This window comes from Crinia signifera, chromosome 1 (assembly GCF_055691185.1).
Source record: "Crinia signifera chromosome 1, ASM5569118v1, whole genome shotgun sequence".
Taxonomy (NCBI): Eukaryota; Metazoa; Chordata; class Amphibia; order Anura; family Myobatrachidae; genus Crinia; species Crinia signifera.
The window spans coordinates 384,843,167-384,915,255 of record NC_139217.1 but is presented as its reverse complement, the minus strand read 5'-3'; the positions used below and the strand labels follow the sequence as shown (position 1 = coordinate 384,915,255).

General features: G+C 45.3%; 1 protein-coding gene and 1 long non-coding RNA gene across 2 annotated transcripts; one reads left to right on the top strand and one right to left on the bottom strand.

The window, feature by feature from the left end:
* Nucleotides 1–31,862: 31,862 nt before the first annotated feature.
* Nucleotides 31,863–33,559, bottom strand: LOC146031034 (uncharacterized). Its single transcript, XR_014456517.1, has 3 exons — nucleotides 33,477–33,559; nucleotides 32,142–32,312; nucleotides 31,863–32,061 (listed from the first exon to the last, which is right to left on the bottom strand). It is a non-coding gene; the product is annotated as an uncharacterized LOC146031034 (long non-coding RNA).
* A 13,350-nt stretch (nucleotides 33,560–46,909) lies between these two features.
* Nucleotides 46,910–48,171, top strand: LOC146009241 (uncharacterized). Its single transcript, XM_083149409.1, has 2 exons — nucleotides 46,910–47,495; nucleotides 47,581–48,171. The coding sequence occupies exons 1-2, from the start codon at nucleotides 47,091–47,093 to the stop codon at nucleotides 48,169–48,171; spliced, it is 996 nt and encodes a 331-aa protein (XP_083005535.1). The 5' UTR covers nucleotides 46,910–47,090.
* The last annotated feature ends 23,918 nt before the right edge of the window (nucleotides 48,172–72,089 follow it).

Below are 72,089 nucleotides of genomic sequence, written 5' to 3'. Positions count from 1 at the left end.
AGTGTTACATCAGTGAATTGTAGAATGCAAATTAGTTGTTGCTCTGAGAAAATTAGTTCAACAACTGTTTCATTTTTAGAAGACAACTGAAAATTTTAGGGACTAATAATGTCAGTGTTAGTGCAGGCAAGGTGTAGAAAATGTAAAAGGACAATTTCACTTGCCCTTATATAGTGCCACACATTCTGTTGCTCTTTACTATAGGAGACACTGATAAAACCAACTGGGTATTTACAGGCAGTCAAAAGGTATTCTTGCTAGCTTACAATCAATAGGGATATAGGCATTGATAGAAAAGGATATATATTCTTTATTGTATAAAGTCCACCAGAATGCAAAGGTTTGTGGTATGCTGTATGATGCGGTGATCCAGCAGTTTTGCCAGGAGGCAGGAGGATGGGAAATGTGAAAAAGAAAGAGAGAATATGTGTGTGGCCTGTACTGGGGATGTGATTGGATAGGAGCGGTAGTGGCGTACCTATTAAATATGCGCCCCCCTGCAGTGAAATTTGACGCCCCCCCCCCCCAGTCGGGTTAACAATCCCCCAACCCTCTTACCCCTCCGCATCATGCCAGTAGTACAATACCTGCCGCATCTGTGTGTGTTCCCGGGTCTCCTGGCTCCCTCCTGCTGCTTATGAAAAGTGACATTCAGAAAATGGCTGCCCCCATACAGGAGACCATTTCTAAGGATGCTAGAGGAGGTTGCCGCCTGCAGGATGGGGGCAGCCATATTGTGTGTGTCACATTTTTTATTAGCAGGAGGAGTCCGTGACCGCAGACAGATGCGCCGGCGGCAGGTTCCGGCAGATGGCAGTGGGTAACTATAGCTCCGCAGACCACCCCCGGCGCCCACACTTTCTCGGCACCTCCCTGCCACTGAGGGGGGTTGCGGGGCTATAGTTATGCCACTGGGTACATGGAGGTTAAGTGGCTGGTTTTGGAATTTGATAAGCTTGTTTGAAGAGGTGAGCTTTTAGGGAATGCTTGTAGGTTTGGAGACTGAAGTAGAGTCTTTTTCTGCGTAGAAGAGCATTTCACAGAGTGGTTGCAGCACCAAGAAAGTCCTGCTATCAGGAATGGGCGTGAGTAATGAGTGTGGATGAGAGATGAAGATCTTGTGAGGAGCGAAGAGGATGAGTTGGAAGATATTTTGAGATAAGAGAAGAGATGTAAGTTGGTGTAGTTTAGTTTATGGCCTTGTGTGTAAGTAAAAGTATTTTGTATTGAATACGGTATTCTACCGGTACCCAATGAAGTGAATGACAGAGTAGCTTTGCAGACGATGAACATCTGGCTATGAAGATTAGCCTTGCAGCTGCATTTATGATAGATTGTAGTGGTGGGAGTCTGTATTGGGCAGTGGCATCTCATACCTTATGATACGAGCCACGATACCGGGAACCCCCTGCCAATGCTCTTTCTGGTCCCAGCCGCAGCATTTCAGGCACCTGTACAATGATGTACAATCTCTGTACTTCCTATGCGGCCAGCTTCTATGGGCTGCTTAGGCAACAGCCCATAAAAGTGAAATCACGGTCCCTGCATCTGTAAAATACAGATGATAGGCATTGGGAACAGCGCATGAGCAGTACCAAAGCAGCAGCCCATAGAGAAGCATCCGAGAGGGAGGGAGCACCTGCCAATGGGACTGCCTTGGTGACAGGCAGGTCGGACTTCCTATAGCCCTGCGGCCCATAGGTGAAAACTGCCACTGGTATTGGGGAATGCCAATAAGGAGACTATTACAATGATCAATGCATGAGATTATGAGAGCATGGATTAGTTTTAGCAAAGTCTTGTGTAAGGTAAGGGTGAATTTTGAATATGTTTTTTTGTGTGCATGTGGAATGATATTGAGACAGATTGAATGTGGGGAACAAATGAAAGTTCAGCGTCAAAGATGACACCTACAGTAGACAATGAGCTTGAGTGGTAGGAGTGATTGTCATATTCTCAACAGCGATAGAGATTTCTGGTTGGTAACTACTGTTTATTGGTGGAAATTAATTCTGTTTTTTAAATATTCAGTTTGAGGTGGAGAGATGACATCCAAGATGAAACAGAGACGCGGCCTAATACAGGTGGATATAGGTCTGTGAAAGATAGGTAGAGTTGAGTATCATCCGCATACAGATGATGCTGAAATCCAGAAGAGCTGATTAGTTTGCCAAGAGAGGACCTAAGACTACACCCTGAGGTACTCCAATTAATAGAGGTAGCAAAGAGGAAGTGGAACCAGAGAAACAAACACTGAAGAAGCAGTTAAGTAGGATGAGAACCAAGAATGGGCTGTGTCTTTAAGAACTAGGGATTGTAGTGTTTGTATGCGAAGTGTATGGTCAACAGTGTCAAAAGCAGCAGATAGATCGAGGAGAATGAGTAGTGAGTAAAGGCATTTAGACTTACCAAATCATTCACAACTTTAGTGCAGTCTCTGTGGAGTGTTGTGAATGAAAGCTTGACTGAAGTTGTGCGAGTTAAGAAAGTGTGTCAGGCAAGTGTAGGCAAGTCTCTCAAGTAGTTTGGAGGTGCATGGAAGCTGAGAGATGGGACAGTAGTTTGAGAGAGAGCGTGGGTCAGAATTTTGTTTTTTTTAGAATTGGAGTAATAACTGCATGTTTGAACAATTTTGGTTAATGTTGGGATGAGCACAGCAGACAGAGATTTACTTATTTGCGAGGGTATAGGGTCAAGAGGAGAGGTAGTAGAGGGTGAGAAAGAGAAAAGTGCAGATACTTCATCTTCATTCATGGGGTCTAATGAAGTAAATGTGTTAGAGGGTTCAGGTAGGGATTTGAGCAGATCACTGAGTCGGATCTTGTCAATCTTGTCCACGAAGTAGAAAGCAAGATCTTGTGCATGGATAGTGGAAGGTGGCTTGAGTGAGGGAGGGTTAAGAAGATTTAAATGTATTAAAAAGATGTTTTGGGTTAGATACTTGAGCAGAAATGAGAGTTTGGAAATTGGTTTGTTTTGGTAGATAGTCTTATATGTGATGTAGTCCATTGGACTGTGAGATTTACGTAATTTATGTTCTCCTTTCCGTGAGCGATTTCATAGATGTCTTGTTAACTCAGAGTGTCACGGTTGGAATCTAGGCCTACATGTACTGTGGTGGGTAACTGGAGCCACTTCATCAAGGGCTGTTTTAAGAGTTAAGTTCAGGTGTGATACTGCCCTCTCCAGTGTATTTAATGTATAAATAGGTGCAAGCTGTTGTTACAGAGAAGAGAGTTCTTGGCATTAATATGTCTGTGGGTTTGAGGTGGATTGAGGGATTTCAGTGTCTTTGAGTTTGAAGTAATAGAAGAGAGCATGCAGGTGATAAGGTTGTGATCTGAGAGAGGGAAAAGAGTATTGGTGAATTCAGAGACTGAGCATAGTTTAGTGAATGCAAGATCAAGCCAGTGGTCCTCCCAATGAGTATAGGAGTCAGTCCATTGGGAGAGGCTGTGAGAGGAGGTTAGAGAGAGTTGTTTGGAGGCATGAGCAGCAGATTTTTGGCTATCAATAGCAATATTGAGGTCACCCATGATGATTGTTAAGATGTCAGTGGAAAGAAAGTGAGGCAGAAAAATCTTCCAAAAAGCAGGAAAGGAGTGTAAGTTCTGATAGACTGTACTTCAAATTATGTTAATGTGAGTGATGGAACCTGTGGAAGAACTGTGTATGTGAAAGATTGGAATAGTAATATTCCGCCCCCTTTACTGTTACCAGGCCTGGAGGTGTGTGTGAAGCAGGGCTGCAGGCGAAGCAGTGTATGATTGTGTGAACCATGTTTCTGGGTTCTGTTAGAGCCAGCAGGTTGAAGATGTTTAAAATGAAGAGGTCATGGATGGATGTGAATTTGTTTCCAACAGAGCGTGGTTTCCATAACGCATATTTTAGTGATTTGGGGGGTGAAGGGAGACATTTGATGTTTATGAGGTTAGCTGGGTTACTATGTTCCTGAGAGTTAGGTGATTGCGAACGGTGCAAATGCACAGTGGGGGAGGGGCAAAATATTGGACTTTCCACCAAGACGTTTCAGTGGCAAATAAATCCCATGTAAATCCCATGTCATGTTGCCCCTCCCCCCACTGTGTATTTTCCTAATTGCAGAACAGTGGTCATGATTGTGTTTATGCTACAGATGGGGCACTTCCCACCCTGGCTGGCGGATCGCCAGAACGTCCCTGCTGGTGACCCGCCAGCAGCCTCGCCAGCGAATATACTGAGATGCGCGTGCGTCTCACGCGCACGCGCGTCTCAGTCTCCGTCGCCAGTGCGACGGAAACCCTGTCCGTCTCCGCCTCAGGAAGACGGACAGGGTTAGGGGGGGTTAGGGGGGGTGCGGGCAGGTGGCGGGGACCCCGGGTTACCGCCGGCAAGCCGGCGTGGACCCGGGGGAATGGATGGAAGCGCCGTCGGAAGGGGACACGCGCGCCTCTCGTGCGCGCGCGTCCCCTTCTCGCCATCGCCATGGCGCTGGCGGGGGATGGCGGCTGGCGACGCCAGCGCCATCCCCTGCCAAGATGAGACCTGCTCCATCTGTATTTACTTCTTTGGGCAGCAAAACAGAGTCCACCACCCAGTGAAGAATGGCAGGACGTCGGGATGCACATACTGTAGGTGGGGCCCACCAATCGGAGACACCAAAGTGCTGAATAATGCCCAATGAAAGGAGCCGTGTCCTGCACATTAACATTAATTGCAGCACCCAGTTCCTGTCACAGTGTAGCAACTGGCACTACACCGACTGATCCCTGGGGCAGCCTGCATGTCCAGGACCCCAAAATGAAAACAGTGGTCCAAATCACCAGGCCATGCCCCCTACCTACAAGGCCATACAACTTTGTTGCCAGAGTGCACCAGGTATCACCTAAAGTAAAGATGCCACTAAGTACATCCTTACAGTTTGCTTATGGTGTTACTGATGTATTATATGTATTTATGTATACTGTTCAACAGTCACTGTACGGTACTGCTGACACCGTGCGGTGCCCTGTAAATAAAAGATAATACCATTTTCTTTAGTACATAAAAGTTTTACAGGAACAAAGCTAATTAAAGTGTAGTTTGCTTTCTTGCATTACCCAGTCATATCTATTATCTGACAACACCACCAAAATCAACTTTACCTTCTCTCTTTGACCACAGTAGTCAGGTTTTTTAGAAAGCAGATCATTTAAACTGTTCGTGTTTTCATGTTATTTTTACACTTAATTTGTCTGTGCAGCGAAAAAATGTGTTTGCAATTCCACATGCTAGCAACAGATTGAAGTTGTCAAGAAAAGTATAATATAACAGCTGAAATTACTACCATAACATATGCCAAATAATTATTTTTGGGACAATGTTTTTAATAATGCCCCTTTCAGACCGCACTTATTAACCGTTATATTGCCGTTTTTTTACCGTTTCAAAACGGTAATGTGTGCGGTCTGAAAGGTGCAGAGTTTTTTTACCGTTTCCCGGTTTTTGGAAACGGTAAATATGGAGGGTCCTACCCGTTTCAGACCCGTTTATTTGGTGTCTAGAACGGGTCTGAAACGGTATCCCCCCCAGCGCAGGGAAGGGAATGGTCCGGGGCAGTGATCTGCCCTGCCCGGGGTGAGAGTGGGGGCTGGTGCTACTGCTGGCGCCGAAGAGGTGAGCGGGGACGGGCGGCTGTCTGCCCTGACTCACCGTCAGCCTGTAGGTTCCGGAGCGGAGCAGCAGCAGAGTGCGGGCAGCGGGAGCCCGATGTGGATGTCCCGCTGCCTCCTCACCCTCTGGGAGGGGGGGGGTGGTGGTGTGGGTACCTCTTTTCACTATGATCGGAGAGACACAGGCAGCAGCGCAGGGTGTGCTGATGATGAGAGGGACGGAGAGCAGCCAGCGGTGCTGCTGATGGAGAGCGGGCAAGGGGGGGGGCATCACCTCACCATGCGCCCCCCTGCCCGGCCACTGTGCTGCCGGCCACTGCACAGCGGGTATGCCCAAATGGGAGCAGGGGAACAGAAGTGGGGGGGGGGTGGACGCTGCTGCCCGGGGGTTCTGGGCGGGACGGACGGACACCTGTATACTGGTCCCACCGCTGCCGGCCACTGCACAGCGGGTCTCCTCATATAGGAGCAGGGGAACAGAAGTGTGTGTGTGGGGGGGGGGGGGGGCTGCCTGCACTGGCTTTGATCCTGTATTTGAAAGCTTTTCCAAAAACGGGTCTGCCAGGTAAAAATAAAATGGCACTTAAACGGTAATATACCGTTTAAGATATGCGGTGTGAAACGGGTTAAACCTGGCAGACCCGTTTTTGGAAACGTTTTCAAATACAGGGTCAAAGCCAGTTATGCGGTCTGAAAGCAGCATTACTGTACTGTATGTTTGAAAATTAAATTCCGCAATTTTTGTTGCAAGTACAATGAAACTATGGTTATATGTAACATTTATTGCATATAAACTTACCATCGGAAATCTTTATGCCCCACACTTTAATAAACTTATCTAAAACCTTAAACTAACTTAACACTAAAATAACGAGACAGACACTGGCGTTTCAAATATATGATGTCAAATTTATTAATTGACAGGGTACTTGTTTCCTATCTGGGCACCCAGGTTTTCTACGTACGCCACCGTATTGAAATCGGATCGCATCGCATCGGATTCGGTACTCGATGATGTACGATGGCATACGATGCTATCCGATCCGATTTCATTTAAAATCGTATCGCATCGCATGCGGTGCACAATGCTGTACGATGGCGTACGATCCGATCCGACTACATTTTGTATCGGATCAGAGTGGATGGAAGGGTGGCACTTGGGAATCAAGGGAAGACACTTTGGTACCCATGGGAAAATTCACAATTTTATTAAATATTCAAATACAATTTTAAGAAAAAATTCAGTCGACACATTTATTTCATTCAAATATTTTATTTGAATTACATTTTTTTTATTTTTAAATAACCATTTCAGGCCCTGGTCTGGATTCCTTGCAAAATAAACAGAGAACAGCTGCCTTTGGGGAAGGGACTACTGTAACCACAGAACTTGGAATCGGGCATACAAACAGTGCCGCAAACTGCACATGGGTTCAGCATAAGCAACAAATATGAGAAACAGTGCTTCGTGAAGGACCACAAAAGGTATGGATTCACAACGTTCAGAACTTCGGGACTGTGTCCCTAATAAGCCGAAATTGTGGTACACCAGAGGAAATAAATAATGTCGTTGAAACAAACACAGGGAGAACAACAAAAGCATAGCTGTATGATTTTTTTCGGAAAAATATAAAAATGACAAATTGGGGAGAATTTAAGATAAAGGCGCATCATCTGAGGCAGGGGATTGTGTACTCAACAAAGATGTATACACAACCCCAGATAATGTCGAGGGGTCAGTGGCAGAGGTAGATGGTATATGGGGTCCCGGCGCATAAAAAGAAGGGCGAGGCGGAGGATTAACCGGCGCATAGTACATAGGATGTGGATGTGGGTATTGGGGTGGTGGGGGCAATTAACTGGGGGTAGTAGCATTTGGTACGATTTCACACGCATCAATCAAAGTCTTGTCTGATGCGCGGATCAGACCAACATGCACTAGACGCTTGAAGATGCGGAACTGGGATGGATCCATATTCCGCATCTCACCGATGATGTGATTTCCAAAATGTTGAAAATAATCTGGTGGATTTTTCCGTGCTTCCTCCGCATATATACAGCCACACTGTTGTCCACTAGAAAGAGAGCTGGTTGGCTGGGAGGTTTCTCTCCTCCTTCGCCTCCTTGAGGGAGCAGCAGTTGTTGTTGAAGCCTCCCGAGGAGGAGGAGGCGCTGCTTCCGCTTGCTCACCAGCTTCTTCTTGTGGCTCAGGGGAAAATTGCTAGTGGAAAAAAAAAAAAACATAATGAAATAAACATTCAAATTTACAGTTGGTCACATACAATAAATGTCATATGAAACACTTACTACGTCCGCACTCTCAGAATCACTGCAGCGAGAGGCATCCTCCGTACAACTTCCCTCTGGTGTTCTCCCTGGTGTCTGTTCCACGACAAACTTCATTTCCTCGTAGTACCACAGTTTAGGCTTGTAACGGGGAACAGTCTCGTCTTCTGAACGCTGTGAATCCAATACTTTTTTGTGCTCCTTCACTAGCACAGTCCTCATATTTGTCAGCTTACGCCGAACCCATTTACAGTCTGCAGCACTGTTTTTCCGTTTGCTGTAATCAACTAATTTGTTGTATGCCCGATTCCGCATTCCCTGGTTACGATAGTCCGGATTATCCATATTCCAAAGGCAGCTGTTCTCCTTGTAGATTGCAAGGAATCCAGACCAGAATTTATTACTGTAAGTGCGTGGCATGTCTAAAAAAATACAAAGAAATCAAAAACATTGCTTCATGCAATACGAGCACAGATACCAGTGAACCCTGCGAAGGGACGTGCTTACCTGTGAAGGTATCCGCGTCCCCTCGCGGGGCTCGCTGCGCTCGCCACGCTTCGGGCTCGGTGGCTCGCTGCGCTCGCCACACTATTCTATTCTCAACTCCACGCCGACGTGGATAGTGGGGGTATGAAAAGGTCGGAGGACGCGTACCGCCGCCGCTCGCCACGCTTCGGGTGCGCGTGGATAGTGGGGGTGGTACACTGGGAAAAAAAGGCATTTGGGGTACATTTTCAAATTAATTAGAAGAACAATTTAAGCACGACTTACCTTATTAGGGGGATAACCGCGTTGTTTTTTTTTTTCTTTAGTTTTTTTCAAAAAAATCCACCGATAACAGCAACTGCAATTCCCCAAAAAAAATAAAAAAAACATCATTAATCAAAATTCAATGACATAGAAATCCACCCCCACTATCCACGCGCACCCGAAGCGTGGCGAGCGCAGCGAGCCCCGCGAGGGGCGGCGGTACGCGTCCTCCGACCTTTTCATACCCCCACTATCCACGTCGGCGTGGAGTTGAGAATATAATAGTGTGGCGAGCGCAGCGAGCCACCGAGCCCGAAGCGTGGCGAGCGCAGCGAGCCCCGCGAGGGGACGCGGATACCTGTGAAGCCCGCGAGGGGACACGGATACCTGTGAAGCCCGCAAGGGGACACGGATACCTGTGAAGGTATCCGTGTCCCCTCGCGGGCTTCACAGGTATCCGCGTCCCCTCGCGGGGCTCGCTGCGCTCGCCACGCTTCGGGCTCGGTGGCTCGCTGCGCTCGTCACACTATTCTATTCTCAACTCCACGCCGACGTGGATAGTGGGGGTATGAAAAGGTCGGAGGACGCGTACCGCCGCCCCTCGCGGGGCTCGCTGCGCTCGCCACGCTTCGGGTGGGCGTGGATAGTGGGGGTGGTACACTGGGAAAAAAAGGCATTTGGGGTACATTTACAAATTAATTAGAAGAACAATTTAAGCACGACTTACCTTATTAGGGGGATAACCGCGTTGGTTTTTTTTTTCTTTAGTTTTTTTCAAAAAAATCCACCGATAACAGCAACTGCAATTCCCCCAAAAAAATAAAAAAAACATCATTAATCAAAATTCAATGACATAGAAATCCCCCCCCACTATCCACGCGCACCCGAAGCGTGGCGAGCGCAGCGGTACGCGTCCTCCGACCTTTTCATACCCCCACTATCCACGTCGGCGTGGAGTTGAGAATATAATAGTGTGGCGAGCGCAGCGAGCCACCGAGCCCGAAGCGTGGTGAGCGCAGCGAGCCCCGCGAGGGGACGCGGATACCTGTGAAGCCCGCGAGGGGACACGGATACCTGTGAAGCCCGCAAGGGGACACGGATACCTGTGAAGGTATCCGTGTCCCCTCGCGGGCTTCACAGGTATCCGCGTCCCCTCGCGGGGCTCGCTGCGCTCGCCACGCTTCGGGCTCGGTGGCTCGCTGCGCTCGTCACACTATTCTATTCTCAACTCCACGCCGACGTGGATAGTGGGGGTATGAAAAGGTCGGAGGACGCGTACCGCCGCCCCTCGCGGGGCTCGCTGCGCTCGCCACGCTTCGGGTGCGCGTGGATAGTGGGGGTGGTACACTGGGAAAAAAAGGCATTTGGGGTACATTTACAAATTAATTAGAAGAACAATTTAAGCACGACTTACCTTATTAGGGGGATAACCGCGTTGGTTTTTTTTTTCTTTAGTTTTTTTCAAAAAAATCCACCGATAACAGCAACTGCAATTCCCCAAAAAAAATAAAAAAAACATCATTAATCAAAATTCAATGACATAGAAATCCACCCCCACTATCCACGCGCACCCGAAGCGTGGCGAGCGCAGCGAGCCCCGCGAGGGGCAGCGGTACGCGTCCTCCGACCTTTTCATACCCCCACTATCCACGTCGGCGTGGAGTTGAGAATAGAATAGTGTGGCGAGCGAGGGGACGCGGATCCCTGTGAAGCCCGCGAGGGACGCGGATACCTGTGAAGCCCGCGAGGGACCAGACTTAGGTCTACATTTATTAAGTCGACACCGTAAGGTCGACAGGGTTGAAGGTCGACATGACTTAAGGCCAACATAGGCCAAGGTCGACATGGGTTTAGGTCAACAGGCATTAGGTCGACAGGAGTTTTTCACTGTTTTTTTGGGGCAAATGTTGACACAGTCAACATGGAGACAGTTGAAGTTGAACTGCACACACTATTTTCTTCTACAATAACGGCCTAGTGCATGGTAGGGCATGAAATACTGCCTGTTGGCACATGTCGGCTCAATATACAGTGAAAAACTCCTGTCAACCTAATGGCTGTTGACCTAAACCCATGTCGACCTTGGCCTATGTTGGCTTTAAGTCATGTCGACCTTTAACTCTGTATCCCCCACAGCCCCACCTCACCCCCCAACAAACCCACCCCCCCCCCTCCCCACAGCCACATAAACATGTCCCCCACCCTGTGCATGTCTCCCCCACCCCCATCCCCCCACCCTCATATCTCCCCCACGGCCAGCTATGTGCTGGATTACACATCTAAGTACTTACTTATTTGTGAAGTTAGGCAGGGAGCCAGCCACCGATTATGTCTGCGCAGTGTGTGTTGTTATTTCCTGGATTCATGTACGTTTTGGCGCCTGTACAATGTGATTGACAAGAGGGCGTGAAATCGCGCCGCGTCGCCTCTATACAGACGATACGATGCGACGCGACGCGATTTCATAGCTAAATGTATTGGCTGAGACGACTGACTTAACATATTAAACCTATGGGAAACGATAAGAAATCGTGTCTCATCGCATCTTATGCCATAAGATTTTGGCATAAGATGCGACCACACTCAATTTAATATTACACTATATATGTAATGTGCTCTATACCCCAGCACACCCCATACCCCAGCCCCCCACTGCTCACCCCAACCACAACCAAAAACCCCCATCCACAATCCTCCACCATACTCCACCCCCTCTTTAGCCCCCCCACTATATATGTTTGGCAGAAGGGGGGGGGGGTGGAAAGGGGTGGAAAGGGGTGGAGGGAAACATTGTTATCAAGCATATCATACCCTATCAATCATATCATACATCTAAGACAGTAAAGAGGACCTGCTTTAACAATGATTTTTTTATTATTATGTTATTAATATTGAACTTTAAAGGCAGACAGATCAATTAATGGATTATTCATCCTTAGGGAGGAGGGTTAATGCAAAAAGTGCCCTTTGAAAAATATTATCCCTGCCCAATGTCTGCCTCCACATGAACTCCTGTAGATATGATTTTAGCATGTGGCGTGCTGTTCCTCTGTGTCGTTTGTTGCGCCACTTGCACGCACCCCACATACGTTCGATGTTTTGCGTATGCACACCTGTATTTGGGTCCACAAAATTGAATCTATGGTTTACTTGTGCATGAAAATAACCTGCTTGCGTCAGTTCATGGGTCGTATAGCCCCTCCAGCAGTCGCTGTAGATTTCAGTCCCAGGCTCAATGTTTTCAATAATGGTGGCCACCAATGTGGCCGCATCCCTCCGATCCACCATACATAAGAAACACTGGCCTGTCTCACGGCAGATGCCCCCAAAAACCCACTGCTGTGGGAGCATCCGGCCAACATTGTATTTTCTCTTGACGAATAATGATTCATCTACTTCCACGATCCTTCCTGGAGCACCAATCCTGCGCTGTGGCTGCGACAGGAGGTCACAAGTGCAGGCCTCTCTCATAGTGCGGTTAAAGAGGACAGCAGTCTTCTTGGACATGGAAAGTTCTTCCTCACAATACTGGATAGAAGTGAGCTCCTTGGTTCAGGAATAAATAAATCTCGCCATGATGACAAGAGGCATGCGGCTTCCTGGGAAACACCAGGTGGCACGGACGCTCACTTTTTTGCGGCACACTTTAACGTGGCAGCGCCACTTCATCTCTCGGACAGACATCTTCATATTATGCCCGTTTTCACATTGCATTACGGAAGGGATCAGACTACAGCGTTGGAAAAAAGTAATCGCATCCTCCTCCGATTTAGGCAGTGTAAACAAATTAGTGACAGATGCCATCTCAGAAGCAAACGCTAATAAAATAAAATGATAAATCCAGCATCAGTACTTTATCTGTGCAATTCTATGACACTGTATACTCGATTACACTTATTAATAATTCAGTAACTCACCAATAGAATTCAGCTGGATACTGGAAGCAGTAAAGGAAGTCTGGAAATTCAAACTCAGTCCAAATTCCAATAAATAATAAGTAAATAATCAGCAGTAAATTAAAACTCCAGCAAAAATTCAAGAAATTATCTGTCAATAATCAGCAGCTCTCACAATATCAACCTCTGTTATCACCAACAAACCCACAAAGATTTCAATGTACAGATGTGACAGGGGGCCGGCTTGGGCCGGCTTACCAGTGTCAGGACACTGATAATGATGATGTAATGTGTAACTGTGCAGAAAGTGAAGGGGGCAGGATTAGCATGTACATATGAAAACACATTATTTTCTGTGTTTCTGTGCAGATGTGACAAGGGGAGGGCTTTGAAGGGTAAATAAATACAGCAGTGTTACAGATGGGCCATCCTATGGGCCAACCATAAAAGCGGGAACGAAATCTGATCGCATCGCATCGTTCAATATCGTGTATGTGCATTTGTGGTATCCGATGCGATGCGATCCGATTTTGATACGGAGAATAGCATGGTGCGCAATTAACGTAGCGGGCGCCCAGATAGGAAACAAGTACCATTGACAGCTATAATTATAGAAGGGGTGGCGGCCCTAAAGAACAGTCATAGAAAAGAGAGAGAGAGAGGGGTAAGGTCACAACACACCATTCATACATCGTTGGTGTCCAACTCTCCTCTCGTGACCCACCCGTGCGGATGGTGCAGCCCACCACCTGTTCAAGGGGCGTGGGCTAGCGACATATTGAGCAGAAGTAGGAGAGGGGAGTGCTGGCGCTCTGGGGTTTTAGTGGGATAGTTTGATGTATGGAAAGTAGGGAGCTGGGAGCAATAACTGTGGGCTGGGTGTTGTGATAAACAAAGCAGGGTGCAATAACTGTAGGCTGGGTGTTGGGATGATGTATAAACTGGGAGCAATATCTGTAGGCTGGATGTTGCTGATGGAAGTGGTGGGGCGGTCCCCGACTTCGGTTGATGTAATGTTAACCTGTCCCACGGTGAGGCAATGCCTGCTGTCTCACCGATAGGTGGTGGTGTCACGGTACCCAGATCCCTTCACGTCAAGTCCTGAAGTGGATGTGTTTACCTCCAAAGATAACGAAAGTGGTTCAGGGTATGCAGGTGGTATGTAGAAAAAGGTAGTAGTAGATTACCGTATAGTTCCGATGTATCAGCGGATGTCGATGGTGCGTGATTTCCCCGAGTCCTGACACGGTTCCAGACTCTAGTGTATCCGTGTGGTGGGTGGAAGAGGACTTGGGGGTGCACGTGTAATAAATGAGAAGTGGGCTGGTGTATTTAAAAGGTGCTATTTTATTGTGACCTTTTAACAGACAGTTAGTAACAATAAAGTATTACCAGTGAAGAGTTTTACCAGTAACAACTGGAGCAAATAAAGCATAAAGTGGGGTAGCAAATAGTTACCATGAGAAGTGTAGCCAAACGCGTTTCATCCTAGATTAGGACTTTTTCAATGGCAGAATTGCGGTGTTGTGTCCTGGGGTTTAAGTAGGTTGGATGTATGCGTTGCAGCTGAGGTGCCCGGCGTCCTTATCACTTCCGGGGGCGTGGGGCTGTGATGCGCATGTGCACAGTCCTGGGCGCTAGAGTGCAATAGAGTATAGTAAAGAATATAGTACAGAATGCGCATGTGTGAGCACCAGTCAAGGCGCCCGAGTGCTGGGATGATTGCGGAGGATGTGACCGGATGTGGTCAGACGTCTGTAAGGGGCGGGGGTTGCTGGGAATTGTAGTAGTACGGAGACTACACGTATCAGGGTGAAGAGGCTGGGCAGTACGCCTGCGTCGGGCGGTGGCTGCCGGGGATTGTAGTATTGAGGGTAAAACCGTACTGTAGATGAATAGAGTTGCCTAAGTGGCTGAGTCACATAAACTGGATGAGTGTGTGGGGCACAATGGACTGATGCGGGCCAGTATAATTTGTAAATAGAGTGTATGGATGGTATGGGGGATATGGATAAACAGAATGTGTGTATTAAAGGCTGCTAGACCTGACGTTGTGACATATTGATGTCGGGAGAGTGCACCCCACTATCTTAATACTATATTCATTTAAACAAGGACCGTTCTTTACCGCTGCCAAAGAGATAGAAAGTTAGGGAGGGAGGGATTGGAAAATCCAACCAGAGAGGCAGATCACCTGACTTCCTGCCTATTCCTAGCTCAAGGAACTCATCCCTTGATCCCTAATTGGCTATCCTGATCTTGTCATCACACCACCTAAAGTGCAGACAGCTCAGATTCCATCGGTAGTTTACGTCACCTTTTGCTTAATCAGCCCTCGGTTTTCTGAGTCATCATACACTATATATGTTGACTGTATGCAATATGATGTTGCCTTGTAAAATACACGTAGCCTTGCGATTCCACCAAACCCCACCCTGCAAATGTCCACCTGCTCCTCCTCGCAGCGCTGGTTCGCCCGCACAGGCTGGGAATGGATGTTTAGCATAAACATCCATTCGCATGCTGCGGATAACCTCCCACATCTTTTGATGGTTGCCGACAATCGAAAGATGTGGAAGGTACATGCATGCATGCATGCGTGTGTGCTGGGACGAATATGGGCAGGCGGTGATGTCAGTGGCCTGCCCCCCGCACTGCGTCACCGACTCATTACCATATGGTAATGAGGCATTTTGCGGCGCCTCCCGCTCGCCATGTAGGGTGCGTGCACCTGGCTAACGGAATATTTGCAGTGGGTTCATGCACCCTGCGTCTGCACATGCGCAGAAACATGCCTGCGCATGTACAACATTGGTCCTCTGTGCAAATGCACGGAGGACCAAATTAATATGAATAGCCCCCACAGTGTATCATAGTGACACACACAGATGGAGCACCTCTCAGCCAGTGCTGGGAATCGCCAGAGGATGTGCGAGCGTCTCACATGCCCGCCCGTCCCCATCAACACGGTGGTGGGAATCGCTTTCCCTGCCGGTCTCTGCTTCACGGAGACGAGCAGGGATTGGGGGAACTGGGGGCAGCGGGGAAGCTGCAGCGGGCGGCAGAGGGCAGCGGAGGACTTTGTCGGAATGGGGCATGCAAGCGTCTGGTGAGTGCGTGTGTGCCCCCTTCCAGCAGTTGGCGATTCTATCACCATCTGTAAATGTACTGTATCCTGACACACTTGCGCTGATGTACAGTTGGATGCAAACTTATTTTCTAGTACATACAAAACATATTTCTCCACTGCTCATGCAGACTCAAAAGTCTTATGTTTCCATTAAAGTGACCACATTTCTTTCTATCTTGTGCTTTGGGGTTTATTTTCTATTGTGGGAATTCTATTGAAGATGGGATGTTGCACATAGCAACCAATCAGAATCTACTTCAGGCGCAATTTCTGTATATTCTGTATGCACAATTTAAAATACAAACACTAGATCACCAATTAATTGGAGGTACAGCTCCCAGTAGAAACTTGGAATAATTACTTAATGAAGCTAGATAAATTTAAAAGGAGAGTGCAAATCCAATTGTGGTCAAACTATAACAATTTGTTAACGAGATATTATAATTAAATTCAAAATGCATATAAAAACATATACAATTCAATATGGGATATATTGCATCATAACCACAATCCACTTAATGAATTAAGGAATTATACTAGCCAACAGTGAAAATGCTTCTGAAACAAAAATAGTAATTTCTAGTTTATTCGAGCATGGGAAATACGAATATGGCATTTAAAATGCTGAGTTAGCTCTATGTTCTGAGATATAACCATATTTCGTTAAATACTAGAGAATTTGAGGGATTTTCGAAAAATACTAGGGATTTTTTTTTTATTTAAATAAATTGTAGGTTGCCAATCCTTAGTACAGGTATCCTGAGTTATTGTCAGCCATATTTTGTTACTTAATATATATGTTACTCATATATATGTTACTCATATCAAAATTTTCTCGATTCTTATCTGGACTTCTTTCCTCCGAATTGTGCTGCAGTAAGTGATGAGCATGGTGAGAGATTCCATCAAGATATTTCAACTATGGGACGAAGATATCAGGGTAAATGGGACGTTTCCATGCTTGTAGACTACTGTTGGACGGTGACAAGAGTTGCTCCAGGACAAGAGTACAAACGACAAGCAAAACGAAGGCGCACTCATAAATAGGTCGTCATACGAAATAGCAAGGCTTGATATCTTATTTTCTGCTAATTTACCTGTACATAGATTGAATTAAAACAATTGCTACTTCTGTTGTGTACAGATATCATATTAATATAATATTGGTTTTAACTACAGAAGTACATGTATCACAAGTAGTGTATCTAAAAAACTAAACCAAATTTAGTAAAAACTGACTATTTTTTTAAAAGAAGCTAATAAAAAGTATTTTTTTGTTGGCTAGTGTTATTAGCTATGACCCGCCATGCTCAACCTCCTATTAGGTGGAAATGTTCTGCTATTTATGCGAAGAAAATTTCCCTTTCCACCTAATAGAAGTTTGGGCATGATGCTCAATAACTAATAATTAATTAAGTGGATTGTGGTTATGATGCGATATATCACATACTGAATTGTATATGTTTTAATATGCATTTTCATACCTCTAACCCTGTGTTCTGTCAGGGATGCATCTTATTTTTTGATTATCCACCTTGTTTAGATCCATTGTTAAACAAATTCATCTCTCTATTTCCTTTAGCTACATCAGCATCTCAGCTCTCCTTAACATTACCTTCAGCCACATCCATGTGATTTCCTTTATTCTATTTTGCCTTCTCATTATTGTAATTAGAATGGAGAGACAAAGCAGATTAACCCAGTGGGAAATATTCTCTGATTGTAATCCAAAAACCAGACAAACAAACCAATTTTTCCTCTTTTTAAGGCATAAGGAAATGTCTTCTAATTTAAAATCCAAAAGAAAAACTGTCACACCATTGTCATATTAATGAATCTGGGTATTTAATGCATATTCTCTTAAATATAAAAGATAAATTATTATTATTGTTTATTTATATGGTGCCACAAAGGTTCCACAGCACCTAACAATACACAAATGAGCAAAAACAGATAAATTACAGTACAAGACAATTTAGGACAAGTACATGGTAAATATAAATAGTTGCATCAGGGGACAGGACACTGAAGCAATTATCAGGGTGGCAGATGTTTATATATTCTAAGAAAGGCACATAAGGAGAGAGGGCCCTGCTCGTGAGAGCTTACATTCTAAAGGGGAGGGTTAGACAAGGTTAGACAAACAGGGGTGAATAGTGCATCTTCTTAGTAAATTAGAATACAGGAACTTTCCAAGGGCAAATAGAAATGTATTTTTAATGAAAATTAAACAAACAAATAAACATAGCCTTATGCGGTTTGATTTGGTCTATTTTTCAGCCGCATTTGATGCCAATTCGATTCCAATGTACGGTCTTATGGCATTGAAATCAAATACAAAAATAAGCTATGCAGGCAGAACGATATAGTACAGATCTGTCTGCTTGCCCAATCAGTCCCAATCGCAAGCATAATTGCACTGTGTGAACACCCCATAAATACTATTATACATAGTTTTAGGAGTTAAGGTGCCCATACACGGTGCGACAGGGCAGTGCGATGAGATGCACGCTCCCGTGCACAGCTCATCGCACAGCACATAAAGTAGGTGCTGCCGGTGCTATTAAGCAGCCCATACACGCTGCGATGCGGGCTGTCCGATGAGTGCTTTGAGGTGCTCGCTTGTTTTCACCACATTGCATCGCATTGCATGCACAACGCATGCACAGGCAATGCAATGTGATGTGATGCATGCTAGTTAAGCACTGAACGCACGCCCGTATCGGGACGTGTATGGGCAGCTTTAGAACTAGATTGTATGCTTTTTGTACTAGATACTATGCAACCTAGTACTAAAAGCACAGAGTTCATCTCAGCATGTATGGACACCTGTATCCAGTCAGTTCTATTATACAATTTAGAACTTAGCAGACTGTTGCACACTATCTGTAGTTGTATAATGCCTTGCTATATTACACCCGGCACCCATGGGCGTATTGGGAACTTAAAGTGGCCCTAGAAATTTTTTACATAAAGTGGCCCCCTTACACACCCACATTGCCAGCCTGCCACCCTCTATCCTCTCCTGAATACAGGCAGCTCCATGGGTGCATTGGACCTCTGGGGATCCTACACAAGACTTCTATTGCCAAACCGCCATTGCCTACAACAAACCCAAATGTGAATTTGCTACTAATTAGTGCTGAGAAAATCATCCTCTGACATAGAAAAGTATTTAGATTTAATATGTTAAGTATATTAATAGGCTGGCTCACAACGTTATGGCTATGGTGAATAATATTATTTTTTTTAAAAAGCTATAAATTGACCAATACTTAAAATCAACAAAAGTATGGATATTTTGGTTGTTATGGGCAATATGAGACACTGCTTCATCTGTCAGTCTGCACTGGCTCTCTCCCCACTGTGAGCCAGCTCCCCCACTGCCTTATGGTCTGCGGTCAACTCTACCTGTCTGTGGTGTACAACACCCCAGAATTCTAGCCAAGACCGGCCATGGGCGCCACCATGACAGTCTCTGTCAGCTGACCATCCTGGATCCAATCGGCAGTGGGACTGCCGTCAGGTTTTTCCTTCAATCAGATTCTAGCCAGGGGTAAGCCAGTCTCCCAGCGCATTCTAATCGCTAGTGCTTTGTTGTCCATGAACCTACTGTGAGTTTCCTTCTCCACTGTTGGTTATCTGTGGCACTAGTGCATTTCCATCTACAGCACACCCTGTACACCCTGCATTCTCCCAGTAACTCTGTTTCATCTGTCCAAGTGCAAACCCCATGATTAGCTGGCCTGCACTCTCCCAGCAATTCGTGCTTCAATTCTGTACAAGTACAGACCCCAGTATTGCCGCATGTTAGGCTGCATCTCAATCACTGTCCCATCCATGAATGAGTAGAACTTACGGTACTCTTTACTTAGATGGGCGCCCGCGATTGAAATCGCGGGCGTCGGGGGTAAAAATCGCGGTCATCGCGGGCATCGCGGGTAAATCGCGGGTACATAAAAATCTGCTACCCGCGATGACCGCGATTTTCCCATAGGGAACAATGTTAAAAATGGTGATTGACCGCGATTTTAATGTTAAATGCCTCAATGCCCGCGATTTGGCCATAGGAATCAATGTTAAATGGGCCACAGAGCCCAAATAGGCACAATTAACCCTTAAAATGTCCCCCCAAATTTTTAACGCCACCCCACGATCCACGCCAACCCGAAGCGTGGCGAGCGCAGCGAGCCCGCGAGGGGCGGCGGTACGCGTCCTCCGACCTTTTCATGCCCTACTATCCACTAGGGCGTGGAGTGAGAATAGAATAGTGTGGCGAGCGCAGCGAGCCACCGAGCCCGAAGCGTGGCGAGCGCAGCGCGCCCCGCGAGGGGACGCGGATACCTTCACAGGCAGACGCGTCCCCTCGCGGGCTTCACAGGTGTCCGCGTCGCCACGGACACCTGTGAAGCCCGCGAGGGGACGCGTATAACTGTGAAGGTATCGGCGTCCGCTCGCCACGCTTCGGGCTCGGTGGCTCGCTGCGCTCGCCACACTATTCTATTCCCACTCCACGCCCTAGTGGATAGTAGGGCATGAAAAGGTCGGAGGACGCGTACCGCCGCCCCTCGCGGGCTCGCTGCGCTCGCCACGCTTCGGGTTCACGTTGATCGTGGGGTGGCGTTAAAAATTTGGGGGGACATTTAAGGGCTAATTGTGGTTATTTGGGCTCTGTGGCCCATTTAACATTGATTCCTATGGCCAAATCGGGTCCATTGAGGCATTTAACAGTAAAATCGTGTCCATCGGGCCTTTTAACATTGATTCCTATGGCAAATCGGGAGCATCGCGTCGCGGGCATCGCGGGTACATTTATGGCCGGCCGCAACGCGACCGACAAGATTTCCATGTTTAACAGGGGTTTCAATGGGAAATCGCGGGCATCGCGTCGGTCGCGTCGCGGCCACACATAAATGTACCCGCGATGCCCGCGACGGGCGCCGTTCTAGGTAAAGAGTACCGAACTTACATTCAGAGCCACATTCTGCTCCCGATCCTCAAGTCATAGCACCACAACTCATCCTAGTCTGGGTTCAGACACGAACACAATAGTGACATTGTATTGCAGTATATATATGGTTGCTATGGATTACTAAACAATTATGCTTATTTGTGCACATCAGTTCTTTCACTTACACAAGCACAATTTTATAATTTTGTACCTACTGTATTTTTCAACAAAATAATAGTTGAAGAAGTTTCTTTTTGAAAGAATACATTGTAGACTGGTCTTTTATTAATAAAATTGTTCTACACTAAGCTTAATACTACCTGGCAAATTGTGATTGCTGAACAGTCTTATAAGCCATAAAGCCAGTCTCGTGTAGACAAAAAATAAAATGCATTAACGGAGAGAAAATAAATGAAAATGATAGTTTCAGAAATAGTATCAATGATTCATCTGTGGTGAAATGCTATTAGCCTCACACTCAGGAAGCAGAAATCACTTGAAGGGGCTTTATATTTTAAGAACAGATATAATCATTAGTTGATTTAAATTCAAATTACCAACTATGATATATTTTGTGATGTGTAGGATATCTCTGAGGGAATATTTTCAGATGTTGCAATTGTAGAATTAAATATAACACATACATCTGACATCTTATTATAAGTTGCCCTGCAGTTTTAGTACAGTATATAAATTGGGCAATACATCTTAAAACACTTAAAAACTATATAATGCTGGTAAAATAATGATATAGGCCCTTATTCTGGTTGGTGCGGTAATATCCGCGTGCGTTCGTGCCTCCGATGTTTTGTGTCTGCGCATGTGCAAAAGGCGTCTCTGCACATGTGCGAGCGGGACGCACGGCCACATTCCGCATGAAATGTGTACACTACGAACAGGGGGTGGAGAGGGGTGTGAAGGGCTGTTTGGGCTCATTACCATATGTTTACACCCCGTGTTTCATGGGCGTTCCCATGCAAACGCTGGGCGTACGTATGGTAATGCGGCCGTGACGCACGTGTAGGGGGCGGACATATGACATTGCCGGATGTCAGCTGCCCGCCCAGATCCCTGCTTTTGCACGGAGAAATGCCCGTGTGGTCTGAGGTTGCGGGAGCTGCCTGGCCACTCGGTCTGCGACCATTGAATGATGGGGGAGGTTCCCTGAGATGGAGGAGGTGTATTCATGAGAAATACACGTGCGGTCCGTTCGGACAGCTTCTTACCGCGTACGGACGGAGATGGCGATCCATATGGAAGGCGGGGTTTAGGACGCACGGTGCTGGCCGCATATTCGGATCCGGCCGCACCGATCAGAATAAGGGCCATAGATATATATGAATAAGGCCGGATTACAAGTACAGTAGGCAGTGCAAAAACTCAGTAAAAGCCAAATAAACTCTATTAAATAAATGGAGGTGGCATGGCTCTCCCAAATCCAACCTAACCTAGATTTGGGAGAACAACGCCTAACTAGCATAGTATTGGTTCAGCTTAAAAATGATAACCATGTCCCCACTTAGTTTATTTATTTATTATTTAGTACCAGTTATTTATATAGCGCATACATATTCCGCATCGCATTACAGAGGATATTGAAACATTCACATCCGTCCCTGCCCCAGTGGAGCTTACAATCTATATTCCCTGCGATACATACAGTACATGCACACTCATTCATTCTGGGGTTAATTTTGTTAGGAGCCAATTAACCTACCAGTATATTTTTTGGTTGTGGGAGGAGACCGGAGTACCTGGAGGAAACCCACGCAAGCACGGGGAGAATATACAAACTCCGCACAGTTAGGGCCATGGTGGGAATCAAACCCACAACCTCAGTGCAGTGAGGCAGTAATTACATTGCCTGTGCTGCCCACTGACGACAGAGATTATCTCCCATGGGCCCTTATTCTGGTTGGTGCGGCCAGAGCCGCACACGGGGCTCCAGCCGCACAAACCAATCCCCGCCCACCCTACGGATCGCCACGGCCGTCCGTACACGGACGGCTGTCGATCCGCATAAAAATGGTGGAGGCGTACGCCTCCACCATGGTGGGAGCTGCCCCCTGCATTCGATGGTCGTCGACCATCGAAGGCAGGTCCGCATGCCGCGGCAGCTCCCGCAAGCTGAGACCACACGGACAATCGTCCGTGTGGTAGCTTGTATGAGGGCTGAAAGCTGACATCCGGCGACGTCAGCTTTCCGCCCCCATGAGTTGCGTCATGGCCTCATTACCATGCATACGCCCCGCGTTTGCATGGGAACGCCCATGAAACGCGGGGCGTACACATAGGGAAATGAGGGCATGATGCCTCTCACGCCCCTATACGCCCCCTTTGCGGCGGACGAAATACGTCTGCGGCGAAGGGGGCTGCACATGCGCAGATTGACCTCTGCGCATGTGCAGTGTAAAAACATCGGCGGTACGGCCGCACGCGGGCCGTACCGCACGAACAAGAATAAGGGCCATAGTGATGTTATCTCCAACATCTCTTACTGTATGCCCAAAGGGACTTCCAAAGACACTGTCTTCTTGCCACAGATAGGCAAAATTAAACCGGCCACAGCCCCATTCACATTATACTAGATCCTGTATAATGGTGTCGCAGAGCTCATGTTTTTATTTGCAAAAAATGAATTCACATGTCACCATGCTTTGATATGTTTCACATTCCCTGTCCAACTGCTTCTGCATATTAAACAAGACACTACTACTGTATATGGGAGCAGGTGTCAGGATTGGGCATCATCCTCACTGAGCACCTTAACGTGATCGCTTCACATCTTTCTACTCCTAGTAGCTCAGCTGTTCAGTGCTTTTTTTTTGAGTGTTTAGGGAGTGCTGGCACCAGCTGTCAACAAACAGTAGTGCATCCCTGGAACTGATTGAAGCAGATGTTTTCAGCAAATGTCAAGAGAGGTTTCAAAACATCTGTGTCACAATGGCTGGCTACACATTACTGCACAATAGATGGGGAAGAAATGGTGGATACAACATCCTTTTACATTATTTTAGGTAAAAATATGTATGATAAATACAGTATGGCTCTAAATGAGTTATTGGAGAGATTGTGCATTCTTGTGTGTGAGGAGATCTGCACTCTTCTGGCAAGTCAGAAGGAATCCTTTTATTCCTTGGATGCAGACTGTGCTGCAAAAATGGAAAAGCATGGTGGAACAGTGGCTAGCAGTATTATCTCACAGTGCTAGGGACATTAGTTTGAAATGCTCAAATTAATTTACCTGCTGTAGCCTCTACCAAATCACAAGACATTGGAGATAAGACTGTAGGCAGAGATGAATTGCATTGGAGGTGACAGAAGGAGATTCTAGGGTGCTAGTGGAGGTAATAGGGCCGCCAACAGGGGGGGTGCCCTGGGTACAGCTGTCCTGGGCCCCGGCCTCTGGAGGGGCCTGGGCAGCTGCCCACAGTGGTGCCACCCCCCCCGGCACCCCCCTCTCCCTCCCGGTGGCTCCCCTGCCAGGCACGCACAGTGCAGCCTGCAGAGCGCCGAGGCTAGGACATAGAGAGGCTCGGCGCTCTGCAGGCTTCAGTGTGCACTCTGGACCTGACGGTGGAGGCTGAAGGAGCCGGAGGGCGATTCTGTGTGATGGTAAGGAATGGTAATTGGGAGGCAGGGTGCTGGCAGGCACGGGCAGGAGGGGGCACGCGCGGGGGGGTGGACAAGGATGTAGCGCTGTGCTGCTGGGGGCTCGGACTGTAGGTCAGTCCTGGGCCCCAACAGTATTAGTGGTGACCCTGGTGGAGGTAATAGGGCAGTGAACAAATAATGGCCTTTGGACTGGCCCCAAGTGATTGACACAGCATTTTCAGTGTAATGAGGATTTTGCCAGGCTAGAAACATGTTGGTGTTTTGTTTGGTGTGTGGCCAAGGCGGTTTCTACCCTTGACAAAACATTATGCGGCATCCCTTATATAGTATCGACCCTTAAGATTGCCACACTATCTGTTTCTTGTCAGGGGTTGTCTCCTCATGCTACTGCTCCTACTGCTGCTGCCACCACCCCTACTGCTGCTTCCACCACCGCCGCCTCGGCCCCAGCAATACTGTTTACATCTGGCTTCTCCAACTTGCTCTGTCTGGTGAATGTCCCTCCCCAAATTTTGGGTGGGACATGCTCAACAGAACTCTAGGAGCCTGACCGCATGCAACACCATCTGAGGAAGAGACCGTGGCCATGGCCGCAGGTGCCATGTAAATTGCATGGCTCATCTGGCCCTAGAAACGACTGGGTGTGGCTTCTGCTGGATTGATATGATAACATTAAAATAACTCATGAAGGGCCAGATGTACTAAGCTTAAAAAGTCATAAAATGGATGTGATAACATTGAAATAAGTCATGAAGGGCCAGATGTACAAAGCTTAAAAAGTGATAAAATGGAGACTGAATGGAGAAGTCCTACCTGTTATACAGTAGGCTGTTCAAACCCAGCCTGTAACATGGCAGGTAGGACCTGATGGGTTAATGCTTTATCAATCTCCATTTTATCACTTTTATGCTTAGTACATCTCGTCCAAAATGAGAAATATTTTCTTAAAAAGATGAGAAATAAAAGCTATTAAAATTGCTATTAAAAATGTAGCAAAGAAGGTGGAAATCTATGCATATTGGATGTGTTAAATGACATTAAGGCTAGGCTGCATGCCATTAACAATTTTGTGGGGTAGATTTATTAAGCTCGGTGAAGTGATGAAGTGTCTGGTTTTTATCACCGGCCAGTCAGCTCCTACCTGTCATTTTTCAAAGCAAGCCTGTAACTTCACAGTTAGGAGCTGATTGGCGAGTGATAAAAACCAGACACTTTATCACATCACCGAACTAAAAATTCTTTACGGATAAGGGCATTCAGTATGTGTTACAGCCATAGCCTATTGGCAGAACCTGAGGTGTCAGCAGTGTGCGATAAAGGTCAGTCCACATGATGAAAAACTTAATCAGCCTGGTTGGTTTATTAACCAGCAGATATCAGGAAACTTTGTAACCAAGCATGTACAGTGGTATGAGACAGATTAAGCAAAGAGCTGCAGAGGTAATGCAGGTGGTATGCAGAGCAGGAGTAGCACATAGCTGGGTATGCTGAGAACAACAATCAGAGGTAGCACAGTATAGTTGTAATGCCTCCACAGTTTCTAGTTTAGACTCAGTCACTCAAGTGAAAGTCTTGTCACTATGGAGGGCATACAGAAAAGACTTGGGGAGATGACAAAATAGCACACTTGGGATCTGGTTCAGAGACGATGACGACAGTGACATAAATCCAGAAATTACTTGCATGTAGCAAAGGGAGACAGCGCAGAACACTCCCCTTCTAAGAAATTTTTATTTCAAAATTTTGAGTTTTAATTGAAAGTCCTTCTTACTCTACATGGCATTCTGAACACCTCTTCTTCTCTTTCACATCTAGTGCTCACCTCCATTCATTGGATGCAATGCTTTCCCTACACCAACTGTGCTGCCAATTTCCTACACAAACAGCAAGGGTTTCCTATCAGAGATTTGCCACTGGCATTTTATGATCACAAAAAAAGATGTTACTATTTGCCTTAGCTCTTCCTCCTCATTCAAATTCTATACCACTACAGCTGATCCATCTGGTCCGTTCCTGTTGAGTAATATTAATGGTTATCCAATCAACTTTACTAATCTATACATACTAAATGTGGTCCAGGGTACTTGGCTAAGTTCAGTGTCCACTGTCACCTCTGCTGTTTGTTCTTATTATGGAACTTCTTGCACCCATACATCTCCTTCATCCAAACATGTCAGGTATAGAGCCAAACTAAGGTGCAAAACAATGGGCCAAAACATGTTAACAGGTGATCTGTTGGGTCCCTAATACTAAGGTTTAAGTCCAAAGCACTGGACCCTGGAGACCTGCACAAGCCACCAGCTCCAGGGCATCACTATCATTTGGTTAAAGTGTTAAAGTGTTAAAAGCTGTTACATTAATAAGAGAATCATCAGCTATGTGTGGAGACTGATACAAAGGTGAGAGGTGATAATTATGATTTCAAAAAGTTATGGACCTACCAGATGAAGTAACCTGGTGGGTCCACAAGTCTAAGGATCAAGGGCCTTATTCTAGTTCACTCTTTCTGACAAAATCCTTCTTAGATGGACAAAACAATGGCCCTCATTCAGGTTCAGGCGCTCGCATGCACATTCGCAAGCACTCTTGCGGGAAAAACCACACGCACGCATCGGGCGAAGGCACGCCTACAGCGCTTGCGAAATCATTCGCACGCAACCATACAAGTAAGGGGGGTGGTCTTTCGCTGTGCGTACGTGTAACTGGTCGCACGCGCCCACACATTTGCGCACGCACACTCACCTCTAGCTGCTAACGAACATGCTCTACTCCCCAAATGTTAGCAAACCAAATACTAGTATGCACGCAGCAAACATCCACGCACACAATTAAATCACATCACCCTCCTCAATCATTTCCATGTGCTGGATACAATCATCAACTTTGCAAGCAAATTACATTGACACAATAGAGCTGAATCTAATCATGTTTCCTCATTATCTAAAGTGGCTTCCCTAATAAGTAGCAAAAGGAACATACTACTTATCCCTCAGTACATTTATATTTAATATGTTTACATGTGTAACTGTAATAAATGCCTATGACTACCCACAAATGTGTTGTTTATGTGTATGTGTTAAGTTATGGCCTTAATTATGGTGTTCCTATATTTTACTATGTCAACCTACCCAGATGTGATGTGTGAAGTGTTACTGTAAGTACTTCAATCATTCATGCATCTCGACTATGTGTTGATTCCACATACAGGCCACATTATTACGCAAGCAACATTGCTAACACTTTCCTTTTAATTTGCTATATAACTGACACTACACATCTGTATGTACCTGTTGTTAGTACCATTCTTACATATTGGTCCGAAATAAAACGCACACAAATTCCCAAACAAGTTAAACTGCCACTTTACTTGCCAAACTTTTTTGGGTATAATTAACATAACGTCAACATAAATAAAATAAACATTAAAATTAAATCAGCTCTTGCAGACGCTCCAAGAGAATGGCCAAATAAATTAAAGTGAGCTGTATTTCCAAAAATACTTCGCCCACGGGCTCCTGTTGCTGATCAGTGTCTGTGGGGAATGGAAACAGAACAGTATAAATATTATATCATATACATAAAGTATTTTGGTACTCTTTACCTAGAAGGGCGCCAGCGATTGAAATCGCGGGCGTCGGGGGTAAAAATCGCGGTGATCGCGGTCATCACGGGCATCGCGGGTAAATCGGGATGGCCGCGATGCCCGCGATGACCGCGATCACCGCGATTTTCCCATAGGGAACAATGTTAAAACGGCAGATTGACCGCGATTTTACTGTTAAATGCCTCAATGGACCCGATTTGGGGCCAAATAGGCCAAATTAACCCTTAAATGTCCCCCCAAATTTTTAACGCCACCCCACGATCCACGCCAACCCGAAGCGTGGCGAGCGCAGCGAGCCCGCGAGGGGCGTCGGTACGCGTCCTCCGACCTTTTCATGCCCTACTATCCACTAGGGCGTGGTGTGAGAATATAATAGTGTGGCGAGCGCAGCGAGCCACCGAGCCCGAAGCGTGGCGAGCGCAGCGAGCCCCGCGAGGGGACGCGGATACCTTCACAGGTAGACGCGTCCCCTCGCGGGCTTCACAGGTGTCCGCGTCGCCACGGACACCTGTGAAGCCCGCGAGGGGACGCGCATAACTGTGAAGGTATCCGCGTCCCCTCGCCACGCTTCGGGCTCGGTGGCTCGCTACGCTCGCCACACTATTATATTCTCACACCACGCCCTAGTGGATAGTAGGGCATGAAAAAGTCGGAGGACGCGTACCGCCGCCCCTCGCGGGCTCGCTGCGCTCGCCACGCTTCGGGTTGGCGTGGATCGTGGGGTGGCGTTAAAAATTTGGGGGGACATTTAAGGGTTAATGGGCTCTGTGGCCCATTTAACATTGATTCCTATGGCCAAATCGGGTGGATTGAGCCATTTAACAGTAAAATCGGGTCCATCGCGCCTTTTAACATTGATTCCTATGGGAAATCGGGAGCATCGCGTCGCGGGCATCGCGGGTACATTTATGGCCGGCCGCGACGCGACCGACACGATTTCCATGTTTAACATGGGTTTCAATGGGAAATCGCGGGCATCGCGTCGGTCGCGTCGCGGCCATACATAAATGTACCCGCGATGCACGCGACGGGCGCCCTTCTAGGTAAAGAGTACCAGTATTTTTGTATGTTAAGATATGATTAGTTTTCCAGTGAATGGTGAAGGCCACATACATTTACACCTACATTGAAGAAGGGGCTGCTGTGGACATGCTCCTAACTACTATGATGTGTCCACACACATACATTTTACATACCAGCAAACTTAGCATTAATGTAGGCTGCATCACAATTGGGTTCTTTTAGCTGGTGGAATTGCATCAAACCTCAGAAGGGACATGTGCTCCTGTTTTCGGCTGCTGTCATTTTGTAACATTTACCACACATTATTGTTCAAGTTGTTTGTCATTGCTGTACAATGTATGGCCCTTCTGCTTTTTTACTACTGCATGCCTCAGCATGGCCTGTCATCGAATTAAGTAGTCAATATGGAAATGTGTGTAGCACATCATGCTGGAAACTACACTTCTGAAGCAGCTTGGCCCACATAAATAGCACACCACTACTCAATATACAATATAGAATGAGTTGACGCTATAGATTTTAAGCTTTCAAGCAGGCCCCAGCAACCTTTTGTCTGTCTTGGATTTGGCTGTGTTTCCTATCAATGTTTAAATTGTGAAGCACACTGGATGGTGCTGCATTGCACATGAATCTTATTGTTTATCATTTTTTTGACATAGTCACTGTTATGTGTGGGCAATTACTGAAGGTGTGAGGCCTGTCTGCACACAATTTATGTTTCAAGGGGCACTTGGATTCTGGAGGTGAACACCCCACAGGTCAGGGTTGCACTGCAGTGATTGTGTTGACTGAAAAATGATTTTGCCTGCACATATGTGTGTGTTGTGATTGGTAATTAGTAGCTCTTTGTGTAAAGACATTAGGCACATATATTACTTACGGATGCCAGTCCCATCCTGCTCACTGTTGGATGGTGACATGATGGTGGAATATGGGCTTAAAAGGAGGGATGAGGCTGGAATGGGATTTGGGGTAATGGTGATGGGTTGTGTTGGTGATTGGTAGGGGTTGGGGGTGTGTGGTGGGGAGTAGTAGGGGGGAGCAAAAGGGGGTAGTGGTGGGTTGGTGGGGGATAGGGTGTTGGAGGGGGAATGGGAGGTGGAGGGGGGTGGGGAATGGGAGGGGGATGGGGTGTTGGAGGGGGAATGGGAGGTGGAGGGGGGTGGGGAATGGGAGGGGGATGGGGTGTTGGAGGGGGAATGGGAGGTGGAGGGGGGTGGGGAATGGGAGGGGGATGGGGTGTTGGAGGGGGGAATGGGAGGTGGAGGGGGGTGGGGAATGGGAGGGGGGTGGGGTGTTGGAGGGGGAATGGGAGGTGGAGGGGGGTAGGGAATGGGAGGGGGGTGGGGTGTTGGAGGGGGAATGGGAGGTGGAGGGGGGTAGGGAATGGGAGGGGGGTGGGGTGTTGGAGGGGGAATGGGAGGTGGAGGGGGGTGGGGAATGGGAGGGGGGTGGGGTGTTGGAGGGGGAATGGGAGGTGGAGGGGGGTGGGGAATGGGAGGGGGGTGGGGTGTTGGAGGGGGAATGGGAGGTGGAGGGGGGTGGGGAATGGGAGGGGGATGGGGTGTTGGAGGGGGAATGGGAGGTGGAGGGGGGTGGGGAATGGGAGGGGGATGGGGTGTTGGAGGGGGAATGGGAGGTGGAGGGGGGTGGGGAATGGGAGGGGGGTGGGTTAGATGAGTTGCTGTTGGATCTGGTCCTGCTGGTGGGCTCCTCTTCCTCCTGGGTTTGGGCCCGTGCCCTTTCCACCTCTGCCTGGTGTGCCCTGGCTCTTGCTGCAATGTCAGTGATGGGTCAGTGGTCATTCAAGGTGGATGAATAGGAAAGGGAAATGGAAACTACAATTAGTCATGTGATCTGCATACACACTTGAGGCTTCTTTCATTGTCTAACTTTCAAACACAATCCAATAAAGCGACACACCTCACCCATATACACTGTTCACCACACAAAAACACCCATCTATACCCATATACACCCATATTGGCCCATATACACACTCACCATATATACACACAGAACACAATTCACCAAATTGCAAAAGTAACATTAACTACAGATATATACTTCCAGATACCCACGCACAGAGAAACATTCTTTTATACTTTACAAACACATGCGTACATTTTGCCATAAATACATATACTTACATCGGCGGATGTACCCGCGGATACGTGATAGCAGCTCCGGCTGCCGGCGCCGCAAGTCCGACCACCGGCGTTCGAGTTGGCCGATATTACGGAGTACTCCCGTAGTCAAATATATTCTGCGGCGGGCAGCATTGTATGCCCGCCGCTTCTCCGCATTAGAGATATAAGGTGCCGTGGGCCCCAGCCGCTGATCCATTACCTGGACCAGGGCGAGGAGCTCGCGTTTGCGGAAGGGTGGTGCCCTGCTAGTTGCCATATTGGGTGTGGCGCAGTTATTAATTGCAGGTGCCTATATAAGTGTGGGTGATCAGTGATTGGTCAGAAATCTGTGTCTTTTGCTGATAACTTTATTAGGCCATTTCAAATTGACAGAATGTATGCGAATCACAATTTTCGCAATACCTTCGGATATGCCCAGGCGAACATACACTTATGCATTCAAATGACACGCCCTTTCTATATGGCATATGGCCAAATATGCAACCACTACTACAGTATGCGTTCATACACATAACCGCACACGAAATTCAGGTGTGTAATGTACACCTGTGATGACATTTGTAATTGCATGTTACACAAAGTTGTTATATTGAACCCCCATAATCTATTTGTGACACCTAGTACAGCTTTCAATTACTCATCATTTCACCTTGTACAACCATGCAAACATGTAACATGATCCATACTGTATATAAAGAATACTCGTCACAAATATCTCTCAACAAGTGTCATCTGAAAACATACATATCTGTTATCTCGGGTATTCTCACACCATCACTATCACTACTAGTATAGTCCTATCACTATCAGTACTATACTGACCCACACAGACACAAGTGAAAATTCAAAACTTTATTGTGCACAACCCTATTTGTCACATCTCCAAACTGTCACTAGTGCAAACATAGCAGCTACATTAGTTTTTAAGCAGGTTCAGCAATGGGAACACACAGCAAGCAGCATCCCTTAGGTGCACTGGAACATCCCGCAGCATTGCCACAAATGCGTGTCTTCTCTGTGTTGCACCTGGAAAGGATAGAAAGAATAGCCATTAGAGTGAGTTCTAAACGACATATACTTGTCTTTGATGACACACACATACACACCAACACATCTGCTGACACACACATCCTCCATTTTGTGCAATAATATTGACATTCCATCTGGCCAGCAGATCACAACCCTGCCTGCCCTTCAGTTTGTGTGCCAGCATCCTGGTTGTGGCTAGTGGTGGCCTCTGGGGATGGTGTGTTGGACAATCTGCTTGATGAGTTCAGCTACAAGGATAGGGAAATTTACCACATTATTTAATACACATTCCAATACATACATCGAAGATATTGTAACAGAACAACATCACATATATTTTGGTTCATGTAATCACACATCTGATCTGGAAATATGTTTTAACAAGAATTACATGGTTCATCCACATAAATGTTCTGCGGGAATGTGGGTAGTACTTGTAAATATGGTGTCAAACACTGTTATTCAACCTACCTGAAAAAACGTGACACCACAGAGTCACGCAGGGCGTACCCACGCACATTTTGTGGGTGTCTGTAGCGGCAGGGGGCACCGTCGTGTGGCTCAGGTGGATGGACTTCCTCCGCAGGGAAGGGGACCGATCTCGTTACAGCTATGTTGTGTAGAAAACAACACAACCCCACAATCTTTGCCACCATGGCTGGCGCATACTGGAGGTCACCACCAGTGCGATGGAGCACACGAAATCTGCCCTTCAGGAGGCCAATGGTGCGCTCCACCACTTGCCTGGTGGCGACATGGGCCGTATTGTATGACTCCTGTGGGCCTGGAGTGGGGGAGCTGTAAGGAGTTAGGAGCCAGGGCGTACAAGGGTAACCGGAGTCACCCAAAATCCACATGTCACGTCCTTCCAGCTCTTTTAATCTTTGCCAGATCCTGGTTTGACGGATGACATAGGAGTCATGGCCACTTCCCGGAAAGTTGGAGTTAAAGGCCAGGATCTCAAGGGATGGCCCACACACCACCATCACGTTCAGGGAATGGAACATCTTCCGATTACGGAAGATGTGCTCAGTACGTGATGGTGGTACAAAGGGTACATGTGTCCCATCCACAACACCTATCACATTAGGGAAACCTGCAAGGTGGTGAAATTGCAGTTTTACCCTATCCAGAGAGTCCTGGTCAAATGGCATGGCCATGAAGTGGCCCTTGCGTCGAAACATGGCCGACATTACACGCCTCAGGATCCTACTGAAAGTAGGTTGGGAAACTCCTGCAAGCACTGCCACCACTTGCTGGAAAGACCCTGAGGCGCAGAAATGCAACACCGCCAGCCACTGTATGAGAGGCGGAATTGCTGTTGGGAGCCGGTGACAACTTTCCAGACCACTCTCTATTAATGAGAGAGTGTCTAGGATCACATGCGGTGGTAACCGGTACCTAGTTTGTACCTCATCATCAGGCATCCCAAAGAGGGTCACACGTGTGCGGAATATTTTAGCACGCCCCAGCCTCCTTCCTCGAAGAGGTTGAGCCAAACGTTGGTCCAGTTGCCACACACCCACATGTATGGCGACCACTTGACTCTGTAAAGACAAATGGAACAAATTTAGTGACAGGAACCACAAACACATACACACAAACGCACACACCACAAGCAACATAACACATACGGGCAAAGGATGGCTGAATAGATCCATATATGACCACAGTCCTGTAAAAGGGGATGTGTACACCAAAAGCCATTAACACACACGCTTACATGATATTACAATGTCATTAGGTCACAATACACACAATGAAACTAGCAAATAAGTTAGCAAGCACATGAAATTTAGCATGCAGAAAGAAGTTGCCCTTAGTATGAAGATAAAGGTTCTGTAAAGAGTAATTTACCTTATGAGACAGCAGAAACACCACAAATGATACACCAGTAGCTGGCCAAATCAAATATCCTAATGGTAAAGTGATGCTATTAAATATCACATTAAAATAGGTGACAGAACCATACAATCACTACCAAAACACCTGTTCACACATGCATTGTAACATACATATGGATATCTCTGTATGCATTGCAGACATTACAAAAAGTATTAATCATTACTAGCTAAATGTAGCAACATTCAAAGTGCAAATATGTGGCCACTAAACTTACCCTCTGGTACAATGCGTTCTGCTCCTGCAAAACCGCCACCGTCAACAAACATATAGGATAGCAAGTGTGGGTAAACGGGACAATCTGCTCTTTTATAGGCACACAGCATGTGTTTGGCGTTCTCGGGCAAAACTATGCGCTCGTGAGCAAATAACAAAAAATGGCATGGATTGTGAAGAGTACACACCTATTGTATCAAAGATAGCACACACATGCATTCAACATTCCACACATGTCATGCACATAATAACAGTGACATATGAGAGTGCACTGCAAACTAAACTTATAGCCATTATGCTAGACCATGACCAACAACACCAGGTTTTACCTGCTACCGCAGGTGTGGACGTGCTAGCGCAGGTGTGTCTTTCGTGCTTGCGAAAACACACTCCAGACCACAACTATAAATGGCCACATAAACACATGACACATTTACAAGGTGAATGACTTCTGAATCAGAAGGAGAGGTCACCTCTGACCACGAGGCTATTATAGAGAGACTAACTTCCATCACTGCAAGGCTGATGGAGAGGAGCAGACGTGAGGAGGGTGAAAGGGCAGCAGCAACACAGCCTGTAATTGCAAGCAGTTTGCCATCAACCCAAGCACACTCCGTGGGTGATGGAGTGGCAGCCCAAACTCCAGCTGCATGTCCAGGACCAAGCAATGTTGGGAGTATGGATGTGGCAAGCAGAAGCCGAAACACACCCTTTTCAAAGGTGGAGCTGGGCATTTTAGTGCCAAGAGCACGTGACCTGATTGAATTTGGCCCGAAAAAAATGACCCCCAACACCAAAGACAAGCTGTGGAAAGAGATCACTGATGAAATTAATAAGGTGTCCCATCAGGCTCGGGATTGGCAGCATGTTAAGCGCAGGCAAGTGTGTTTTGCTGTATGTGCAAATTATTACAGAGGTATTCTATAAATATTAGACATTTGGACAACAGTGTGCACCTGTTAACACTGTACTGAGTGAAGATGACAAGGTGTTTGTGATGTAATATATAAATATATAATGTAGTACATGTGTAGTAATTCAATATGTGCAGCCCTTCCCAATTGCGGTCCTTCAGATTTTGAGGAAGTACACATCCCAGCATGGCTTGCTTCAGCATGGCCACATAGCAAAAGTTATGCTACGCATCCTGGGATGTGTACTTCGTCCACATCTGGAGGCCCGCAATTGCACAGGCCTTAATATGTGCCACCATCACAATGTAGAATTTGTGAAACGTAGTATAAAAGGTCTACCATTTGTACTGGCTCACATTGAAGCATGTGATTCCTAACACACTTGTGCTTGATACACATGATTACATCTGAAATATCTGTTTCATATGTCCATATGTATGTTTTGAACATCGGCAGGTGGCAGGATTACAAATCCCGGCTAAAGAGAAAGCTGTCTGAGCGTTGGAAAGCTAGCCAGAAAACTGGGGGGGGACATTTGCCCGAACACCTACAGCTCACACCTCTAGATGAGTTGGCACAAGAGTGCATTACCATGGAGGAGATACAAGGGGTGTCGACAATGGACAGCGAACTGCAGGGGGATGAGTTTGGGGCTGAGCTAGGAGGTAAATGTTTTTTATTAATGATAACTTATTTGTATAAGGGTGAATGTGATGAAACTGATATTTTCTCCTTGCTTGACAGATAGAAATACTGAAGTTGAGACTTCTGCACCTCAAACACCTCCAAGCAATGCTGCCGACGGCACAGCACCAGTGGACAGGGCTAACCTGGAGCAGGTGCTGGGTGACATCCGTCAACAGGGACGCACAACTGTGGAAGGGCAGGCCCAGATGCTGCAGGTGATGTCCACCATTGCAGAATGCCTTCAGGGCATCCACCATGAGATGAAGCGCCTCAACGACCATCGCGACACACAAACATCAGCCCCTCAGGGTACACCAGCAGCTTCTGCCCCACCTGGGGAAGGTCAAAATCAACCCCCAATAACCATCAGACGCAGGTCTGGTCGACCCACAAAAGGTGGTATCCCAAAACGAGGCCGAAAATAATTTTATTGTGTGTTGTGATATAATTTGGCATTAAAAAAATTCACTTTTTATTGTATCTTGCATATGCAATAAAAATTATGATTACAATTAACATGTGTGACATGTGTTGTGTTGCAAAGGAAGTATCTGATATCTATGTTGCATGTGAGGTGACACATGTCGACTAATGTTCACAGGGGCAACATGCTAAATATAGCAGAGTAGAAATGACAATAGTGGTGGTATGTTACATAAGGCAAATTTATAAGGGTGGGATTTGTTTGGTTTTAGCGCATTGGTTTGGTCAAAATAACTTTAGCAACAGAAGAAGTTTGTAACTGCTAACACTTGATTGCTGGTGGTATGCAATCAGAAGTTGTGCTGAGGTAATTGTCTCATGAAATCAACCATGTATTGGTGTCAATAGTGTGCAGGTGCCATTGATTTACCCATTGATTTAGCCATTTTGTGTGTGTGTTTGCTCCGTACGAATGAGCACATTACAAGGAGCAAGGAGTGCGAAACGAAAAACCTGCTTTGAGCTGGCGAAAAGTTTTGCGTTGGAGGGGAACAATCCCTCTTGCACTCATGCGAAAGCACTCCCACCACTCATAGTGAACGCCCATGTGTACGCCCACTTTTGCTCATTATAATGGTCGCGCCCATGCTAACGCCCACTGCACGCCTACTACCGATGAACTCGTTCGCACGGAGAAATCTCCGCGAAAGTTTGCTTGCGAGCATTTTTTCATGACATTGCACATGCGCATTGCGCTTGCTGCACATGCGCAGTGGGGGTTGCCGGGTGAAACGTGTGAATTCGCATGCGTACGCGCCAATGTGAATAAGGGCCAATGTGCACTGCACGGGGGGCAGATATAAAATGTATCTAAAAGAATTAGATTTGGGTGAGTTATTTTGTTTCTGTTCAGGGAAAATATTGGCTGCTTTATTTTTACACTGCAATATAGATCTCACTTTGAAGTAAAACCCCACCCAAATCTAATTCTCTCTGCACAAGTAACATCTACCCCACCTGCAGTGCACATGGTTTTGTCCATCTAAGAAGGATTTTGTCAGAAAGAGTGAACTAGAATAAGGCCCCAAGTCCAGCCAAAATGAAGCTAAGCACCTGCATTTTGTTTTTTTTCTTGTATAGAACTACAAGTCTCAGTCAATGTTTAGAATTAGGGTATACAGTCCAAGCCCCCTCCCACCAAAGGCACAATACACTTTACTGTGTCATTCCAACAGGTAGTAATTCTTCCCTAGCAAGACTGATGGAAAGTCTGTCCCCCCCCCCCCCCCCCCCCCCCCCCCCCCCCCAAGGCGGCGATTCCCCTCTTTGGAAATGACATCTCACCCATTGGTTTGCACATTTTTTAATCAATTGATTGCTTTATTATTGAATTTATGCTGCATTTTTTATTGTAAAAGAAAACAAATAGACATTCAAATGCCTAATCGGACAGCAATTGGAGTTCTCGGAACACTACACTTTTGTACAGTACAGCATCTAAAGAGTGTATTGGCTGCTAAACGCCTGATAGGTTTCCATGCTGCACAGCAATTAACTTCACCCTGGGGCACAGCGCACAATCTCAGGTACTTTGGGTTTTAATTAGTTACTTACAGTTCTAAATTGAAATTTAGCCATTAACTGAATGAAAATGAACAGTGATCTACAGAATAAGAGTATCCACTGAAATATATCTTACACCCAACACACCAGTGGTTAAGGCTAGGGATGGTTAAACACTTGTATACCAAGTATGTTCTATACATAACTGCACTTACTGTACATATCTGGAAGTATGTTTAGCTAATTTGTATGAATAAATTACTTGAAATGCTGAATATTTAATAATCGTTTTTGGAAATACTTGTTAGAGATTGGGATGCATCAGACGTTTCACTACAACAAATGCTGTCTAAAAAAAAAGTCTGAAAAACTTATTGGATTAGCTATTTGCATACTAATTTAGAAGAATTAATCAGGCAAGAGGGGAGAATTAGGAACAAAGTAAATCAATTTTTGCTGCCACAACTGAAATAAGAAACTTAAAGACTACGGGTAAGAATAATAAAATACAAATTAAATGCAGAGTGGAATAATATAGAAAAAAGCAAACTAAAAAAAAAGGACAAAAAAAAAAACAAATATAAAATTGATGATATAAGGAACCTTGCTAAGAAATAATAATGCTTGTGTTTCCCATATTAGTCAGAGCTTGTCCTCATATGTTTCAGTGCAATGTAGTCACACGGATTTTAGCCTTTTTTCATACAGCCTACCAAAATGCTATGTTTTTTTTTTTTTTACCAACCATACAGTAGTACTAGGGATGCCAATCCCGGGGCATTTTTTCAATCCCGGGAATTGGGATTGAAAAATGCTCAATCCTGGGATTCCTGGGATCCCGGGATTGGCATCCCGCCCCTGTCCCCCACTTACTTTAGTGCGGTGGAGCGGGGCTGGCAGCAGCTGTCCCCCATGAGTGGTGGAGCGGGGCTTGCGGCGGCTGTCCCCCATGAGTGGTGGAGCGGGACAGGTGGTGGCTGCGACGCCGGATGGAGAGGAATGCTGTCACTGTGTGTGGCCATGAGCGTGTTCTGGCGCCGGAGGTGCAGCGCTGCGGCCTGCGCAGCGTGACCCATAGGTCACGCTGTGCAGGCCACAGCGCTGTACCTCCGGCGCTGAAACCCGCTCGCCACCCCTCCCCTCCAGTCAGTGTCACGGAACAAGTGAGTTCAGAAGTGACAGGGCAGAATGACCGTAATCCTCTCCCCGTCTGACCTCTCTCGGCCGTATCCCACGTCGGTAACAGCCGGGCAGCGTCTGAGCGTGTGCTCAGACGCTGCCCGGCAATAGACTGTACAATCCCGAAATCCCGGGATTGGATAGTCCAATCCCGGGATTGAAATCCCGGACATTTTGGGGCCAAATCCCGGGATCCCGCCGATCCCGTTCCCGGGATTGGCCACCCTTAGTAGTACTGTGTGTAGTAAGAATCAATAAAACCATAGTATGCATGTAGTAAGTGTGTAGTATACATGCAGTAAGTACTGTATGTAGTAAATATAAACCAAGTCATAGTATTGAACAGTACGTACATAGTTATCAAGTATTTAGTATGAAGTTAGAATAGACAAATTAATCAATAACTCATTCAAATGCAATATATTTGGGAGCACAAGAGGAAAGCAGAAGTGGGGAGGTTTGTAAACCACCTGGGATTAAATGTAATAGCCTTTGAATTGTAGAAACAAGAGCAACTTCTATTTATTAGATTTAAAGCAGAAATTAGATAGCTAAAACCAGGTTAGTTAAGTTGTTAAACTAACTGAAACTTCTAATGACTACCATATCTTTCTGCACTTGTGCGGGTGACTAGAAATCATGGGCCATCTGTCGCTCTTTCCTTCCTGTTTACTATTTGTGTATCAAACCGGTTTACAGTTACATTACTAATTCTATAGTAAAGAGGTAATATTATTCCTAAACCTTTCTCATGCATTTCCAGGGTGAGAAACTGCAGCACATCTATTTACATAGCAAAGTAATGAACTACCCCCTATTTTACATTCAATTAAAAAACAACTTATTTTTTAAATACTGGACTCTAGATAAAATCTTAAAAATTGTCTTCTACTAATTATTCTTACTATTGCAAAAAAAATTATTATTTCATACTGGACTAAGAAGTGTTCCCCTTCTATATCAGAAGTTAAACAATAGCTGATTCAATTGTACTTTGACAGAAAATCCGCTATACCTGACATCGGTAAAACTGCTGAGAAATTTTACCAAAAGTGGAAAACTTTTATCAATACGTTGGATGCGACAAAACAAAATCATATACTTAAACTATATGACAATACAGATGGAGTGGGGCTTGTCTTTGCAGGGGATGGCGATGGTTACGCCAGCCACCATCCCCGCCACCCACCATCTGTATCTGCGAAAGGGGATGCGAGTGCACGAGATGCGCGCGTGTCCCGTTCCGACCGCTTCCCCTGGGTCCCTGCCGGCTTGTCGGCGGTCACCCGGGGTCCCCACCGCCACCCCGCACCCCCCCCCCCCTAACCCTGTCCGTCTCCCTGAAGCGGAGACGGACAGGTTCCTCTCGCCCCGCCGCACGGAAACTGAGACGCGCGTGAAACGCACGCTCGTCTCAGTCAGATGGAGAGCCGGGCTGTTGGCGGATCGCCAGCGGTGACAGTCTGGCGATTCGCCAGCAAGAGGGAGTCCGGCTCCATCTATACTTGCTCAGACAAATAGCTAAATCTGTTAATCTGTTTCCTAATAACTCCCTAGATTTGTATGTTCATTAACATTTAAATGATTTAAGATGCTATAGAGGCCCACCTTCAGGTTTTCTAATTCCTAAAGAATCTCTCCTTTTATCTTCTTTCTCTTGTGATTCCTCTTTACCTATTGGCCTTTTCCTTTATTTCTTTACTTTTTAAGTTTATGTTGTTGTAATTATTACTTTTATATGTACAAAGATTTGTCTTTTCTCTTCTTAATTGTGCTCATTCTTATATATTTAAATGTTGTTATACTAGTATTTTTAACTATTTTCTATACTGAGTATCCAAATAAAAGGATTTATTTTTAAAAACCCAACTTGTTTTTTAACTCCTACTCTTCCTTTTCCTTCTCAAACTTTACCTCCTCCTCTCACATTGCAGTTAGAAGGACTGAGACAGACTTGCAAACAACATTTTTTTGGATGGCTCCATGGCCTAATGCACAATTCTCATAGATAGAGCCATCAATGAGGTAAAATGACTTAGATGAGAGTTCTATCAAATGGCTGTCTCAGCCTGCGTCATTTGCTCTCTGCTCAACCCAATATCAGTGCAGCCTTTCTTGGCTAGCTCATTTTCCATGGGCCAGTTCCAGTCCATCCCATCAGTCTGTGTTTGAGTTTTAAGAGAAAAATAAGCACAGCTGCAGCCCTGTCTGCCACTCAATTCTAACCCCAGCCCCTCTGAATCACACCCTTCTCTCTGCTACTGTTGCTGCTAACAGTTGTGACTGATTAAATATCTGGCATGTCTGAAGTAGTGTTCCAATATTCAATGGTTTATTGCCATTGATGGAGCGCATTGGTGTAAATTTACTAAGATGGGAGTTCTATTGATGATGGTAATGCTAATTCTTATTTATTTAGCACCTTCTAGAAGATAATAGATAGAATTTGATTGGTTGATATGGGCAACATCCCATCGTTAATAGAATTCCCATCTTTGTAAATTTACACCAATGCGCTCCATCAATGGCAATAAACCATTGAACATTGGAACACTACTTCAGACATGCCAGATATTTAATCAGTTGCAACTGTTAGTTGAATATAGCTTTCAGTCTCCTATCATCCACAGCATGATTGACAGATGGAGAAGGGAGCAGCACCATTCTTCAAAAAGGGCGTGGCACAATGACATTGTGTATGTTGATGACAATATAAGACAATAGTCCATGGTCTTCTGCTCAAACAGTCCTAAATCAGCATGTAAATGAATCTGCTTAATCTAAAAGTAGGATTATTGATCTAGGCCAAAGTGAGCTCTATGCCGATCACACTTGTGGAATATAAATGGGAATAATTAAAAACTGTGCTAGGCGGCTGCTGGAAAAAATAAGGAAAGCCCTGAGATGCATTATAATAAGTGGCATCAGTGCTTGAAATATTTCTTTACCGTTTTTAGCTATGTTTTATGCATCTACAGTATGTATTAAGAAGTGGGGAGTTCAGTACACATCGCAGTTAGGGGTGCCAGTGCCAGGGCATTTTCTCAATCCTGGGAATCAGGATTGAAAAATGCTCAAACCCAAGAATCCCGGGGATCCTGGGATTGGCATCCCTAAATGAAAAATGTCCCCCACATTAATTTACTTAGGGGGAACAGAGGAGCAGGGGGAGACAGTGGGGGGGGGGGAGGTGTTGCGCTGGGCAGCATAGCTGCTAAAGAGGTGCCAGGCAGCAGAGCAGCTGTAGTGGGTTGCCTGGGTCGGGAACAGCCGAGCAGCGTCTGAGCATGTGCAGTCTAATCCCGAAATCTCGGGTTTGGATACTCCAATCCCGGGATTGAAATTTCAGTCATTTTGGGGCCAAATCCTGGAATCCCATCTATCTTGATCACGGGATTAGCCACCCTAATCCTTGTGCATCGTGGGTGAACCACGATGTCTGCTGAGCGATCTTGCTTAAGCTCAGCACCTCCGCCTCACATCGCCTCATTTGTACGTGGTTTAAGAATACACACTGGATATATATGATAAGGATTCAGCCAGGGGTTAAAGTGAGGGGAAACGGGGTGGAACTGAGTTCCACCAACTCTAATGGTAACTTGGAACATTTTAACCTCCACATTGGCCCTGCACAGTAGTTTTCACAGAAAAGCATTCTAGTTTGCAGGAGGATGCCAAAAACCCTACCACTGGCCCTGTCTCCTAATTGGGGGAGGGGAGGGTGGGTAATAAGGTGGCATAGAGAAATGAGTTCCCCCACATCTGCATGACCACTTCAAGCCCTGGATTCAGCAATAGGATGTAAATCAGCATCATAGAGTGTTACATAATTTTTTAAATTCTTGTCACGAACCTTCTTTCTTTAAGCCATCTAACCTTATCTTTGATGTACAAAACAAATAGAGATATTGATAGACAATGATGCTGACCTTTAGATCTCATCAATTTGGTTGAGAACCAACCCTGGCATTCTGAAAGTACTCGTAACTTATATGTCACATAAAATTGTGCTAAACTAAACAGACTCCATCACTCACATGGTGTTTAGTAATCTGATCACAGCACGGTATCACACAGCATGCAGTGATTGACATTGTTATGCTTCGTGGAAATCAGTGTCACAATGTCACATTCTTCATCCTGGTAATGTTAGTAATCTATTGAACATCAATAAATTAATAATAAGGGTGCACAATGACTGTACGTAGCTGGACCTCCCTGGATACAACATTATTAATGACATTAGCCATAAGATGCTAAAGCATCACTTACTAGCCAAATACGGTGTCACAGGACAGATGTAACACATTTAGGGGCTAATTTATCACCATTCTAATTTATCACCATTTGCATCCTGCTGAGATAACTCCAGACCAATTTGCAATGTGATAATTGACTACTTTACACGTATGTATAAATGATCACATGCAGAGACAGAGCTTGTGATAAATCTCTGTCCCTAAAATGGGTCTCTACAGCACTATTGTGCTGTAGAGACCCATTTCTGGAAAATATTTGCCTTTGATATAATGCGCCAGCAATGCGCATGCAACGCTCCGCAGACTTCACCGATGCTGTCGCTGCAGGCACCCCACTTCCTGCTGCAACCACCCCAACACTAACCAACCCTGGGGATTAGCTCTTGGAGAACTGTTGGTCTTCAAAGTTTCCTCCTTCTGTGACCCCATGGTGCTGTAAAGTGAGCTGCTGCTTTGTAGCGTCACTTTACTGCACCAGGAGTCACAGAGCAGCAGAGAGCCCGACGACCGCCAGTCTTCACCGGGCCACCGATTACAGGATGCTGGGGAGATGAGTATGATTTTTTTTTTTTTTTAAACAGTGATCAGCTTGTGTGTCCATTGGATATGGGATATGGTCATTGGGTCACCAGCATGATGGTCGACAAGCATTAGGTCGACAACATGAGGTCAACATGCATTTAGCTCAACATGACTTAAAGCTGACATACAGGATGGTCGACATGACTGAAGGTCGACATGGGTTAGGTCGACAGGGTCATTAGGTCGACATGGGTAAGGTTGACAGGGTCATTAGGTCGACGTGGGATTTTTTACTGCTTTTTGAGCCACGTTACATTTTAGTGTTTATGTTCACTTTGTTGACAAAAAATTGTGTTTAAAAAAAACCAGGTCGACCTAATGACCCTGTCGACCTTCCTGCATGTCGACCTTAACTCATGTCAACGTAATGCATGTCGACCCAATGCTTGTCAACCATAATGCTGGTGACCTAATGATCCATACCCATCGGATACACATATCTGATCACACTGGCACACTGGCCCTCTCCCTGCATTGCCTAGGGGCAAAGAAAGCTGTGTACAATCCACGATTTGTAATGTATATAAGCCCTGTGACTTTCAGATCCAGTGGCGTAATTTCGTCTAAGTTGCCCAGAGGCAATATGTACATTGGTGCCCACACACCCACCCACCCACACACACACACATACACATACAACATTATATAGAATATGTATATAGATAGATAGATAGATAGATAGATAGATAGATAGATAGATAGATAGATAGATAACACATATTTCAGAACTCTGCCACAGAAGCAATATTGATAGCTTTCAATTAATGGATTTAAACTTGCAGGGGAGGAGAGGTGCCCCCTTGGGAACAGGAGCCCGGCCGCAGATGACTCCATTGCCTCCCAGAGTTCTGCCTCTGTCCAGATCGCAGTTCCCATTCCAAGTATGAGAAATGAGATCTGCTATCTAAAAAAAATGTGAATTAAAGGGTCGGAAGCTGTTTTTCACAAATACTGCTGCAAAAGCCCTTTGATGCATTCAGGTCATATCAAAATAATCCAAACGGTGTGAAAAAGTTTTTGCATTTTTTTTTAGTAAAAATAGTGTTAATAAATATAGACCCCCTAAGTAATGTGACCAGTCGCTGGTAGTCCTTCCACTTTAATGTAACAGAAGCTAAAAGTGACCAGTAAAAAATGTATAAAATCTAAATGCCTCCATACACTAGTCTGCCTCCTTACAAGTCGAACCAAATTCCCCTTAAACTCCCCTGGCATCTCCACGGGAGGTTCAGTTATGATTTGGCACTTGATGTGCCATTTTTCCATGTGATAAATTGCATTCCACGGGTGCCGGGCAGCGGTGTGTGTAGGGCACAAAGCAGCTGCAGAGCTTTTAAAAATAATTTCAAAAGACTGGCCAGCGGCTGATTGGCTGAGAGAATTCTCGGATCGGACCCAATGGGTTCATGGGTTCTAAAAAACACTCGTGATGTGCTGCTGATTTTATGTGCAGCAGGTTCAATCTGTAAAGGTGCGTACCCACGGTAAGATATAGTGCAAAATCTAGCACACTATCTAGCTAGTTTCGAATTGCATGCTAGATAGTGCACTATATCTTACCGTGTGTACGCACTATCCGACGTACGATGCGCGCTCCCGCCGGTCGTCTGGGAGGGAGCTGGTCGGGTGAACATGCAACTGAATTTTGGCTAGAAAGCATAAGATACAGTGCATATCGTACGGCACACTGTATCGTATGCTTTCTAGCAAACAAGCGCGTCATCAGCGCCACGCCCTGGCCACTTCCTGGACACTGCCCAGACACTCCCCATCAGCCATTCCGCGGCGCACACGCACCCACAGGAGGCCCGAGGAGCTGGAGACAGGGAAAAAAGCACGGCGCACGCACACCCAGAGGAGGCACGAGGAGCTGGAGACACGGAAAAAAGCAAGTACATTTTGTCATGGGTGTTTCAGCTGCGGTGTGGGTGCGTGCAACAAAATGGTGCTCGTTTGGGAGGGGTCGCCTGCATACATCAAGGGGCAGGTGGGGGTGCCTGCAAGAAAATGGTGCTTGTTTGGGAGGGGTCGCCTGCATACATCAAGGGGCAGGTGGGGGTGCCTGCATGAAAATGGTGCTTGTTTGGGAGGGGTCGCCTGCATACATCAAGGGGCAGGTGGGGGTGCCTGCATGAAAATGGTGCTTGTTTGGGAGGGGTCGCCTGCATACATCAAGGGGCAGGTGGGGGTGCCTGCAAGAAAATGGTGCTTGTTTGGGAGGGGTCGCCTGCATACATCAAGGGGCAGGTGGGGGTGCCTGCATGAAAATGGTGCTTGTTTGGGAGGGGTCGCCTGCATACATCAAGGGGCAGGTGGGGGTGCCTGCAAGAAAATGGTGCTTGTTTGGGAGGGGTCGCCTGCATACATCAAGGGGCAGGTGGGGGTGCCTGCATGAAAATGGTGCTTGTTTGGGAGGGGTCACCTGCATACATCAAGGGGCAGGTGGGGGTGCCTGCATGAAAATGGTGCTTGTTTGGGAGGGGTCACCTGCATACATCAAGGGGCAGGTGGGGGTGCCTGCATGAAAATGGTGCTTGTTTGGGAGGGGTCACCTGCATACATCAAGGGGCAGGTGGGGGTGCCTGCATGAAAATGGTGCTTGTTTGGGAGGGGTCACCTGCATACATCAAGGGGCAGGTGGGGGTGCCTGCAAGAAAATGGTGCTTGGTTGGGAGGGGTCACCTGCATACATCAAGGGGCAGGTGGGGGTGCCTGCAAGAAAATGGTGCTTGTTTGGGAGGGGTCGCCTGCATACATCAAGGGGCAGGTGGGGGTGCCTGCATGAAAATGGTGCTTGTTTGGGAGGGGTCACCTGCATACATCAAGGGGCAGGTGGGGGTGCCTGCATGAAAATGGTGCTTGTTTGGGAGGGGTCACCTGCATACATCAAGGGGCAGGTGGGGGTGCCTGCATGAAAATGGTGCTTGTTTGGGAGGGGTCACCTGCATACATCAAGGGGCAGGTGGGGGTGCCTGCATGAAAATGGTGCTTGTTTGGGAGGGGTCACCTGCATACATCAAGGGGCAGGTGGGGGTGCCTGCAAGAAAATGGTGCTTGGTTGGGGATGGGAGACCTGGCTGCATGAAGGGGATGGAGGCTGAGGCTGCATTATCACAGGGGATGGAGGGTGAGGCTGCATTATCGCAGGGGATGAAGGGTGAGGCTGCATTATCACAGAGGATGGAGGCTGAGGCTGCATTATCACAGGGGATGGAGAGCTGCGTGAAGAAAGTGCTTTATTACAGTATATGTGATGTCAGTGTTGTGTTTATATTAATTTTTTTTTTTTTTTGTTTAAGAAATGGCAACCCCAAACCAGGAATTTTGGACAGGATTTCTGGACATGTATGAGGCGAATGAGTGTCTGTGGCGGGTCAAGGACAAAAATTATGCTAATAAGGAGAAACGCAACAAGGCACTGCAGGAAATGCTGACATACGTCAAAGGCATAAATGCTTCTGCCGACATAAAGTTTGTGAAAAAGAAGATTCAAAATTTCCGTACAGTATACTTAAAAGAACGCAAGAAATATGAGGATTCCAAACGCTCTGGAGCCGGGGTAGAGGAGATTGAAAAACCATCTTTATGGTACTATGATCAGCTCCATTTCCTACAGGATCAAGACCCCCTAAGTCAGTCACAGTGTTCAATGATGGAAGTCTCTCCAGGGCTATTGCCAGAGGAGGAAACAGATAATGGCAACGTGGTGAGTTTATACATAATATTATTTACTGTGTTATTTAGCTTGATTATAATTTGTTATTGACAGTTTAATTTTGTGCACATTCAAGGTCACTCTTTCGGATGCGGAGACAGAGCTACCCAACACCCAACAAACCGAAGCCGAGCAGACTGCTGTGGTGTTGGAAAGCACACCTCCGTCAAGACCCAAGAGGACCCTCACCACAATCAAGTCTAGAGCTTCCTCAAGTTCAGCACCAAACCGTGCCGAGCGGTTTCTCCAAAGTGCAGAGGAGGTTCTGCATAAGTTACCCAATGAATTCAATGCTTTTGGTACACATGTTGCACAGGAATTGGAGGCAATGGAACCAGACCAGCGCATCCATTTCAAGAGGATTGTATATGATCTGATGATACGGGGACGCAGTGGCGAATTAAGGCGTGATATTAACCTTGCATCATCAGCATCATATACAACGCAGCAAGCCCAACGTCCTCCCCCTAACCAATACCCATCTCGCACATCATACCCACCACCAAGTTTTACTGAACATACAAGCCCACCCTTGTATTGTAGCCCCAGTGCTACCTCATCACAGCCCCAATATCAAACTTCCACTCCCGGCCCGAGTGGTACCCCCTCTGTATGGGTGGGTGCACAGGCCACTCTCCTTTGTGAGCCTGATCTGTTCAAGTTGTAAATGTTATGATATATGCAGTCCCTTTGGGTAGTTAAGATATCTCTGTTCCTGATATCTTGAAGTTAATACTGAGCGGTTAAAAAGTAGTGATATGTGGATTGATGGAAAGTTCACTTTGAAGCTTTGTTTTTATGATCCGTAAACAAATCATACCTCATTTTATTTTGTTAAGAAATAATCTACATTGCCTGGCTGCAATTTTTTGTGCAAAGGACCTAATTTTATTTTGTAAAGAAAAAATCTACATTGCCTGGTTGCAATTTTATGTGGAAAGGGCAATAAATATTGTTTTCTGCAAAATTTTGTTGTTCTCATAAATTAGTGCTTTCCTCAAAGGTATTCATAACTACGAGATAATCTGTGTACACTAGCATTCAGCTATCACAGTTGGGTTTACAATAAAAACAATATACATTTGGGTAACATACAACAAACTTCATAAAATACAAAGCGAAACTTATTTAATACTTGAAACATAGCATTTGTTCAAAAAATACAACACACGCAACTTTTGTGGACATTTCAGTCAAAGTAATGTATCATGAACAAATATGTACAAATAGCAGGTTCTGTATCAGGCAATTGCTTGAAGCTGCCAGTCCAATGCACCCTCTCCATTGAAGTAGGCCAGGTATTGGTCTCTGACCTGCTTTGCACGCTGTGATGACCCATGTGCCAGTGGGTTTGCATTAAGCGAGGTCCACCCATCGATGTCCTGTGACTGCTGTGCTGGTTCCGGTTCTGACACTACAGGTAATTCGTGTCTTGATTTGCGCCTCAAAAAATTATGCAGGGCACAACTTGCAAGCACTATCCATTGGATTTTGTCAATGCGCATATTGATTGCACTGTGGAAAATCCTGAACTTATTGCTCATTATGCCGAAGGCATTTTCCACAGTGCGTCGCGCCCTGCAAAGCCTGTAATTGAAAATACGACGCTCCTGATTAAGCACTCTCTGAGGATAGGGCCGCATGATGTGCTCATGGAGTGCGAATGCCTCGTCAGCTAGGAATACAAAATTTAGTCCATTTTTGCATTCATCACTGGAAGGGAGGTTTAGGCGCTTTGTGGCAAGGTGCTGGTAAAATAGAGTGTCTTTCAGTGAACCTCCATCTGATGCCCTGCCATTTTTACCCACATCCACATAAACAAATTCATAATTGGCATCCACTATCGCCAGCAGTACTACGCTAAAAAACCCTTTATAGTTGTAGTACAAGGAACCAGATTTGGGTGGCTGTGTAATGCGGACATGTTTCCCATCGATGGCCCCTCCGCAGTTTGGAAAGTTCCATCTGGTCTCGAAATCAGCCGCAATACCCTGCCATTCCTCACGGGTAGTAGGAAACTAGAAAAGAAGTTTGAAGAAAAATGAATTTCATTTGAGGTTTATATTTACATAACTTTATAGCATATTTCATTGTTGATGCTCACTATTGAGCCTTTCCAAGGAGGACATTTGATTGGCAGAACACACTTCTACACATAATTAAACCATGTATGATATATATTAAGGATGGACACATGTTGGCAAACTACAAATGCAACCATGCCTTGCCACAGTTTAAACACTACCTTTCTTTATTGTTGAACTGTGGCAAGGCATGATGTGATTTGTAGTTGCACAACATCTTGAGAGGCAGCGGTTGGGCAGGCCTGTATTAAGCCCATGCTTGTTGTGTTTTACTAGGGTACAACAAACCAACCTGGCCACATTTCTCCTGCCCCAAAAAAAAGCCACCACACAGTTACGGGCCACCCCACCCCAACTCTCCCCCTCCTCGTCTCCGTAAGCCTTGCCGCTGGGGTGGTCAGCAATGTTAAGCGGCGTCTGGATTATTACAGATTTTACAACATTAAACAATGTATTCGGTGTGTGCTCATTTCTCTAGGTATATGTCTGCTGCTGCTTTCAGAGCATGCGGGGAGCACACATAGAGAACAAAAGACACTTCAAATAAAGCAATTAAGTGGGAACACAATGGGACCATGTGCATTAGCATATACTGTACAGAGGATGCTGTGAATACATATTTACAACTAATGTGACTTTTACATTGTCCTTACCTTCAAGTATTGTGGCTTGAGGACAGCATATAGGGCCCTGCAGGTTTCTGGAATTATACGGCCCAAAGCCTGAGGAGAAATCAAGGACCCAAACTTCAGATCCGCTAGGGATCTACCTGTTGCCAGGAAACGCAGAGTGACGATCAGCCTGTCCTCTGCAGGTATTGCCCTCCGCATGGTGGTATCCTGTCTTTGGATATAGGGCCTCACCAGTCCCAGCAGTTCCTGGAATGTACTGTCATCCATCCGCAGGTAGTTACGGTAGTCTGCAGGGTTGTTTTCACGAATCTGGACAAGTAGTGGCATATGAGAGAGAGTTTCCCTCTGTAGAAGCCAATGCTTGGTCCAGCAGGATCGCTTTGCCCTATTGGGGCCTTTTCGTCTCTCAACATTAGAGCTCTCCCTTTCTGCTATCACAGCAGCTCCTGCATATGCTGCCAGCATATTGCAATGGAAAGTATCCATTATTGAGCTTGGAAAATGTTAATTAGCACACTAGCTGCAATAACCTGATGAGGAAATACAAACTAGTCACTCTGCAGAAATGCAATGATTTTAAAATGGCTGCTGAGCCTTTATACAACCCTGCAAACACCCACTTGTACAGCCTGCCAATGAGGGCTTTGTTATTTTTTCAAATCCCTGCCCATTATGCAAACACTGTGATCGTTCAGGATCTAGCCAAAAAGCTGTGACGTCAGATCGTATACCATATCGTTTGCAGATCGTACATTATTTTCAGTCCAAATCTGATGGTTTTTAGCCTATACTGCGTTCCCGTGAAATCGCATACGATATCGGACGAAACATGAATCGTACCGTGGGTACGCACCTTTAGTCCAACCCAATGCACATGGGACCGTGCATCGTGTCAGATGGGATGTCACACACATCCGATTTGGGCTGATTTCTTGGCCCCACCCGTCTGGATCGGGAAAAATCTGCCCAAATTGTTCTAGTGTATGGGCACTTTAAGTAATGCATATATTCATCTGTGAGAATAATAAATTAGTTTATGAAGCAGTAAAAATATTTTATCCTAAGTGTCTATTAATTACATTCACTTCAAAGGTACATTAACTCCATGCGAGAGGATGCGTTATACTAATTGAGGTCCAAGTCGACCAATGTCGGCATAGACACCAAAAAATGTAAAAATCTCATGATGACCTTTTCATGTGTTGACCATTGCCATGTCGACCTTTTCCTCATGTTGACATTTTGTCATTAAGAACCTAGTGCATGTCGACCTTTTGAATGTGTCGACCAATTGCCTGTCAACCAATAATGGTTGATCTATTGGCTGTCTATCTACATACGGTACTTGTGTATTATCTGGGCGTCTGATTTTTTCATCTCATGCCACTACTTAAGGCGATGTGATGCAATTTTTCATTGTAAAGACCAGATTTTTAATTGTATAGTCACCCATGGGTGATTTCATACCCCCACTATCCAACTACGCATGGAGTTGATGTTATATAGTGCCCGAAGCGTGGCGAGCAGTCGCGGATTACTTTACATGTATTCTGCGTCCTCTCGCCACGCTTCGGGCTCGGTGGCTCGCTGCGCTCGCCACACTATATAATATCAACTCCATGCGTAGTTGGATAGTAGGGGTATGAAATCACCCATGGGTGACTATACAATTAAAAATCTGGTCTTTTCAATGAAAATCGCATCGCATGAATTGTATGCCACTATATGCATCTGGAACCTTCAGTAATGGGGTGAGGGGCAGGATTTGCTTATGTATGTCCATGTATTCTATACAGTAATTAGGAGCCGCAAGCACTGGTTTTACTTATTACACTGACCACAAAAAAAAATTTAATTGGCATTGGACCATCTACCCAGGGCAGCCCTGCACATGTCCCAAGGCACGCCAGGGTGCCACAGAAGCCAGTTTGGGGTAGGGTTGTGCACCGGCCACTTTTTGGGTTTTGGGTTTGGGGTTCTGATTACCTTGAGGTTTTGGGTTCTAATGGGTTTGGCAAAACACCTCCTAAGTGTTTTGTGTTTGGATTTTGGGGGGTTTTGGGTTCTGATTTTTTTGTTAAAAAAGCATAAAAACTGCTAAAATAGCTGATTTTTTTTTTTTTTTTGCTCCTACGGTATATTAACCTCAATAACATTCATTTCTACTCATTTCCAGTCTATTCTAAACACCTCACAATATTGTTTTTAGGGCAAAAGGTTGCACCGATGTAGCTAGATAACTATGCTAAGTGACACAAGTGTGCGGCACAAACACGTGGCTCATGTAAGAATGTTTGTAGATACGGCAGTACTAGGCACCAGGCAGGTACTGTAGATACAGCAGTACTAGGCACCAGACAGGTAGATAAGGCAGTACTAGGCACCAGACAGGTAGATATTGCAGTACTAGGCACCAGACAGGTAGATAAGGCAGTACTAGGCACAAGACAGGTAGATATTGCAGTACTAGGCACCAGACAGGTAGATAAGGCAGTACTAGGCACAAGACAGGTAGATACGTCAGTAATACTAGTATACTGTATGTGCACCAGCAGAATTTATAATAATTTATTTTATTATTAGGTACTGCTTGGCAGTGGCACTCAGTGGCACACGGCAGTGCACCAGCAGCATGGAATTTTGTTTTACAGTCCCACGCAGCACAAGTATTATTTTTTTATTAAATTATAGCCTAGTATGTACTAGGTAGGTACACTTAGGCAGTAGCACTGCCAGTGGCAACAGTGGACTGAGTAACTAAATAATACTGGCAGATTCAGTGCAGACAGCACCAGGGGACTATACAGAGGCAGAACTCTGGGAGGCAATGGAGTCATCTGCCGCCGGGCTCCTGCTCCCAAGGGGGCACCTCTACATCACTGCCAGTTTAAATCCATTAATTGAAAGCCATCAAAATCGCTTCTGTGGCTGAGTTCTGAAATATATGTGTGTTCTCCCTCTCTTTCTGTATATACATACAGTATATAATATATATTTCATAACAGACTACCGTATATATATTTTGAATAACGTTGTGTGTGTGTGTGTGTGTGTGTGTGTGGGGGGGGGGGGCACCAATATTCATCTTGCCTCCGGGCAACTGGGACAAACTAACGCCACTGGGACTATAATTAATTATTCATATAATATATATTACAGCACAGCACCAGAGGTAGGCCCCAGCACAGAGGAGACAGTAGTACTACAGGTACACAGTTAGACTGTCCTCCTTGCTAGGGAGAGCCCACCCTAAGCAGAGAGGAGAACAGAGTACACAGCAGCACTGAGGGAGACAGCCCCAGCGAATAAGATAATTACAGCACAGCACACCAGAGGTAGACCACACAGTAGTACTACAAGTACACAGTTAGACTACACAGCAGCACTGAGAGACAGCCCCAGCGAATAAAAAATACTGCGTTCAAGGTCAAGCTCAAGTTTAAGCCCCAGCAGCAGCACCAACACACCCTCTCCCAACCCACTACTAGACTGGAGTGAAGATGGCGGGCGCAGCAGCCGCTATTTAAAGCCTCACGAAATCCGGCGCCGGGAGATGACACTCTGACCACGCGGACGGACCCGAGTCAGGCGGGAATCGCCGAGCGCTGCTCGGAACCGGGCTCGGAATGATGACGTCCGTGGGGGCTCAGATCTCTGAGTCTGCACATCTCTAGTTTGGGGACCATTGCATATATTAATGCCAGGTATTTTTAAAAGTGAAATTGCATCATGTACCATTTCCTGTTTGTGACTAAAATATTGTCCTTTATTTTTTAGAAGGAAAAATCTTCTGGTTATTGCACACATGGTGAGCTCCATTTCTGATTAATGCACAGTAATACTGCCAGAAAATCCTTGGCACTAAGAAATCCATTGATGCCTTTTAGCTTCTTGTCAGCAGAATCCTTGGCACTGAGAGATGCAGTCTCTTAAGACTTATTTTTTTATGACTATGGTCTGTTTCATACTGAAGATTGTGAGTTTTTATTTTATCATTAAGCTGTATATGCAAAGTGTAAAATGGAAACAGTTCAGTTTACCACATTTTATTGCAATCGGTAGTTATGTGTTTTTAAATATACAGTATATGCCTGATATGCACTAAGCCAGTTAGTGTAGTGCAATGGTCACCAACCCGTTGGTCGTGGCAGAGATCCGGGTAGCTGAACCACTCTGCAACTGCCCACCCCTCCGTTACCCGGCGCTGCTTCGCTTCTACCTCTGAGGTGAGGAGAGCGCATCGCGCTTCTCTCCTACCCCTCACTGTGCATCCCTGTGACTGAGCCGTCTGCCAATCAGAGTTCGCGGGCCGGTAGCCAATCAGGAGGTTTAATTGGCAGACCGCCCAGTCACAAGGAAGTGAGGGGATGGAGAGACATGCGGTGTGCTGTGCTCTCCTCCCCTGAGAAGGGAAGCAGCAACGGTGACGACACAGACAGCGACACCGGACACTGCATCACGGCAGCAGCAGCAACAATGGTGAGTGTGCTTCTGCTGGGAAACTGGCACTGCGGGGGCATACTCGGCACTGTGGAGGCATACCTGTTTCTGGCACTGTAGGGACATACCCAGCACTATGGGGGCATACCTGGCACCGTGGGGCTATACCTGTTTCTGGCAATGTGGGGGCATACCTGGCACTGTCCATGCCCCCATAGCAGATAAAAGGGGGATGTGGCCTCGCAGGAGTGCCACGATAGTTGGTCATGTGCCCTAATTTTAGATGTCCCTTCAGCATGTGCAGGTGTCCCTTCTTCTCTGCCTCCAGTGTTGGGAGGTATGTATACCACATATTGAACATTGCAATGTGTGCCATATTGTGAGCTGAGAGAAACCATGGATTTTCTACTTATTTCGTATTACCACTCCTTTCCATGCAGCTGAATGGTATTACTAAGCTAATCATCCACATCTGAAGAAGGAACCAGTTTCCGAAACATGTTATGAGGATGCCAAGACGCTGACGGGAGGACTCTGACAAATACCATCCTTATCCCCATTCAAAGCCTGTGAGGTGGTGCATTCATCCTGCTACCCGGGACTTACCATCTATAGCACCAAGCCCACCGCACCACCCTGGAATGGTGAGATAAAAGGACAGATTGCCCCGTCTTACTCATTTGTACATGCACTTTGAAAAAATACTGCATTGTCACTTTTAACTGTACTGTTTATTGCATTGCATTATTTGCACCATCCGCATTTGCACTTTTACTTGTTTGTTAATAAAAAAAATTCTGGTCAATACAATCCCCATTGTGGGTCCAGATTATTTACATATCCACTGTGGATTACATGCACCTACCCTGTTGACCTATCCCTCCAAAAACCTTTTTACTTTAAGAGTGGGTGTTGTACTCTTTTTTTGGCAACAGAGGGCTGCAGGTAATTCCACAGATAAAATAGTGCGCACGGATACCACCCAATTCTTTCCCATTTTAAACACAGAGTCTGGCAAGCTGCCAAGTTTCAAACACAGGCGCGCGCGGTGGCGCCGTGAAACTACACAAGTACCCTTTTTTTTTTATTTTAGTAGCTCTTCAGACGGTTTATTTTGTCTCGAGTAGCTCACGCCCAAAAAAGGTTGGAGACCACTGGTGTAGTTTATTCGACATAATACTGCTAAGCACGTGTCCAGATGCACATCCACCTATACATATTAATATGATTCCTTTCATGTTCTGATTGGGACCAAACAAAGGAATTGCAATCACAGCAGCATATACAGTATTCCTGGGAAAGCATATTATTTATTTGTTGGAGGTATTGGCAGGTACAAGCAGCAGATGATTTTGACAGTTGCTCTAGGTTGACTGGCATGTTCTACATTGATACGGCATACTTTTATATGTGTGTAAAACCTCCTATCACTGTGCTGTGTTGTGAGGTGACTGTGTTGTATAGTAAGGTTTCTCTCTGTCACTTTCCTCTGCCCAATCTAATTTATGGATGTGTGAGCCAAGAATATTTGGACAATACAGGATAAGAAACCAAGGGGTAGATGCAGAGGCATACTTACCAATGGTGCAGCAGGTGCATTGCACTGGGGCCCCTGAGGACTAAGGGCCCACTGCTGTCCAGGCCTGCAGCAGGTACCCCTGTCACCCTCTGGTGTGGGGCACAAATGATACTTTTGCACTGGGGCCTACCATTGGGTAGATGTATTACCTGGTGTTATAAGGAAGAATCAGTATCAGCACCATTATGTACACTGATACTGTTTCTCCCTCATGTATGAAGTGTGCTAAATGACAGGGGCGGATCAGCACTGCTATCTTTAAGATAGCATACTGATACCACCAAAATGGGGGTACCTCAGAAGGTCTTCCCTAACAACTTTTTAGTCACCAGACTCATTTGTCATCAATGCGGTCATATGCAAAACATTATTGGAGACTTATGATGGATATGAAATTGAGGGCCAGATGCACTAAGCTTCAAAAGGGATATATGGAAAGTTATAAACAATCAACCAATCAGCTCCTACCTGACATTTTTCAAAAACAGTCTGTGACATGACAGGTAGAAGCTGATTGGCTGGTTGTTTATCACTTTCCATTTTATCCCTTTTGTAGCTTAGTGCATCTGGCCCTAGGTCTCTCAGATCAACCAACAAGTGTGTGGTAATCTACCATAGAACAAACAGTACAGTATTTTGCAAGAACCCATAATCTGCAAACTTTTTTTGTTCTTGGGAATAGGATTGTCACCTAGTAACTTTGGAAATGTTCTAGAGTCAATGTTGTGTTCTGCTTCAAAAGTGATGGAAACAGACATATCCAAATTATATTTAAAGAATCAGGAAAATGATTTAAAATCACTCGCCCCCCAGATGCTTCATTTGCATAATCCAGGTTCTCTTCTTTTGGTAATACAGAAATAGTTTATGTGAAAGTTTAGCAAATGCCAATCTCTGCTTTATATTTTAGGAGAATAAAAATAGAGAACATTTTAAAGAGTATCTATTTTTCCAGGAATTATTAAATGGTAATTTTTCTCGTTTTAACCACCTTTGAAAATAGTTCATTTATATGTAAATATTTTTTGGGGTGACAGAATTCACTGATTCTTCTTCTGTAATTATTCTAACTTTACAGTTATACCTTTATTCTTTCTCCATTGTTCTATGAATCGTCAACTAACTCTCTTTGTTTTCCCAAGGGCATGCGTTCATTCACTATAATTCTACTGAATTATTTCTCAATCAGTTTTGCATAATTGGTTGACAGAATAATATCCTGTTCTAATGCTTTCATGCAAAAGAACAAAATAGGTCATTGGACAGTAAAGGTTGATAACACAGGCATTGTGGGTATGTTGTTCTTTTATTTCTCTCTCTTATACAGTACTTCAAGTTCAACTAGACTAAACTATAATAGTCCATTTGTATTGCTGGATGTCTAATTACATTTATAAAATAAAAATTGGGATTAAATTTATACAATTAATTCACCAATGATATATGTATATGTATAAAATGTCTACTGACTCTATTTTATCTATTAAGCTGTGCTATCTGTATCAGTGAGAATGGGGAAGAACAGGGCTGGGATCAGGCAGGATGGGGGAGTGCCGGGTGTCCAATATATAGGTATTAGTGTATTTTCTGAAAACTGAGTGCAATCAAGCATCAGTGATCCAAGCAAATTTGAACAGTGGCTCAGGATTTCCCACTTTGCCTCAATTCCAAATGAAGGCAAAACATCATTATCCCAGCATCGAATTCTTTGCAGGTTCTTCGCCGCCCTGCCAAGCACCCCTACCCCCTGCCCTGCCGCCCCGCCGCCTCGCCGCCTATGCAAACCCCCCCCCCAAAATCCACCACAGCCTTACCTATCGCGCTTGTCCCGGCGGCTCCGTTCTTCTGCTGAGGACCACCACAAAATGGCCGCCCCCATACAGCAGACAGTTTCAGAGAACTGTGTGCTATATGGGGGCAGCCATTTTGTGGTGGTCCTCAGCAGAAGAACGGAGCCGCCGGGACCAGCGAGATAGGTAAGTCTGCAGGGGATTGGGGGGGGGGTTTAACTATAGCACCGCAGCCCCCGGCGCCCCCACATGCACAGCGCCCCCCCCCCCCCCCCCGCGCGGTGGCGGGGGCTGTGGTGCTATAGTTACGCCGCTGCTTCATTGTTTCGTGTTTTGTGTTTTGGATCTGTATTTTTTTTTTTTAAATAAAGATTGCTAAAATCGCAGAATTTGTTGTTTTTTTTGCTCCTAAACTATTATTAATCTCAATAACATTGATTTTAACTCGTTTCCAGTCTACCCTGAACATCTCACACCTCACAATGTTGTTTTTGGGCCAATAGGTTGCACAGAGGTAACTGGATGACTATGCTAAGCGACAGAAATGGACGACACAAACACTGGACAGATATGGCACACTTAGCAGCACCCCTGGACTGGCACAACACACTTAGCATCACCCCTAGTCTGATACTGTACGTCACAACTAGCATCACCCCTGGACTGATACGGCACAGGTAGCATCACCCCTGGACTGATACGGCTCACCCTAGGAATTATACGGCAGACTCGGCTCACCCAGGAATTATTTTGCACAGATGGTGACACCCCTGACCTGATATGACACATATGGTATTATACGGCACACATGACAGCAATCCTGCAATTAAAAAAAAGAGAAAAGGTTTTTTATTCTTTTAATAAAAAGAGCAGCTCCCCAGGAACTAGATGGCTGATTTAGCAGCACCCCAGAAATTATGTGACACACTTGGCTGACCCCAAGAATTATACAGCACATTTGACTCACCTTTGGACTGATACAACACTCCTGGTATAATATGACACACTTAACAGCCCTTGCAGTTAAAAACACCTTTATTTAATTAAAAATGGGGGCAGCTTCCCTGGACTGATATGGGACACTGGGCAGCACAGCTGGACTGATACAGGACACTGGGCAGCACAGCTGGACTGACCCCAAGAATTATACAGCACACTTGACTCACCCCCGGACTGATAGCTGCACACTGAACACCCCTTGCAGTAAACAAAAAAAAACTTTTTATTTTAAACTTTTTTTACTTTTATTTTAAAAAAAGGGTACCACCCCAGGACCCGCACGGCAGACTTAGAAGCAACCCATAAATTATACGGCACACTTGGCTCACTCCTGGACTAATACAACACCCCTGGTATTATATGGCACACTTAACAGCCCTTGCAGTTAAAAAAAAACAACACCTTCTTAATTTTAACCCCTTCCCGACATTTGACGTACATTTACGTCATGGTCGGGAAGTACTTCCCGACACATGGCGTAAATGTACGTCATGGCATTTAACTGTCACCCCGTCTATAGACGCGGTGACAGTTTCAACATGTCTGCTGTCCCTGACAGCAGACATGTCCGTGCATGCCCAGGGGGGGCTGCGATGCCGCCCCCCCGTCGGCGATCGCTGTGATTGGCTGTTCAGTGTGAACAGCCAATTACAGCGTTTTCCTGTGTCACCGGCGAATAACGTTCGCCGGTGACACGGGATCAGAGGTGATTGGTGCTGTAAAGTACAGCACCAATCACCGCGGGGTGTAAGGGTGACACTGGTGTCACCCCACCGCACCCCGCCCACCCCCAAAGGCCGTGATTGGTTCGTCGGACCGACGGACCAATCACAGCCAAGGAGGGGGATTTAAACTAACGGTGACTGCACTGCAGACGCCATTCCGGTCTGGAATAGCGTGCAGTGCGGTCACCGTACCTCCCTGCCGCCATACTGACCAGAACCTTGCTCCATAGCTTGCTCCATACTTACCTGATCGCTGCTTCATCACTGCTTCCTGGATCCTGTTACTACTTGTGCCTTCCTGTGAAATTGTGCTGCTGCAGTGTACTAGCTAGATAGAGAGAGAGATAGATAGAGAGAGATAGAGAGAGATAGAGAGAGATAGAGAGAGATAGAGAGAGATAGAGAGAGATAGAGAGAGATAGAGAGAGAGATAGTGTCAGAGAGTGCTGATCGCTGCTTCATCACTGCTTCCTGGATCCTGTTGCTACTTGTGCCTTCCTGTGAAATTGTGCTGCTGCAGTGTACTAGCTAGATAGAGAGATAGATAGAGAGATAGAGAGAGATAGAGAGAGATAGAGAGAGATAGAGAGAGAGATAGTGTCAGAGAGTGCTATATTTTGTGCTGCTGCAGTGTGATATAGTTATAGATAGAGAGAGAGAGATAGAGAGAGAGAGATAGATAGAGAGGCCTAGTGACAGAGTGCTATATTTTGTGCTGCTGCAGTGTGATAGTTATAGAGAGATAGAGAGAGATAGAGAGAGAGAGATAGAGAGAGATAGTGACAGATTGTGCTATATATTTTTGATATAACTGACTGCTGCCCCCTCCTTTTGTGCTGATCAGTATAAATTAACTGATCAGCAACTTTTTGGGGGCGCAGTTTTTTTTTTATATATAGATATACCTGTCAGTGCTGCTGCTGCAGTGTCATAGAGTGATAGATAGTGAGAGATAGAGAGATAGAGAGAGATAGTGACAGAGAGTGATAGAGAGTGCTAAATTTTTTGTCTGCTGCCCCCGCCTTTTGTGCTGATCACTATATCTGAGGTGATCAGCAACTTTTTTGGGGGTACAGAGGTTTTTTTTTTTTTATATATACCTGTCAGTTGCACCAAAGGTTGTGCACCTGCTGCACCTCACTGGTAATCAGTGTCGCATCACTGATCACCTTTTTTTTTTTTGTGTGTGTGCTGTGGGGTCTTTTTTTAATTTTTTTTTTACACACACTGTGATTTTGTGGGTGTCCTGTGGCCGCTGTGCGCTGATCAGTGACGTACATCACTGATCATCTTTTTCGGTACAGGGTTGATCTATATTTTTTTTTTTTTGATCAAATTCCTGTTGCCTTTGAGCGCTGTTCAGTGACAGACGTTACTGACCAACATCTGTGCTCAATTTTTGGCGCAGGACCTTTTTTTTTTTTTTAACCCCTTAAATTTTTTATTTTTAACCCCTTCATTTTTTTTTTTTTTATTGGTATAAAGTATTTTTTTTTTTCTGCACCACATACACACTACACACTACATACCCCCCGGATTGAAATAAAGTTTGTACCCCCCCCTACACTATACACGTGTTGAAACATTTCACTACCAGTAACACAAAAATAAAAATGGCATCCCAAATGTCCTCCCAAATGTCCTCCCAAATGTCCTCCCAGTCATCCAGGAGAATGTATTCAGCGGAGGAGGCATATGCCCTGCTTGCTTCTGACTCTGACACAGCCAGTGATGCAAGCGGGGAATTTGAAGGATTCGCCTTAAGCTCCTCTTCCTCCTCTGGTGATGAGGGACCCCCTCAAAGACGCCCCCGTAGAGCAGCTGAGACCCCCCCCCCAATAATTGATCTCGTATGGACCCCACCACCAGACAATTTTGAGCCCCAGGTTCCTGAGTTTTTGGCCATGCCAGGAATCCAATTTGATTCCACAGGTCTCAGAGAAATTGACTTTTTCAAATTATTTTTCTCTGATGATTTTATAAATTTAATGGTGGACCAAACTAATTTATATGCCCAGCAGTTTATTGCTCAAAACCCCACGTCATCATTTGCTAGGTGGACCCCTGTAGATGCAGTAGAGATGATGACGTTTTGGGGTCTGGTGTTTCATATGGGCATAGTAAAAAAGCCAGAAATTAGGCAATATTGGAGTACAGATGTTCTGTACAGTACTCCATTTTACCGTATGGCCATGCCCCGGACTCGATTTGAGACAATTCTTAAATTTATACATTACACCGATAATGCACAGTGCCCACCCAGAGATGATCCCACCTTTGACCGGCTATTCAAAGTCAGGCCGGTCATTGATCATTTCAGTGCCAAATTTGAAGAGGTGTACATCCCTGAAAAATTTATTTGTATCGACGAGTCCCTTATACATTTTAAAGGAAGGGTTAAATTCCGCCAGTACCTTCCCAGTAAGAGGGCAAGGTATGGCATAAAAATGTACAAACTGTGTGAAAGCACCTCAGGGTACACCCACAGGTTTAGGGTTTATGAAGGGAAGGATTCAAGAATTGAACCGCCAGAATGCCCCCCCTCCCTCGTAGGTGTTAGTGGGAAAATTGTCTGGGATTTAGTGCACCCCTTCCTGGATAAAGGTTATCACCTCTATGTGGATAACTTTTACACCAGCATCCCCCTGTTTAAGGCCCTTGGTTCAAGAGGTACAGCAGCTTGCGGTACTGTGCGCAAGAACCAAAGAGGCCTCCCAAAAACGCACATTGCCCAAGTAATGAGAAGGGGTGAAAGCAGGGGAATATGCACCGAAAATATGTTGTTGGTCAAATATAAGGACAAGAGGGATGTCCTTATACTGACAACAATTCACGGAGACAGTACCACCTCCGTCCCTGTACGAGGTACCAGTACCCACACCTCAAAACCTAATTGTATCCTGGATTACAATAGGTACATGGGCGGAGTGGATCTTTCAGATCAGGTACTGAAGCCGTACAGTGCCCTGCGGAAAACAAAAATCTGGTACAAGAAGGTGGCCGTGTATATCATCCAGATGGCACTGTATAACGCTTACGTGCTATTCCGTTCTACCGGCCAGAGGGGGACATTTATGCACTTTCAAGAGGAAGTCATAAAGGGCCTAATATTTGGGAACCAGCAGGCAGAGGGCCCCAGTACTTCTAGTACTGGCCCCCGTATTGTACCAGGGCAGCATTTTCCTGATGAAATCCCCTCCACTGGAAAAAAGGGCAGGACACAAAAAAGGTGCAAAGTTTGCTATAAAAAGGGAATAAGAAAGCAAACTATTTTCCAGTGTGACACTTGCCCCGACAAACCCGGCCTATGTATAAAGGAGTGTTTTAAAATATACCACACATCTATGGAATATTAGGTTCATAATTTCACCGTGCTTCGGGGGTCTTGCTAATGCCACATAGCACCCACCATTCATTCCACCAGAATCTGTGCTGCAAAATCCAAAAATCACTCCTTCCCTTCTGAGTCCTGCCATGCACCCAACTGGTATTTTTTGGTCACATGTGAGGCATTGCCGTACTCGGGAGAAATTGGGGCACATATTTTGGGGTGCTTTGTCTCCTTCATTCCTTGTGAAAATGAAAAATTTTGAGCCAGAACTGCATTTTTGTGTAAAAAAATGTAATTTTTCATGTTCACTGCCCACTTGTATCAAAATTGGTGAAACCCCTGGGGGTTTGAAATGTACACTATACCCCTAGATGAATTCCCTGAGGGGTGTAGTTTGCAAAATGGGGTCACTTGTGGGGGGGTTCCACTGTATTGGTGCTTTGGGGGTCTTGCTAATGCGACATAGCACCCACCATCATTCCACCAGAATTTGTGCTGCAAAATCCAAATATCACTCCTTCCCTTCTGAGTCCTGCCACTTTTTGGTCACACATGAGGCATTGCCGTACTCGGGAGAAATTGGGGCACATATTTTGGGGTGCTTTTTCTCCTTCATACCTTCTGAAAATGAAAAATTTTGAGCCAGAACTGCATTTTTGTGTAAAAAAATGTAATTTTTCATTTTCACTGCCCACTTGTATCAAAATTGGTGAAACCCCTGGGGGTTTTAAATGTATACTATACCCCTAGATGAATTCCCTGAGGGGTGTAGTTTGCAAAATGGGGTGACTTGTGGGGGGGTTCCACTGTATTGGTGCAACATAGCACCCACCATTCATTCCACCAGAATATGTGCTGCAAAATCCAAAAATCACTCCTTCCCTTCTGAGTCCTGCCATGCACCCAACTGGTATTTTTTGGTCACATGTGAGGCATTGCCGTACTCGGGAGAAATTGGGGCACAGATTTTGGGGTGCTTTTTCTCCTTCATACCTTCTGAAAATGAAAAATTTTGAGCCAGAACTGCATTTTTGTGTAAAAAATGTAATTTTTCTTTTTCACTGCCCACTTGTATCAAAATTGGTGAAACCCCTGGGGGTTTGAAATCTACACTATACCCCTAGATGAATTCCCTGAGGGGTGTAGTTTGCAAAATGGGGTCACTTGTGGGGGGGTTCCACTGTATTGGTGCTTGGGGGGTCTTGCTAATGCGACATAGCACCCACCAAAATTCCACCAGAATCTGAGCTGCAAAATCCAAAAATCACTCCTTCCCTTTTGAGTCCTGCCATGCACCCAACTGGTATTTTTTGGTCACATGTGAGGCATTGCCGTACTCGGGAGAAATTGGGGCACAGATTTTGGGGTGCTTTTTCTCCTTCATACCTTCTGAAAATGAAAAATTTTGAGCCAGAACTGCATTTTTGTGTAAAAAATGTAATTTTTCATGTTCACTGCCCACTTGTATCAAAATTGGTGAAACCCCTGGGGGTTTGAAATGTACACTATACCCCTAGATGAATTCCCTGAGGGGTGTAGTTTGCAAAATGGGGTCACTTGTGGGGGGGTTCCACTGTATTGGTGCTTGGGGGGTCTTGCTAATGCGACATAGCACCCACCAAAATTCCACCAGAATCTGAGCCGCAAAATCCAAAAATCACTCCTTCCGTTCTGAGTCCTGCCATGCACCCAACTGGTATTTTTTGGTCACATGTGAGGCATTGCCGTACTCGGGAGAAATTGGGGCACATATTTTGGGGTGCTTTTTCTCCTTCATACCTTCTGAAAATGAAAAATTTTGAGCCAGAACTGCATTTTTGTGTAAAAAAATGTAATTTTTCATTTTCACTGCCCACTTGTATCAAAATTGGTGAAACCCCTGGGGGTTTGAAATGTACACTATACCCCTAGATGAATTCCCTGAGGGGTGTACTTTGCAAAATGGGGTGACTTGTGGGGGGGTTCCACTGTATTGGTGCAACATAGCACCCACCATTCATTCCACCAGAATCTGTGCTGCAAAATCCAAAAATCACTCCTTCCCTTCTGAGTCCTGCCATGCACCCAACTGGTATTTTTTGGTCACATGTGAGGCATTGCCGTACTCGGGAGAAATTGGGGCACAGATTTTGGGGTGCTTTTTCTCCTTCATACCTTCTGAAAATGAAAAATTTTGAGCCAGAACTGCATTTTTGTGTAAAAAAATGTAATTTTTTATTTTCACTGCCCACTTGTATCAAAATTGGTGAAACCCCTGGGGGTTTGAAATGTACACTATACCCCTAGATGAATTCCCTGAGGGGTGTAGTTTTCAAAATGGGGTGACTTGTGGGGGGGTTCCACTGTATTGGTGCTTGGGGGGTCTTGCTAATGCGACATAGCACCCACCAAAATTCCACCAGAATCTGAGCCGCAAAATCCAAAAATCACTCCTTCCCTTCTGAGTCCTGCCATGCACCCAACTGGTATTTTTTGGTCACATGTGAGGCATTGCCGTACTCGGGAGAAATTGGGGCACATATTTTGGGGTGCTTTTTCTCCTTCATACCTTCTGAAAATGAAAAATTTTGAGCCAGAACTGCATTTTTGTGTAAAAAAATGTAATTTTTCATTTTCACTGCCCACTTGTATCAAAATTGGTGAAACCCCTGGGGGTTTGAAATGTACACTATACCCCTAGATGAATTCCCTGAGGGGTGTACTTTGCAAAATGGGGTGACTTGTGGGGGGGTTCCACTGTATTGGTGCAACATAGCACCCACCATTCATTCCACCAGAATCTGTGCTGCAAAATCCAAAAATCACTCCTTCCCTTCTGAGTCCTGCCATGCACCCAACTGGTATTTTTTGGTCACATGTGAGGCATTGCCGTACTCGGGAGAAATTGGGGCACAGATTTTGGGGTGCTTTTTCTCCTTCATACCTTCTGAAAATGAAAAATTTTGAGCCAGAACTGCATTTTTGTGTAAAAAAATGTAATTTTTCATTTTCACTGCCCACTTGTATCAAAATTGGTGAAACCCCTGGGGGTTTGAAATGTACACTATACCCCTAGATGAATTCCCTGAGGGGTGTAGTTTGCAAAATGGGGTGACTTGTGGGGGGGTTCCACTGTATTGGTGCTTGGGGGGTCTTGCTAATGCGACATAGCACCCACCAAAATTCCACCAGAATCTGAGCTGCAAAATCCAAAAATCACTCCTTCCCTTTTGAGTCCTGCCATGCACCCAACTGGTATTTTTTGGTCACATGTGAGGCATTGCCGTACTCGGGAGAAATTGGGGCACAGATTTTGGGGTGCTTTTTCTCCTTCATACCTTCTGAAAATGAAAAATTTTGAGCCAGAACTGCATTTTTGTGTAAAAAATGTAATTTTTCTTTTTCACTGCCCACTTGTATCAAAATTGGTGAAACCCCTGGGGGTTTGAAATCTACACTATACCCCTAGATGAATTCCCTGAGGGGTGTAGTTTGCAAAATGGGGTCACTTGTGGGGGGGTTCCACTGTATTGGTGCTTGGGGGGTCTTGCTAATGCGACATAGCACCCACCAAAATTCCACCAGAATCTGAGCTGCAAAATCCAAAAATCACTCCTTCCCTTTTGAGTCCTGCCATGCACCCAACTGGTATTTTTTGGTCACATGTGAGGCATTGCCGTACTCGGGAGAAATTGGGGCACAGATTTTGGGGTGCTTTTTCTCCTTCATACCTTCTGAAAATGAAAAATTTTGAGCCAGAACTGCATTTTTGTGTAAAAAATGTAATTTTTCATGTTCACTGCCCACTTGTATCAAAATTGGTGAAACCCCTGGGGGTTTGAAATGTACACTATACCCCTAGATGAATTCCCTGAGGGGTGTAGTTTGCAAAATGGGGTCACTTGTGGGGGGGTTCCACTGTATTGGTGCTTGGGGGGTCTTGCTAATGCGACATAGCACCCACCAAAATTCCACCAGAATCTGAGCCGCAAAATCCAAAAATCACTCCTTCCGTTCTGAGTCCTGCCATGCACCCAACTGGTATTTTTTGGTCACATGTGAGGCATTGCCGTACTCGGGAGAAATTGGGGCACATATTTTGGGGTGCTTTTTCTCCTTCATACCTTCTGAAAATGAAAAATTTTGAGCCAGAACTGCATTTTTGTGTAAAAAAATGTAATTTTTCATTTTCACTGCCCACTTGTATCAAAATTGGTGAAACCCCTGGGGGTTTGAAATGTACACTATACCCCTAGATGAATTCCCTGAGGGGTGTACTTTGCAAAATGGGGTGACTTGTGGGGGGGTTCCACTGTATTGGTGCAACATAGCACCCACCATTCATTCCACCAGAATCTGTGCTGCAAAATCCAAAAATCACTCCTTCCCTTCTGAGTCCTGCCATGCACCCAACTGGTATTTTTTGGTCACATGTGAGGCATTGCCGTACTCGGGAGAAATTGGGGCACAGATTTTGGGGTGCTTTTTCTCCTTCATACCTTCTGAAAATGAAAAATTTTGAGCCAGAACTGCATTTTTGTGTAAAAAAATGTAATTTTTCATTTTCACTGCCCACTTGTATCAAAATTGGTGAAACCCCTGGGGGTTTGAAATGTACACTATACCCCTAGATGAATTCCCTGAGGGGTGTAGTTTTCAAAATGGGGTGACTTGTGGGGGGGTTCCACTGTATTGGTGCTTGGGGGGTCTTGCTAATGCGACATAGCACCCACCAAAATTCCACCAGAATCTGAGCCGCAAAATCCAAAAATCACTCCTTCCCTTCTGAGTCCTGCCATGCACCCAACTGGTATTTTTTGGTCACATGTGAGGCATTGCCGTACTCGGGAGAAATTGGGGCACATATTTTGGGGTGCTTTTTCTCCTTCATACCTTCTGAAAATGAAAAATTTTGAGCCAGAACTGCATTTTTGTGTAAAAAAATGTAATTTTTCATTTTCACTGCCCACTTGTATCAAAATTGGTGAAACCCCTGGGGGTTTGAAATGTACACTATACCCCTAGATGAATTCCCTGAGGGGTGTACTTTGCAAAATGGGGTGACTTGTGGGGGGGTTCCACTGTATTGGTGCAACATAGCACCCACCATTCATTCCACCAGAATCTGTGCTGCAAAATCCAAAAATCACTCCTTCCCTTCTGAGTCCTGCCATGCACCCAACTGGTATTTTTTGGTCACATGTGAGGCATTGCCGTACTCGGGAGAAATTGGGGCACAGATTTTGGGGTGCTTTGTCTCCTTCATACCTTCTGAAAATGACAAATTTGGAGCCAGAACTGCATTTTTGTGTAAAAAAAATAATTTTTCATTTTCACTGCCCAGTTGTACCACAATTGGTGAAACCCCTGGGGGTTTGAAATGTACACTATACCCCTAGATGAATTCCCTGAGGGGTGTAGTTTGCAAAATGGGGTCACTTGTGGGGGGGTTCCTAACTTTTAGCATCTTATGGTGCCTTGAAACCTACATGGTGCCTAAAAAATAATCTCATAAAAAGGAGGCTCCAAAATCAAGTAGGTGCTCCTTCTATTATGAAGCCTGTGGTTTGGTCACCGTGCACACTAGGGCCACATATAGGATATTTATGAAAACAAAAGAATTGGGGGAATCAATTTTTAGTCACATTTCTCTAGTAAAATGTACTGTGTTCCTTATAAAAATGTATTAAAATTGCAAATCTGCAAAAAAAAAGAAATTTTGAAATTTCACCTACACTTTGTTTTAATTCCTGTGAAACACCTAAAGGGTTAACAAACTTCCAAAATGCTGTTTTGAATACTGTGAGGGGTGCAGTTTTTGAAATGGCATCATTTATGGGGGTGTCTCACATACAAGTCCCTCAAAGTTACATCAGAACTGAACTGGTCCCTAAAAAAATCAGTGTTTGAAATTTTCTTGAAAATTTGAGAATTTGCTATTCATATTGTAAGCCTCCTAGTGTCCCAAAAAATTAAAAGGAAGTTGAAATAATGATGTCAACATAAAGTAGACATATGGCCTATGTTAGTTATTCACTATTTTGAGTGGTAAGATTATTTGTCTCACAAGCAGAAAATTTAACATTTTGCAAATCGCTAAATTTTCCATTTTTTCACGATATTTTGGTATTTTTCACAAAAAAACACAGACTGTATCGACCCAAATTTACCACTAATTTGAAGTACAATGTGTCACGAAAAAACAATCTCAAAATCACTGGGATAAGTAAAAGCAAAAAAAAGTTATCCCCACTTAAGTGAGACATGTCAGATTTGAAAAAAAGGGCTCTGTCAGGAACGCAAAAACTGGCTCTGTCAGGAAGGGGTTAATAAAAAAATGATGTAAGCTCCCCTGGACTCATGCGGGACTCTGTGCAGCACAGATGGACTGATACGGGACACTGGGCAGCACAGCTGGACTGACATGGCACACTTAACACCCCTTGCAGTAAAGAAAACTTTTTTTATTTATTTTAAAAAAAGGTTAGCACTCCAGGACAGGTATGGCAGACTTAGCAGCCAGCAATAAATTATATGGCACACTTGGCTCACCCCTGGACTGATAAAACACCCCTGGTATGATATGTCCCTGCATTTAAAAATAACTTTTTTATTTTTTATTTAAAAATAGGGGCATGGGGCATGGCTTGGAGCTCGAGGAGGAAGGAAGGAGTTCCGTCCTGGAACTTAACACCTCTGCATCTCCCAGCTGACTTCCTCGGGTCTCCCGCCTGACAATCACTCCTACCGCCTTCCCAGTACACCGGCAATCGCTCGTAGGTGAGTCTAACCTTCCGGAGCCTCGGCGCTGTGTCCTGGCATCTTCAGCCTGCTGCTGCCTCCTGGCTCATGCTCTGCATGCGTGCCGCTTCCCATCTGGTAGCGCTGGATTGCTGCCCACGGTGGGTGAAGCTCTGGTGCCGGCGGCTGGACCTTGTGGTGCGCTGCCCCTTGGTGGATCTTGCTGTGTCATCTTGGGACTTGGGCAGCAAGGCTCCGTCTGCACCCGCGGCGCCATCTTGGTGAGAGAGCCCCAAACCCTGGAGTATTCTGCACACTGTTCATAAACCATCTAACTGCAGGTCTAGCTATCTAGACCAGTGTGCACCTCTTATTAACCACTCGGAGCCCTGAGGCAGCTGGCTAATTATATATTCTGTGGGACTATGCCCATACATAATATTGCACCTATCACTGCGGATTTCTGACAAGTTTTCCCCCTGTGCTGGCTTTGCTGCGACCTCACACTTGCTTCTCTACCTACTTTTATTTTATTTTTATTTTTTTAGTTTGTTTTTTTATCTTTATTTTGTTTTTGTTTGATAGTGACCCCATGACTGTACACTGAGGGCCCCTTCATTGCCCTATAGGCTTTAAACCTACACTCTATACTTGCATTTATAGACTACATGTGGATCATTCTGGCTAGAAAATCTTCCCTGGAACATTCATTTTAGGCCTTGCTTAACTCAAATATTTGGTATCTATTGCCACCTGGTAGCTATGAGTAAATCTGCAAAATCACATACTCCAGCGCGTTCCCGCTCAATAAAGGCAGACTCTGCCGCCCTTCAAAACAAAAAAGACTCATTGCCTGGGCCCACAATGGCGCTTACATATGAAGACATTGTTAAAGCCATAAAAGACACTGTTACCCCTATTATGGAGATTCAGGCAAACAAGATCTATGCTGCCCTTAGAGAGCTGAAAGAACAACTAGAGTCTACAGATATTCAATTTGTGGCAAATCAAACTAAAATTGAAGAACATGAACAGGCTTTGATCGACATGCAACAAGAGTTGGACCAAGAACGGGACACTAACAGCCAACTGGTCGCTAAGGTCGACAACTTGGAAAACCGCTCCTAGCGTAACAACTTGCTTATAGTTAGCCTCCCAGAAAGCCTTAAAGGTCCAGACTTATATGCGTTTATTAGCTTTGACCTTGTACAAATTCTGGATTTGTCTTCTGAACTGTCCAACTTTGCTGTGGAACAGGCCCATAGATTGGGCCCATTGCATGACTACAGAAAACCACACAATGTTATATTCCGGTGCCTGAATTCAGCTCATAAATCTGCTATTTGGACAGCAGAACGCAAAAAAAGGCAAGATTGAGTGGCAGTAACACCGCCTTTTGATTTTTCAAGACTTCTCTGCTGAAGTTTCTTGGGCTCAGAATGAAATGACACTAGTTTGTTCCAAATTAGTTCAAGCACAGCACAAGTTTGCCCTCCTATTTCCAACCAGACTTTTTATATTCACAGATTCAGGACCCAAAGACTTCTCCACGCAGATGCTTTATCTTTCCTGGAAGAATCCGATACTTCTCAACAGGCTTCCTCTGCCTAACTGCTCCATGACTTCATGTTCTCATGATTGTTAACAATGGATCATTATATGTATCTATCCTTTAATAAGTTTCCTGACATCCACCTGGGCCAGTGTCACTTATGTTAGGTTAAGTGTGGAAGTTCTAAGTATTATATGTTTGATTTGTTTTACCTTTCAATCCTGGCTCACAGCAGGCCTTTCATATATTTGTTGTTCATAATAAGTAACTAGACCACATTCATTTTTACTGATAGTTACCTCGCTAAATATTATTACAAGGGTTTAGTGTAAGGAGACCCTCAAACCCATACATTCGCTACCGTATGGAGTCTCCTTGGGTATGTTCTTTTATTCCTTTGTTTGTTACATCCCGACATCCCTGCAGAGGTTTTGGCCCCATCATTTCTCCTCTTATTCCTGCTCACATGCTCGTACTTATTACTATACTAATAGGTTTGGTTTACCAGAAATATCTTTACAATTTTTGCAGCACTAGGTTTAGAATTAATGTACCATTTGCATTATGTTTGTGACCATTTATTCTTACCTGTTATACCTTTCAATAATCTGAATGCTGGTGTTCTATTTAAATCTCCTCACACTAAACACAATGACTACTTTAACTATTTACTCCTGGAATGTCCATGGTATTAATTCCCCGGCAGAATGATGTAAAATTATATCCTACCTTA

Bases quoted from the DNA above. Each gene is read 5' to 3' on its own strand.
- LOC146009241 (XM_083149409.1), top strand. From the start codon at position 47,091: ATGGCAACCCCAAACCAGGAATTTTGGACAGGATTTCTGGACATGTAT. The intron at 47,496-47,580 runs GTGAGTTTATAC...TGCACATTCAAG, and splicing joins AAACAGATAATGGCAACGTG to GTCACTCTTTCGGATGCGGA.